This window comes from Oncorhynchus mykiss, chromosome 8 (genome assembly GCF_013265735.2).
Source record: "Oncorhynchus mykiss isolate Arlee chromosome 8, USDA_OmykA_1.1, whole genome shotgun sequence".
In the NCBI taxonomy this organism is placed as follows: Eukaryota; Metazoa; Chordata; class Actinopteri; order Salmoniformes; family Salmonidae; genus Oncorhynchus; species Oncorhynchus mykiss.
In genome coordinates this window covers 43,239,968-43,312,056 of record NC_048572.1, presented here as the reverse complement: position 1 = coordinate 43,312,056, position 72,089 = coordinate 43,239,968, and positions in this window count along the sequence as shown.

The following is a 72,089-nucleotide window of genomic DNA, read 5'->3' as shown; positions in this document are numbered from 1 at the left end:
TTTCAACACTCTTATTTAGGTGTCATAACCAGACATAAATGATCTACAGTGCAAGGTTTGGTTGGGTTTTAACACTCTTATTTAGGTGTCATAACCAGCCATAAATGAACTATGGTGCAAGGTTTGGTTGGGTTTTAACACTCTTATGTAGGTGTCCTAACCAGCCATAAATTAACTAACGTGAAAGGTTTGGTGGGTATTAACACTCTCATGTAGGTGTCATTACCAGCCTTAAATTAACTACATTGTTGGCGTTGATCGGTTTTAATAGTCTTATGCAGGTGTCATAACCAGCCATAAAGTAACCATAGTGCTTGTGTTGGTGGGTTTTAACACTCTTATTTAGGTGTCCTAACCAGCCATAAATGAACTACAGTGTTTTGGTTGGTTGGTTTCAACACTCTTATTTAGGTGTCATAACCAGCCAAAAATGAACTACAGTGGAAGGTTTGGTGGGTTTTTACACACTTATTTAGGTGTCATAACCAGCCATAAATGAACTACAGTGGAAGGTTTGGTGGGTTTTAACACTCATGTAGGTGTCATAACCAGCCATAAATTAACTACAGTGGAAGGTTTGCTGGGTTTTAACACTCTTGTTTAGGTGTCATAACCAGCCATAAATGAACTACAGTGGACGGTTTGGTGGGGTTTTAACACTCTTATTTAGGTGTCATAACAAGCCATAAATGAACTACAGTGTTGGGGATGTTGGGTTTAAACACTCTTATTTAGGTGTCATAACCAGCCACAAATGAACTACAGTGTTGGGGTTGGTGGGTTATAAAACTCTTATTTAGGTGTCATAACCAGTCATAAATTAACTAGAGTGTTGGGGATGTTGGGTTTAAACACTCTTATTTAGGTGTCAAAACCAGCCATAAATTAACTACCGTGAAAGGTTTGGTGGGTTTTAACACTCTCATGTAGGTGTCATTACCAGCCTTAAATTAACTACAGTGTTGGTGTTGGTGGGTTTTAACACTCTTATTTAGGTGTCATAACCAGCCATAAATGAACTACAGCGGACGGTTTGGTTGGGTTTTAACACTCTTATTTAGGCGTCATAACCAGCCACAAATGAACTACAGTGTTGGGGTTGGTGGGTTATAAAACTCTTATTTAGGTGTCATAACCAGTCATAAATTAACTAGAGTGTTGGGGTTGGTTGGTTTTTACACTCTTATTTAGGTGTCATAACCAGCCATAAAATAACTACCGTGAAAGGTTTGGTGTGTTTTAACACTCTCATGTAGGTGTAATTACCACCGTTAAATTAACTACAGTGTTGGCGTTGATGGGTTTTAACACTCTTATGTAGGTGTCATAACCAGCCATAAAGTAACTATAGTGCTTGTGTTGGTGGGTTTTAACACTCTTATGTAGTTGTCCTAACCAGCCATAAATGAACTACAGTGTTGGGGTTGGTTGGTTTCAACACTCTTATTTAGGTGTCATAACCAGACATAAATGATCTACAGTGGAAGGTTTGGTTGGGTTTTAACACTCTTATTTAGGTGTCATAACCAGCCTTAAATGAACTATGGTGTTGGGTTTGGTCGGTTTTAACACTCTTCTTTAGGTGTCATAACCAGCCATAAATTAACTACAGTGCTGGGGTTGGTTGGTTTTAACACTCTTATGTAGGTGTCCTAACCAGCCATAAATGAACTAACGTGAAAGGTTTGGTGGGTATTAACACTCTCATGTAGGTGTCATTACCAGCCTTAAATTAACTACATTGTTGGCGTTGATTGGTTTTAACAGTCTTATGCAGGTGTCATAACCAGCCATAAAGTAACCATAGTGCTTGTGTTGGTGGGTTTTAACACTCTTATTTAGGTGTCCTAACCAGCCATAAATGAACTACAGTGTTTTGGTTGGTTGGTTTCAACACTCTTATTTAGGTGTCATAACCAGCCATAAATGAACTACAGTGTTTTGGTTGGTTGGTTTCAACACTCTTATTTAGGTGTCATAACCAGCCATAAATGAACTATGGTGTTGGGTTGGTGGGTTTTAACACTCTTATTTAGGTGTCATAACCAGCCATAAATGAACAATGATGTTGGGTTGGTGGGTTTTAACACTCTTATGTAGGTGTCAGAACCAGCCATAAATTAACTACAGTTTTGGGTTTGGTGGGTTTTAACACTCTTCTTTAGGTGTCATAACCAGCCCTAAATGAACTACAGTGTTGGGGTTGTTGGGTTATAACACTCTTATTTAGGTGTCATAACCAGCCATAAATTAACTACGGTGTTGGTGTTGGTTGGTTTTAACATTGTTATGTAGGTGTCATAACCAGCCATAAATTAACTACCGTGAAAGGTTTGGTGGGTATTAACACTCTCATGTAGGTGTCTTTACAAGCCATAAAGTAACTATAGTGCTTGTGTTGGTGGGTTTTAACACTCTTATTTAGGTGTCCTAACCAGCCATAAATGAACTACAGTTTTGGGGTTCGTTGGGTTTAACACTCTTATGTAGGTATCCTAACCAGCCATAAATTAACTACAGTGTTGGTGTTGCTTGGTTTCAACACTCTTATTTAGGTGTCATAACCAGCCATAAATGAACTACAGGAGAAGGTTTGGTGGGTTTTAACATTCTTATTTAGGTGTCATAACAAGCCATAAATGAACTACAGTGGAAGGTTTGGTGGGTTTTAACACTCATGTAGGTGTCATAACCAGCCATAAATTAACTACAGTTTTGGGGTTGGTGGGTTTTAACACTATTATGTAGGTGTCATAACCAGCCACAAATTAACTACAATGTTGGTTTTGGTGGGTTATAACACTCTTATTTAGGTGTTATAACCAGCCATAAATTAACTACCGTGAAAGGTTTGGTGGGTTTTAACACTCTCATTTAGGTGTCATTACCATCCTTAAATTAACTACATTGTTGGCGTTGATGGGTTTTAACAGTCTTATGCAGGTGTCATAACCAGCCATAAAGTAACCATAGTGCTTGTGTTGGTGGGTTTTAACACTCTTATTTAGGTGTCCTAACCAGCCATAAATGAACTACAGTTTTGGGGTTCGTTGGGTTTAACACTCTTATGTAGGTATCCTAACCAGCCATAAATGAACTACAGTGTTGGTGTTGCTTGGTTTCAACACTCTTATTTAGGTGTCATAACCAGCCATAAATGAACTACAGGAGAAGGTTTGGTGGGTTTTAACATTCTTATTTAGGTGTCATAACCAGCCATAAATGAACTACAGTGGAAGGTTTGGTGGGTTTTAACACTCATGTAGGTGTCATAACCAGCCATAAATTAACTACAGTGTTTTGGTTGGTTGGTTTCAACACTCTTATTTAGGTGTCATAACCAGCCAAAAATGAACTACAGTGGAAGGTTTGGTGGGTTTTTACACACTTATTTAGGTGTCATAACCAGCCATAAATGAACTATGGTGTTGGGTTGGTGGGTTTTAACACTCTTATGTAGGTGTCATAACCAGCCATAAATGAACTACAGTTTTGGGTTTGGTGGGTTTTAACACTCTTCTTTAGGTGTCATAACCAGCCCTAAATGAACTACAGTGTTGGGGTTGTTGGGTTATAACACTCTTATTTAGGTGTCATAACCAGCCATAAATTAACTACGGTGTTGGGGTAGGTGGGATTAAACACTCTTATGTAGGTGTCATAACCAGCCATAAATGAACTACAGTTTTGGGGTTGGTGGGTTTTAACACTCTTCTTTAGGTGTCATAAAAAACCCTAAATGAACTACAGTGTTGGGGTTGTTGGGTTCTAACACTCTTATGTAGGTGTCATAACCAGCCGTAAATTTACTACAGTGGAAGGTTTGGTGGGTTTTAACACTTATGTAGGTGTCATAACCAGCCATAAATTAACTACAGTGGAAGGTTTGCTGGGTTTTAACACTCTTGTTTAGGTGTCATAACCAGCCATAAATGAACTACAGTGGACGGTTTGGTGGGGTTTTAACACTCTTATTTAGGTGTCATAACAAGCCATAAATGAACTACAGTGTTGGGGATGTTGGGTTTAAACACTCTTATTTAGGTGTCATAACCAGCCACAAATGAACTACAGTGTTGGGGTTGGTGGGTTATAAAACTCTTATTTAGGTGTCATAACCAGTCATAAATGAACTAGAGTGTTGGGGTTGGTTGGTTTTAACACTCTTATTTAGGTGTCAAAACCAGCCATAAATTAACTACCGTGAAAGGTTTGGTGGGTTTTAACACTCTCATGTAGGTGTCATTACCATCCTTAAATTAACTACATTGTTGGCGTTGATGGGTTTTAACAGTCTTATGCTGGTGTCATAACCAGCCATAAAGTAACCATAGTGCTTGTGTTGGTGGGTTTTAACACTCTTATTTAGGTGTCCTAACCAGCCATAAATTAACTACAGTGTTTTGGTTGGTTGGTTTCAACACTCTTATTTAGGTGTCATAACCAGCCATAAATTAACTACCGTGAAAGGTTTGGTGTGTTTTAACACTCTCATGTAGGTGTAATTACCAGCGTTAAATTAACTACAGTGTTGGCGTTGATGGGTTTTAACACTCTTATGTAGGTGTCATAACCAGCCATAAAGTAACTATAGTGCTTGTGTTGGTGGGTTTTAACACTCTTATGTAGTTGTCCTAACCAGCCATAAATGAACTACAGTGTTGGGGTTGGTTGGTTTCAACACTCTTATTTAGGTGTCATAACCAGCCATAAATGAACTACAGTGGAAGGTTTGGTGGGTTTTTACACTCTTATTTAGGTGTCATAACCAGCCATAAATGAACTATGGTGTTGGGTTGGTGGGTTTTAACACTCTTATTTAGGTGTCATAACCAGCCATAAATTAACAATGATGTTGGGTTGGTGGGTTTTAACACTCTTATGTAGGTGTCAGAACCAGCCATAAATTAACTACAGTTTTGGGTTTGGTTGGTTTTAACACTCTTATGTAGGTGTCATAACCAGCCATAAATGAACTATGGTGTTGGGTTTGGTCGGTTTTAACACTCTTCTTTAGGTGTCATAACCAGCCATAAATTAACTACAGTGTTGGGGTTAGTTGGTTTTAACACTCTTATGTAGGTGTCCTAACCAGCCATAAATTAACTAACGTGAAAGGTTTGGTGGGTATTAACACTCTCATGTAGGTGTCTTTACAAGCCATAAAGTAACTATAGTGCTTGTGTTGGTGGGTTTTAACACTCTTATTTAGGTGTCCTAACCAGCCATAAATGAACTACAGTGTTTTGGTTGGTTGGTTTCAACACTCTTATTTAGGTGTCATAACCAGCCATAAATGAACTACAGTGTTTTGGTTGGTTGGTTTCAACACTCTTATTTAGGTGTCATAACCAGCCATAAATGAACTACAGTGGAAGGTTTGGTGGGTTTTTACACTCTTATTTAGGTGTCATAACCAGCCATAAATGAACTATGGTGTTGGGTTGGTGGGTTTTAACACTCTTATTTAGGTGTCATAACCAGCCATAAATGAACAATGATGTTGGGTTGGTGGGTTTTAACACTCTTATGTAGGTGTCAGAACCAGCCATAAATTAACTACAGTTTTGGGTTTGGTGGGTTTTAACACTCTTCTTTAGGTGTCATAACCAGCCCTAAATGAACTACAGTGTTGGGGTTGTTGGGTTATAACACTCTTATTTAGGTGTCATAACCAGCCATAAATTAACTACGGTGTTGGGGTAGGTGGGATTTAACACTCTTATGTAGGTGTCATAACCAGCCATAAATGAACTACAGTTTTGGGGTTGGTGGGTTTTAACACTCTTCTTTAGGTGTCATAAAAAACCCTAAATGAACTACAGTGTTGGGGTTGTTGGGTTCTAACACTCTTATGTAGGTGTCATAACCAGCCGTAAATTTACTACAGTGGAAGGTTTGGTGGGTTTTAACACTTATGTAGGTGTCATAACCAGCCATAAATTAACTACAGTGGAAGGTTTGCTGGGTTTTAACACTCTTGTTTAGGTGTCATAACCAGCCATAAATGAACTACAGTGGACGGTTTGGTGGGGTTTTAACACTCTTATTTAGGTGTCATAACAAGCCATAAATGAACTACAGTGTTGGGGATGTTGGGTTTAAACACTCTTATTTAGGTGTCATAACCAGCCACAAATGAACTACAGTGTTGGGGTTGGTGGGTTATAAAACTCTTATTTAGGTGTCATAACCAGTCATAAATGAACTAGAGTGTTGGGGTTGGTTGGTTTTAACACTCTTATTTAGGTGTCAAAACCAGCCATAAATTAACTACCGTGAAAGGTTTGGTGGGTTTTAACACTCTCATGTAGGTGTCATTACCATCCTTAAATTAACTACATTGTTGGCGTTGATGGGTTTTAACAGTCTTATGCTGGTGTCATAACCAGCCATAAAGTAACCATAGTGCTTGTGTTGGTGGGTTTTAACACTCTTATTTAGGTGTCCTAACCAGCCATAAATGAACTACAGTGTTTTGGTTGGTTGGTTTCAACACTCTTATTTAGGTGTCATAACCAGCCATAAATTAACTACCGTGAAAGGTTTGGTGTGTTTTAACACTCTCATGTAGGTGTAATTACCAGCGTTAAATTAACTACAGTGTTGGCGTTGATGGGTTTTAACACTCTTATGTAGGTGTCATAACCAGCCATAAAGTAACTATAGTGCTTGTGTTGGTGGGTTTTAACACTCTTATGTAGTTGTCCTAACCAGCCATAAATGAACTACAGTGTTGGGGTTGGTTGGTTTCAACACTCTTATTTAGGTGTCATAACCAGCCATAAATGAACTACAGTGGAAGGTTTGGTGGGTTTTTACACTCTTATTTAGGTGTCATAACCAGCCATAAATGAACTATGGTGTTGGGTTGGTGGGTTTTAACACTCTTATTTAGGTGTCATAACCAGCCATAAATTAACAATGATGTTGGGTTGGTGGGTTTTAACACTCTTATGTAGGTGTCAGAACCAGCCATAAATTAACTACAGTTTTGGGTTTGGTTGGTTTTAACACTCTTATGTAGGTGTCATAACCAGCCATAAATGAACTATGGTGTTGGGTTTGGTCGGTTTTAACACTCTTCTTTAGGTGTCATAACCAGCCATGAATTAACAACAGTGTTGGGGTTAGTTGGTTTTAACACTCTTATGTAGGTGTCCTAACCAGCCATAAATTAACTAACGTGAAAGGTTTGGTGGGTATTAACACTCTCATGTAGGTGTCATTACCAGCCTTAAATTAACTACCGTGAAAGGTTTGGTGGGTATTAACACTCTCATGTAGGTGTCTTTACAAGCCATAAAGTAACTATAGTGCTTGTGTTGGTGGGTTTTAACACTCTTATTTAGGTGTCCTAACCAGCCATAAATGAACTACAGTGTTTTGGTTGGTTGGTTTCAACACTCTTATTTAGGTGTCATAACCAGCCATAAATGAACTCCAGTGTTTTGGTTGGTTGGTTTCAACACTCTTATTTAGGTGTCATAACCAGCCATAAATGAACTACAGTGGAAGGTTTGGTGGGTTTTTACACTCTTATTTAGGTGTCATAACCAGCCATAAATGAACTATGGTGTTGGGTTGGTGGGTTTTAACACTCTTATTTAGGTGTCATAACCAGCCATAAATGAACAATGATGTTGGGTTGGTGGGTTTTAACACTCTTATGTAGGTGTCAGAACCAGCCATAAATTAACTACAGTTTTGGGTTTGGTGGGTTTTAACACTCTTCTTTAGGTGTCATAACCAGCCCTAAATGAACTACAGTGTTGGGGTTGTTGGGTTATAACACTCTTATTTAGGTGTCATAACCAGCCATAAATTAACTACGGTGTTGGTGTTGGTTGGTTTTAACATTGTTATGTAGGTGTCATAACCAGCCATAAATTAACTACCGTGAAAGGTTTGGTGGGTATTAACACTCTCATGTAGGTGTCTTTACAAGCCATAAAGTAACTATAGTGCTTGTGTTGGTGGGTTTTAACACTCTTATTTAGGTGTCCTAACCAGCCATAAATGAACTACAGTTGTGGGGTTCGTTGGGTTTAACACTCTTATGTAGGTATCCTAACCAGCCATAAATGAACTACAGTGTTGGTGTTGCTTGGTTTCAACACTCTTATTTAGGTGTCATAACCAGCCATAAATGAACTACAGGAGAAGGTTTGGTGGGTTTTAACATTCTTATTTAGGTGTCATAACCAGCCATAAATGAACTACAGTGGAAGGTTTGGTGGGTTTTAACACTCATGTAGGTGTCATAACCAGCCATAAATTAACTACAGTTTTTGGGTTGGTGGGTTTTAACACTATTATGTAGGTGTCATAACCAGCCACAAATTAACTACAATGTTGGTTTTGGTGGGTTATAACACTCTTATTTAGGTGTCATAACCAGCCATAAATTAACTACTGTGAAAGGTTTGGTGGGTTTTAACACTCTCATGTAGGTGTCATTACCATCCTTAAATTAACTACATTGTTGGCGTTGATGGGTTTTAACAGTCTTATGCAGGTGTCATAACCAGCCATAAAGTAACCATAGTGTTTGTGTTGGTGGGTTTTAACACTCTTATTTAGGTGTCATAACCAGCCATAAATGAACTATGGTGTTGGGTTGGTGGGTTTTAACACTCTTATGTAGTTGTCATAACCAGCCATAAATGAACTACAGTTTTGGGTTTGGTGGGTTTTAACACTCTTCTTTAGGTGTCATAACCAGCCCTAAATGAACTACAGTGTTGGGGTTGTTGGGTTATAACACTCTTATTTAGGTGTCATAACCAGCCATAAATTAACTACGGTGTTGGGGTAGGTGGGTTTTAACACTCTTATGTAGGTGTCATAACCAGCCATAAATGAACTACAGTTTTGGGGTTGGTGGGTTTTAACACTCTTCTTTAGGTGTCATAAAAATCCCTAAATGAACTACAGTGTTGGGGTTGTTGGGTTCTAACACTCTTATGTAGGTGTCATAACCAGCCGTAAATTTACTACAGTGGAAGGTTTGGTGGGTTTTAACACTCTTATGTAGGTGTCAGAACCAGCCATAAATTAACTACAGTTTTGGGTTTGGTTGGTTTTAACACTCTTATGTAGGTGTCATAACCAGCCATAAATGAACTATGGTGTTGGGTTTGGTCGGTTTTAACACTCTTCTTTAGGTGTCATAACCAGCCATAAATTAACTACAGTGTTGGGGTTAGTTGGTTTTAACACTCTTATGTAGGTGTCCTAACCAGCCATAAATTAACTAACGTGAAAGGTTTGGTGGGTATTAACACTCTCATGTAGGTGTCTTTACAAGCCATAAAGTAACTATAGTGCTTGTGTTGGTGGGTTTTAACACTCTTATTTAGGTGTCCTAACCAGCCATAAATGAACTACAGTGTTTTGGTTGGTTGGTTTCAACACTCTTATTTAGGTGTCATAACCAGCCATAAATGAACTACAGTGTTTTGGTTGGTTGGTTTCAACACTCTTATTTAGGTGTCATAACCAGCCATAAATGAACTACAGTGGAAGGTTTGGTGGGTTTTTACACTCTTATTTAGGTGTCATAACCAGCCATAAATGAACTATGGTGTTGGGTTGGTGGGTTTTAACACTCTTATTTAGGTGTCAGAACCAGCCATAAATTAACTACAGTTTTGGGTTTGGTGGGTTTTAACACTCTTCTTTAGGTGTCATAACCAGCCCTAAATGAACTACAGTGTTGGGGTTGTTGGGTTATAACACTCTTATTTAGGTGTCATAACCAGCCATAAATTAACTACGGTGTTGGTGTTGGTTGGTTTTAACATTGTTATGTAGGTGTCATAACCAGCCATAAATTAACTACCGTGAAAGGTTTGGTGGGTATTAACACTCTCATGTAGGTGTCTTTACAAGCCATAAAGTAACTATAGTGCTTGTGTTGGTGGGTTTTAACACTCTTATTTAGGTGTCCTAACCAGCCATAAATGAACTACAGTTGTGGGGTTCGTTGGGTTTAACACTCTTATGTAGGTATCCTAACCAGCCATAAATGAACTACAGTGTTGGTGTTGCTTGGTTTCAACACTCTTATTTAGGTGTCATAACCAGCCATAAATGAACTACAGGAGAAGGTTTGGTGGGTTTTAACATTCTTATTTAGGTGTCATAACCAGCCATAAATGAACTACAGTGGAAGGTTTGGTGGGTTTTAACACTCATGTAGGTGTCATAACCAGCCATAAATTAACTACAGTTTTTCGGTTGGTGGGTTTTAACACTATTATGTAGGTGTCATAACCAGCCACAAATTAACTACAATGTTGGTTTTGGTGGGTTATAACACTCTTATTTAGGTGTCATAACCAGCCATAAATTAACTACTGTGAAAGGTTTGGTGGGTTTTAACACTCTCATGTAGGTGTCATTACCATCCTTAAATTAACTACATTGTTGGCGTTGATGGGTTTTAACAGTCTTATGCAGGTGTCATAACCAGCCATAAAGTAACCATAGTGTTTGTGTTGGTGGGTTTTAACACTCTTATTTAGGTGTCCTAACCAGCCATAAATGAACTACAGTGTTTTGGTTGGTTGGTTTCAACACTCTTATTTAGGTGTCATAACCAGCCATAAATGAACTACAGTGGAAGGTTTGGTGGGTTTTTACACACTTATTTAGGTGTCATAACCAGCCATAAATGAACTATGGTGTTGGGTTGGTGGGTTTTAACACTCTTATGTAGTTGTCATAACCAGCCATAAATGAACTACAGTTTTGGGTTTGGTGGGTTTTAACACTCTTCTTTAGGTGTCATAACCAGCCCTAAATGAACTACAGTGTTGGGGTTGTTGGGTTATAACACTCTTATTTAGGTGTCATAACCAGCCATAAATTAACTACGGTGTTGGGGTAGGTGGGTTTTAACACTCTTATGTAGGTGTCATAACCAGCCATAAATGAACTACAGTTTTGGGGTTGGTGGGTTTTAACACTCTTCTTTAGGTGTCATAAAAATCCCTAAATGAACTACAGTGTTGGGGTTGTTGGGTTCTAACACTCTTATGTAGGTGTCATAACCAGCCGTAAATTTACTACAGTGGAAGGTTTGGTGGGTTTTAACACTCATGTAGGTGTCATAACCAGCCATAAATTAACTACAGTGGAAGGTTTGCTGGGTTTTAACACTCTTGTTTAGGTGTCATAACCAGCCATAAATGAACTACAGTGGACGGTTTGGTGGGGTTTTAACACTCTTATTTAGGTGTCATAACAAGCCATAAATTAACTACAGTGTTGGGGATGTTGGGTTTAAACACTTTTATTTAGGTGTCATAACCAGCCACAAATGAACTACAGTGTTGGGGTTGGTGGGTTATAAAACTCTTATTTAGGTGTCATAACCAGTCATAAATTAACTAGAGTGTTGGGGTTGGTTGGTTTTAACACTCTTATTTAGGTGTCATAACAAGCCATAAAGTAACTAGAGTTTTGGGGTGGGTGGGTTTAAACACCCTTCTTTAGGTGTCATAACCAGCCCTAAATGAACTACATTGTTGGGGTTGTTGGGTTATAACACTATTATTTAGGTGTCATAACTAGCCGTAAATTTACTACAGTGGAAGGTTTGGTGGGTTTTAACACTCTCATGTAGGTGTCATAACCAGCCATAAATTAACTACAGTGTTGGGGTTGTTGGGTTCCAACACTCTTATTTAGGTGTCATAACCAGCCATAAATTAACTACCGTGAAAGGTTTGGTGGGTTTTAACACTCTCATGTAGGTGTCATTACCAGCCTTAAATTAACTACAGTGTTGGTGTTGGTGGGTTTTAACACTCTTATTTAGGTGTCATAACCAGCCATAAATGAACTACAGTGGAAGGTTTGGTGGGTATTAACTCTCTTATTTAGGTGTCATAACCAGCCATAAATGAACTACAGCGGACGGTTTGGTTGGGTTTTAACACTCTTATTTAGGCGTCATAACCAGCCACAAATGAACTACAGTGTTGGGGTTGGTGGGTTATAAAACTCTTATTTAGGTGTCATAACCAGTCATAAATTAACTAGAGTGTTGGGGTTGGTTGGTTTTTACACTCTTATTTAGGTGTCATAACCAGCCATAAATTAACCACCGTGAAAGGTTTGGTGTGTTTTAACACTCTCATGTAGGTGTAATTACCAGCGTTAAATTAACTACAGTGTTGGCGTTGATGGGTTTTAACACTCTTATGTAGTTGTCCTAACCAGCCATAAATGAACTACAGTGTTGGGGTTGGTTGGTTTCAACACTCTTATTTAGGTGTCATAACCAGACATAAATGATCTACAGTGGAAGGTTTGGTTGGGTTTTAACACTCTTATTTAGGTGTCATAACCAGCCATAAATTAACTACAGTGTTGGGGTTGGTTGGTTTTAACACTCTTATGTAGGTGTCCTAACCAGCCATAAATTAACTACCGTGAAAGGTTTGGTGGGTTTTAACACTCTTATTTAGGTGTCATAACCAGCCATAAATGAACAATGATGTTGGGTTGGTGGGTTTTAACACTCTTATGTAGGTGTCATTACCATCCTTAAATTAACTACATTGTTGGCGTTGATGGGTTTTAACAGTCTTATGCTGGTGTCATAACCAGCCATAAAGTAACCATAGTGCTTGTGTTGGTGGGTTTTAACACTCTTATTTAGGTGTCCTAACCAGCCATAAATGAACTACAGTGTTTTGGTTGGTTGGTTTCAACACTCTTATTTAGGTGTCATAACCAGCCATAAATTAACTACCGTGAAAGGTTTGGTGGGTTTTAACACTCTCATGTAGGTGTCATTACCAGCCTTAAATTAACTACAGTGTTGGTGTTGGTGGGTTTTAACACTCTTATTTAGGTGTCATAACCAGCCATAAATGAACTACAGTGGAAGGTTTGGTGGGTATTAACTCTCTTATTTAGGTGTCATAACCAGCCATAAATGAACTACAGCGGACGGTTTGGTTGTGTTTTAACACTCTTATTTAGGCGTTATAACCAGCCACAAATGAACTACAGTGTTGGGGTTGGTGGGTTATAAAACTCTTATTTAGGTGTCATAACCAGTCATGAATTAACTAGAGTGTTGGGGTTGGTTGGTTTTTACACTCTTATTTAGGTGTCATAACCAGCCATAAATTAACTACCGTGAAAGGTTTGGTGTGTTTTAACACTCTCATGTAGGTGTAATTACCAGCGTTAAATTAACTACAGTGTTGGCGTTGATGGGTTTTAACACTCTTATGTAGGTGTCATAACCAGCCATAAAGTAACTATAGTGCTTGTGTTGGTGGGTTTTAACACTCTTATGTAGTTGTCCTAACCAGCCATGAATGAACTACAGTGTTGGGGTTGGTTGGTTTCAACACTCTTATTTAGGTGTCATAACCAGCCATAAATGAACTACAGTGGAAGGTTTGGTGGGTTTTTACACTATTATTTAGGTGTCATAACCAGCCATAAATGAACTATGGTGTTGGGTTGGTGGGTTTTAACACTCTTATGTAGGTGTCAGAACCAGCCATAAATTAACTACAGTTTTGGGTTCGGTTGGTTTTAACACTCTTATGTAGGTGTCATAACCAGCCATAAATGAACTATGGTGTTGGGTTTGGTCGGTTTTAACACTCTTCTTTAGGTGTCATAACCAGCCATAAATTAACTACAGTGTTGGGGTTAGTTGGTTTTAACACTCTTATGTAGGTGTCCTAACCAGCCATAAATTAACTAACGTGAAAGGTTTGGTGGGTATTAACACTCTCATGTAGGTGTCATTACCAGCCTTAAATTAACTACCGTGAAAGGTTTGGTGGGTATTAACACTCTCATGTAGGTGTCTTTACAAGCCATAAAGTAACTATAGTGCTTGTGTTGGTGGGTTTTAACACTCTTATTTAGGTGTCCTAACCAGCCATGAATGAACTACAGTGTTTTGGTTGGTTGGTTTCAACACTCTTATTTAGGTGTCATAACCAGCCATAAATGAACTACAGTGTTTTGGTTGGTTGGTTTCAACACTCTTATTTAGGTGTCATAACCAGCCATAAATGAACTACAGTGGAAGGTTTGGTGGGTTTTTACACTCTTATTTAGGTGTCATAACCAGCCATAAATTAACTATGGTGTTGGGTTGGTGGGTTTTAACACTCTTATTTAGGTGTCATAACCAGCCATAAATGAACAATGATGTTGGGTTGGTGGGTTTTAACACTCTTATGTAGGTGTCATTACCATCCTTAAATTAACTACATTGTTGGCGTTGATGGGTTTTAACAGTCTTATGCTGGTGTCATAACCAGCCATAAAGTAACCATAGTGCTTGTGTTGGTGGGTTTTAACACTCTTATTTAGGTGTCCTAACCAGCCATAAATGAACTACAGTGTTTTGGTTGGTTGGTTTCAACACTCTTATTTAGGTGTCATAACCAGCCATAAATTAACTACCGTGAAAGGTTTGGTGGGTTTTAACACTCTCATGTAGGTGTCATTACCAGCCTTAAATTAACTACAGTGTTGGTGTTGGTGGGTTTTAACACTCTTATTTAGGTGTCATAACCAGCCATAAATGAACTACAGTGGAAGGTTTGGTGGGTATTAACTCTCTTATTTAGGTGTCATAACCAGCCATAAATGAACTACAGCGGACGGTTTGGTTGTGTTTTAACACTCTTATTTAGGCGTCATAACCAGCCACAAATGAACTACAGTGTTGGGGTTGGTGGGTTATAAAACTCTTATTTAGGTGTCATAACCAGTCATGAATTAACTAGAGTGTTGGGGTTGGTTGGTTTTTACACTCTTATTTAGGTGTCATAACCAGCCATAAATTAACTACCGTGAAAGGTTTGGTGTGTTTTAACACTCTCATGTAGGTGTAATTACCAGCGTTAAATTAACTACAGTGTTGGCGTTGATGGGTTTTAACACTCTTATGTAGGTGTCATAACCAGCCATAAAGTAACTATAGTGCTTGTGTTGGTGGGTTTTAACACTCTTATGTAGTTGTCCTAACCAGCCATGAATGAACTACAGTGTTGGGGTTGGTTGGTTTCAACACTCTTATTTAGGTGTCATAACCAGCCATAAATGAACTACAGTGGAAGGTTTGGTGGGTTTTTACACTCTTATTTAGGTGTCATAACCAGCCATAAATGAACTATGGTGTTGGGTTGGTGGGTTTTAACACTCTTATGTAGGTGTCAGAACCAGCCATAAATTAACTACAGTTTTGGGTTCGGTTGGTTTTAACACTCTTATGTAGGTGTCATAACCAGCCATAAATGAACTATGGTGTTGGGTTTGGTCGGTTTTAACACTCTTCTTTAGGTGTCATAACCAGCCATAAATTAACTACAGTGTTGGGGTTAGTTGGTTTTAACACTCTTATGTAGGTGTCCTAACCAGCCATAAATTAACTAACGTGAAAGGTTTGGTGGGTATTAACACTCTCATGTAGGTGTCATTACCAGCCTTAAATTAACTACCGTGAAAGGTTTGGTGGGTATTAACACTCTCATGTAGGTGTCTTTACAAGCCATAAAGTAACTATAGTGCTTGTGTTGGTGGGTTTTAACACTCTTATTTAGGTGTCCTAACCAGCCATAAATGAACTACAGTGTTTTGGTTGGTTGGTTTCAACACTCTTATTTAGGTGTCATAACCAGCCATAAATGAACTACAGTGTTTTGGTTGGTTGGTTTCAACACTCTTATTTAGGTGTCATAACCAGCCATAAATGAACTACAGTGGAAGGTTTGGTGGGTTTTTACACTCTTATTTAGGTGTCATAACCAGCCATAAATTAACTATGGTGTTGGGTTGGTGGGTTTTAACACTCTTATTTAGGTGTCATAACCAGCCATAAATGAACAATGATGTTGGGTTGGTGGGTTTTAACACTCTTATGTAGGTGTCGGAACCAGCCATAAATTAACTACAGTTTTGGGTTTGGTGGGTTTTAACACTCTTCTTTAGGTGTCATAACCAGCCCTAAATGAACTACAGTGTTGGGGTTGTTGGGTTATAACACTCTTATTTAGGTGTCATAACCAGCCATAAATTAACTACGGTGTTGGTGTTGGTTGGTTTTAACATTGTTATGTAGGTGTCATAACCAGCCATAAATTAACTACTGTGAAAGGTTTGGTGGGTATTAACACTCTCATGTAGGTGTCTTTACAAGTCATAAAGTAACTATAGTGCTTGTGTTGGTGGGTTTTAACACTCTTATTTAGGTGTCCTAACCAGCCATAAATGAACTACAGTTGTGGGGTTCGTTGGGTTTAACACTCTTATGTAGGTATCCTAACCAGCCATAAATGAACTACAGTGTTGGTGTTGCTTGGTTTCAACACTCTTATTTAGGTGTCATAACCAGCCATAAATGAACTACAGGAGAAGGTTTGGTGGGTTTTAACATTCTTATTTAGGTGTCATAACCAGCCATAAATGAACTACAGTGGAAGGTTTGGTGGGTTTTAACACTCATGTAGGTGTCATAACCAGCCATAAATTAACTACAGTTTTTGGGTTGGTGGGTTTTAACACTATTATGTAGGTGTCATAACCAGCCACAAATTAACTACAATGTTGGTTTTGGTGGGTTATAACACTCTTATTTAGGTGTCATAACCAGCCATAAATTAACTACTGTGAAAGGTTTGGTGGGTTTTAACACTCTCATGTAGGTGTCATTACCATCCTTAAATTAACTACATTGTTGGCGTTGATGGGTTTTAACAGTCTTATGCAGGTGTCATAACCAGCCATAAAGTAACCATAGTGTTTGTGTTGGTGGGTTTTAACACTCTTATTTAGGTGTCCTAACCAGCCATAAATGAACTACAGTGTTTTGGTTGGTTGGTTTCAACACTCTTATTTAGGTGTCATAACCAGCCATAAATGAACTACAGTGGAAGGTTTGGTGGGTTTTTACACACTTATTTAGGTGTCATAACCAGCCATAAATGAACTATGGTGTTGGGTTGGTGGGTTTTAACACTCTTATGTAGTTGTCATAACCAGCCATAAATGAACTACAGTTTTGGGTTTGGTGGGTTTTAACACTCTTCTTTAGGTGTCATAACCAGCCCTAAATGAACTACAGTGTTGGGGTTGTTGGGTTATAACACTCTTATTTAGGTGTCATAACCAGCCATAAATTAACTACGGTGTTGGGGTAGGTGGGTTTTAACACTCTTATGTAGGTGTCATAACCAGCCATAAATGAACTACAGTTTTGGGGTTGGTGGGTTTTAACACTCTTCTTTAGGTGTCATAAAAATCCCTAAATGAACTACAGTGTTGGGGTTGTTGGGTTCTAACACTCTTATGTAGGTGTCATAACCAGCCGTAAATTTACTACAGTGGAAGGTTTGGTGGGTTTTAACACTCATGTAGGTGTCATAACCAGCCATAAATTAACTACAGTGGAAGGTTTGCTGGGTTTTAACACTCTTGTTTAGGTGTCATAACCAGCCATAAATGAACTACAGTGGACGGTTTGGTGGGGTTTTAACACTCTTATTTAGGTGTCATAACAAGCCATAAATTAACTACAGTGTTGGGGATGTTGGGTTTAAACACTTTTATTTAGGTGTCATAACCAGCCACAAATGAACTACAGTGTTGGGGTTGGTGGGTTATAAAACTCTTATTTAGGTGTCATAACCAGTCATAAATTAACTAGAGTGTTGGGGTTGGTTGGTTTTAACACTCTTATTTAGGTGTCATAACAAGCCATAAAGTAACTAGAGTTTTGGGGTGGGTGGGTTTAAACACCCTTCTTTAGGTGTCATAACCAGCCCTAAATGAACTACATTGTTGGGGTTGTTGGGTTATAACACTATTATTTAGGTGTCATAACTAGCCGTAAATTTACTACAGTGGAAGGTTTGGTGGGTTTTAACACTCTCATGTAGGTGTCATAACCAGCCATAAATTAACTACAGTGTTGGGGTTGTTGGGTTCCAACACTCTTATTTAGGTGTCATAACCAGCCATAAATTAACTACCGTGAAAGGTTTGGTGGGTTTTAACACTCTCATGTAGGTGTCATTACCAGCCTTAAATTAACTACAGTGTTGGTGTTGGTGGGTTTTAACACTCTTATTTAGGTGTCATAACCAGCCATAAATGAACTACAGTGGAAGGTTTGGTGGGTATTAACTCTCTTATTTAGGTGTCATAACCAGCCATAAATGAACTACAGCGGACGGTTTGGTTGGGTTTTAACACTCTTATTTAGGCGTCATAACCAGCCACAAATGAACTACAGTGTTGGGGTTGGTGGGTTATAAAACTCTTATTTAGGTGTCATAACCAGCCCTAAATGAACTACATTGTTGGGGTTGTTGGGTTATAACACTATTATTTAGGTGTCATAACTAGCCGTAAATTTACTACAGTGGAAGGTTTGGTGGGTTTTAACACTCTCATGTAGGTGTCATAACCAGCCATAAATTAACTACAGTGTTGGGGTTGTTGGGTTCCAACACTCTTATTTAGGTGTCATAACCAGCCATAAATTAACTACCGTGAAAGGTTTGGTGGGTTTTAACACTCTCATGTAGGTGTCATTACCAGCCTTAAATTAACTACAGTGTTGGTGTTGGTGGGTTTTAACACTCTTATTTAGGTGTCATAACCAGCCATAAATGAACTACAGTGGAAGGTTTGGTGGGTATTAACTCTCTTATTTAGGTGTCATAACCAGCCATAAATGAACTACAGCGGACGGTTTGGTTGGGTTTTAACACTCTTATTTAGGCGTCATAACCAGCCACAAATGAACTACAGTGTTGGGGTTGGTGGGTTATAAAACTCTTATTTAGGTGTCATAACCAGTCATAAATTAACTAGAGTGTTGGGGTTGGTTGGTTTTTACACTCTTATTTAGGTGTCATAACCAGCCATAAATTAACCACCGTGAAAGGTTTGGTGTGTTTTAACACTCTCATGTAGGTGTAATTACCAGCGTTAAATTAACTACAGTGTTGGCGTTGATGGGTTTTAACACTCTTATGTAGTTGTCCTAACCAGCCATAAATGAACTACAGTGTTGGGGTTGGTTGGTTTCAACACTCTTATTTAGGTGTCATAACCAGACATAAATGATCTACAGTGGAAGGTTTGGTTGGGTTTTAACACTCTTATTTAGGTGTCATAACCAGCCATAAATTAACTACAGTGTTGGGGTTGGTTGGTTTTAACACTCTTATGTAGGTGTCCTAACCAGCCATAAATTAACTACCGTGAAAGGTTTGGTGGGTTTTAACACTCTTATTTAGGTGTCATAACCAGCCATAAATGAACAATGATGTTGGGTTGGTGGGTTTTAACACTCTTATGTAGGTGTCAGAACCAGCCATAAATTAACTACAGTTTTGGGTTTGGTGGGTTTTAACACTCTTCTTTAGGTGTCATAACCAGCCCTAAATGAACTACAGTGTTGGGGTTGTTGGGTTATAACACTCTTATTTAGGTGTCATAACCAGCCATAAAGTAACCATAGTGCTTGTGTTGGTGGGTTTTAACACTCTTATTTAGGTGTCCTAACCAGCCATAAATGAACTACAGTGTTTTGGTTGGTTGGTTCCATCACTCTTATTTAGGTGTCATAACCAGCCCTAAATGAACTACAGTGGAAGGTTTGTTGGGTTTTAACACTCTTCTTTAGGTGTCATAACCAGTCATAAATGAACTATGGTGTTGGGTTTGGTGGGTTTTAACACTCTTATTTAGTTGTCATAATCAGCCATAAAGTAACTATAGTGTTTGGGTTGGTGGGTTTTAACACTCTTATGTAGGTGTCATAACCAGCCATAAATTAACTACGGTGTTGGGGTTGGTGGGTTTTAACACTGTTATGTAGGTGTCATAACCAGCCATAAATTAACTACAGTGTTGGCGTTGATGGGTTTTAACACTCTTATTTATGTTTCCTAACCAGCCATAAATGAACTACAGTGTTTTGGTTGGTTGGTTCCATCACTCTTATTTAGGTGTCATAACCAGCCCTAAATGAACTACAGTGGAAGGTTTGGTGGGTTTTAACACTCTTATTTAGGTGTCCTAACCAGCCATAAATGAACTACAGTGTTTTGGTTGGTTGGTTCCATCACTCTTATTTAGGTGTCATAACCAGCCATAAAGTAACTATAGTGTTTGGGTTGGTGGGTTTTAACACTCTTATGTAGGTGTCATAACCAGCCATAAATTAACTACGGTGTTGGGGTTGGTGGGTTTTAACACTGTTATGTAGGTGTCATAACCAGCCATAAATTAACTACCGTGAAAGGTTTGGTGGGTTTTAACACTCTCATGTAGGTGTCATTACCAGCCTTAAATTAACTACAGTGTTGGCGTTGATGGGTTTTAACAGTCTTATGTAGGTGTCATAACCAGCCATAAAGTAACCATGGTGCTTGTGTTGGTGGGTTTTAACACTCTTATTTAGGTGTCATAACCAGCCATAAATGAACTACAGTGTTTTGGTTGGTTGGTTCCATCACTCTTATTTAGGTGTCATAACCAGCCCTAAATGAACTACAGTGGAAGGTTTGGTGGGTTTTAACACTCTTATTTAAGTGTTACAACCAGCCATAAATTAACTACAGTGTTGGGGTTGGTGGGTTTTAACACTCTTATGTAGGTGTCATAACCAGCCATAAATTAACTATAGTGTTTGGTTTGGTGGGTTTTAACACTCTTATGTAGGTGTCATAACCAGCCATAAATTAACTACAGAGTTGGGGTTTGTGGGTTTTAACACTCTTATGTAGGTGTCATAACCAGCCATACATTAACTACTATGGAATGTTTGGTGGTTTTTAACACTCTTATGTAGGTGTCATAACCAGCCATAAAGTAACTACAGTGTTGGGGTTGGTGGGTTTTAACACTCTTATGTAGGTGTCATAATCAGCCATAAATTAACTACAGTTTTGGGGTTGGTTAGTTTTAACACTCTTATGTAGGTGTCATAACTAGCCATAAATTAACTACAGTGTTGGGGTTGGTGGGTTTTAACACTCTTATGTAGGTGTCATAAACAACCATAAAATAATGCAATATATGTTACAACAGGTCTAAATATACAGTGCCTTGCGAAAGTATTCGGCCCCCTTGAACTTTGCGACCTTTTGCCACATTTCAGGCTTCAAACATAAAGATATAAAACTGTATTGTTTTGTGAAGAATCAACAACAAGTGGGACACAATCATGAAATGGAACGACATTTATTGGATATTTCAAACTTTTTTAACAAATCAAAAACTGAAAAATTGGGCGTGCAAAATTATTCAGCCACCTTAAGTTAATACTTTGTGGCGCCACCTTTTGCTGCGATTACAGCTGTAAGTCGCTTGGGGTATGTCTCTATCAGTTTTGCACATCGAGAGACTGACATTTTTTCCCATTCCTCCTTGCAAAACAGCTCGAGCTCAGTGAGGTTGGATGGAGAGCATTTGTGAACAGCAGTTTTCAGTTCTTTCCACAGATTCTCGATTGGATTCAGGTCTGGACTTTGACTTGGCCATTCTAACACCTGGATATGTTTATTTTTGAACCATTCCATTGTAGATTTTGCATTATGTTTTGGATCATTGTCTTGTTGGAAGATAAATCTCCGTCCCAGTCTCAGGTCTTTTGCAGACTCCATCAGGTTCTTCCAGAATGGTCCTGTATTTGGCTCCATCCATCTTCCCATCAATTTTAACCATCTTCCCTGTCCCTGCTGAAGAAAAGCAGACCCAAACTATGATGCTGCCGCCACCATGTTTGACAGTGGGGATGGTGTGTTCAGCTGTGTTGATTTTACGCTAAACATAACGTTTTGCATTGGTGCCAAAAAGTTCAATTTTGGTTTCATCTGACCAGAGCACCTTCTTCCACATGTTTGGTGTGTCTCCCAGGTGGCTTGTGGCAAACTTTAAACAACACTTTTTATGGATATCTTTAAGAAATGGCTTTCTTCTTGCCACTCTTCCATAAAGGCCAGATTTGTGCAATATACGACTGATTGTTGTCCTATGGACAGAGTCTCCCACCTCAGCTGTAGATCTCTGCAGTTCATCCAGAGTGATCATGGGCCTCTTGGCTGCATCTCTGATCAGTCTTCAGTCTTTACGGGCAGTATTTAAGGACACGTAACTGTGGTTCAGTTGGCCAATATGGCAGCACCCAGTCAGATTTCTTTCTACTCTTGGGTCTGCACGGGTCTATTCTTTCACAAGCATTTTCGGAAAGGGTCTGACTCTCCTTTAGTCCATATGGAAAGGGTCTCTGTTAAATATGTATTCATGCATAGCGGGTCAAGTGAGAAAGACAAGGATCCATTTCAAATTGTGTTAAACTTTTTGGACCCGTGAAGACCTCTAGTGGGAGCCAGGCTTATCCAGGCCAGAGCCAATGCCACCTACATGACTAACCAGGCCTAAACAGGTCCTGCAAACCCTGTCAAAAACTATTCCAGGACTAAATACATTGAGGTGAATACAAAAAAACATATACACTGAATAAAAAAAACAAACGCAACATGTAAAGTGTTGGTTTCATGAGCAGACATAGAAGATCCCAGAAATGTTCCATACACAAAAGCTTTTTTCTCTCCAAAATGTGTTTACATCCCTGTTAGATTAGCATTTCTCCTTTGCAAGGTAATCTATCCACCTGACAGGTGTGGTATATCAAGAAGCTGATTAAACAGCATGATAATTACACAGGTGCACATTGTGCTGGGGACAATATTTACCAAATAAGCAAAAGTGAAAAGTAACACAATAAAATAACAATCACGAGGCTATATACAGGGGGTCCTGGTACTGAGTCAGTGTGCGGGTGTACAGGTAAGTCAAGGTAATTTGTACATGTAGGTAGGGGTCAAGTGACTATGCATAGATAATAAACAGCGAGTAGCAGCAGTGTACAAAACAAATGAAAGGGGGGTGTCCATATAAATAATCCAGTGGCCATTTGATGAATTGTTCAGTAGTCTTATGTCTTGGGGATAGAAGCTGATAAGGAGCCTTTTGGTCCCAGGCTTGTTCCTCCGTGCGGCAGCAGAGATAAAAAGTCTGACTTGGGTGACTGGAGTCTCTGACAATTTTTCTGGGCTTTCCTCTGACACCGCCTATTTTATAGGTCCTGGATGGCAGGATGCTTGGCCCCAGTGATGTACTGGGCAGTACGCACAGCCCTCTGTAGCGGCTTGCAGTCAGATGCAGAGCAGTTGCCATACCAGGCGGTGATACAACCGGTTAGGATGCTCTCGATGGTGCAGCTGTAGAACCTTTTGATGATCTGTGCACCCATGCCAAATCTTTTCAGTCTCCTGAGGGGGAAAAGGTGTTGTTGTGCCATCTTCACGACTGTCTTGGTGTGTTTGGACCACGATAGTTTGTTGGTGATGTGGACAACAAGGAACTCTCGACCGCTCCACTACAGCCCTGTCGATGAGAATAGTGGCCTGTTCGGCCCGCCTTTTCCTGTGTTCCACGATCAGCTCCTTTGTCTTGCTCACATTGAGGGAGAGGTTGTTATCCTGGCACCACACTGCCATGTCTCTGACCTCCTCCCTATAGGCTGTCTCATTGTTGTCGGTGATCAGGCCAACCACTGTTTTGTCGTCAGCAAATGTAATGATGGTGTTGGAGTCGTGTTTGGTCACCCAGTCCTGGGTGAACAGGGAGAACAGGAGGGGACTAATTACACACCCCTGAGGGGCTCCAGTGTTGAGGATAAGCGTGGCAGACATGTTGTTGCCTACCTTTATCACCTGGGGGCGGCCAGTTCAGGATCCAGTTGCAGAGGGAGGTGTTTAGTCCCAGGGTCCTTAGCTTAGCGATGAGCTTCATGGGCACTATGGTGTTTGGAACCATTTGGACATAGATTTGTCTTATGTTTTGCAAAGTTCTTCATAAGGCCTATGTTTTGTCCATTTGCCATATATGATCATAGGAAGTCGGGTTCTGAACCCAAAAACCACAGAACCATGTCCAAATGGTATATATAAGTATTGAAACTACTAAATCAAGATATTAAGTCCATTTGCAATACATGATCATAGGAAGTTGGCTTCCGAACCTAAAAGTCAGTGAAATGGAATGTAACCTTAGCTAAAAAAGAAATGTGCCTTTTTCAGGACCCTGTCTTTCAATGATAATTCCTAAAAATCCAATTAAATTCACAGATTATCGTCGAAGGAATGAGCGTTACACCAAGGCCTGTACTCTGGAGCGGAATCAATTTGGAGGTGGAGGGTCCATCATGGTCTGGGGCGGTGTGTCACAGCATCATCGGACTGAGCTTGTTGTCATTGCAGGCAATCTCAATGCTGTGCTTTACAGGGAAGACATCCTCCTCCCTCATGTTGTACCCTTCCTGCAGGCTCACCCTCACCCACTACTCTCAAGCATGATGCCACCAGCCATACTGTTTGTTATGTGCGTGATTTCCTGCAAGACAGGAATGTCAGTGTTCTGCCATGGTCAGCGAAGAGCCCGGATCTCAATCCCATTGAGCACTTCTGGGACCTGTTGGATCGGAGGGGGGTGGTTAGGGCCATTCCCCCCAGAAATGTTGTTGGATCGGAGGGTGAGGGCATTCCCCCCCCCCCCCCCCCCCAGAAATGTCCAGGAACTTGCAGGTGCCTTGGTGGAAGAGTGCGGTAACTTCTCACAGCAAGAATTGGCAAATCTGGTGCAATCCATAAGGAGGTGATGCACTGCGACACTTAATGCAGCTGGTGGCCACTCCAAATACAGACTGTTACTTTTGATTTTGACCCCTCCTTTGTTCAGGGATACATTATTCAATTTATTTTAGTCACATGTCTGTGGAACCTGTTCAGTTTATGTCTCAGTTGTTGAATCTTATGTTCGTACAAATATTTACTGATGTTAAGTTTGCTGAAAATAAATGCAGTTGACAGTGAGAGAACGTCTCTTTTTTTGCTGAGTTTATAATGTCGTGACGGCCTATATACTGACCAAATTATGTATATCACTATGTTAAACCCTCAATCAACCTAGAAGGTCTATTTGTCATGATTGATCATAGGAAGTCAGAATTTCTCATTGATGTTGATTTAGCATGTCCATTTCGTAATAGGAAGTCATTATGGATATACATTGGCAACTTGCAAAAGAGCATGCTCACACTGACAATATAGCATATGTGTAATAGACACTGTCCAATAGCAATATATTGGACACTGTCCAACGGCAGTATAACATGTTAAGACTGGCAATGTATTACGTGTATTGTACACTGTCCATTAGCAATACATTACAACGGGTATTTACCGTCACGAATTGGACATGCTCTAAAATATTGCTGAAATGCCCAATTGTCTGGCTCATTGAACTCGGGATGGCCTAGCAGTGATAGTGGTTCCTCTTCATAGGGTCCATAATTTATGTCCAAATAGCCACTTGTTCGCGTGTTCAGCCCAGTAATCCATCTTCATGAGGCGAGAGCAGACAAACTCAAAAAGTTCCGTTACATGTCGTAGAAACAAGTCAAACGATGTATGGAATCAATCTTTAGGATGTTTTTAACATAAATCAATAAGGTTCCAACCGGAGAATTCCAATGTCTGAAGAAAAGCACTGGAAAGAGAGTTAACTCTCTAGTGACCGCGCGTCATGAGCCCAAGGCACTCTGCCAGACCACTGACTCAAACAGGTCTCACGAGCCCCTCCTTTATAGTAAAATCCTCAAACAAGTTTCCAAAGGCGGTTGACATCTAGTGGAAGCCATAGGAAGTGCAACTTGATACCATAGACACTGTGTAGTCGGTAGGACAAGCTTTGAAAAATTACAAACCTTTTCTATCCAATACTAATAATAATATGTATAGATTAGCATCTGGGACAGAGTAGGAGGCAGTTCACTCTGGGCACGCTATTCATCCAAAAGTGAAACTGCTGCCCCCTATCCCAAAAAGGTTTTAAACTTATTGGAAATGGACAGTCTGACCATCAAGTCAGACATCCATCAGTCAATAAGATGTCATACTGACACCAAACCCACTTTGTCCAACTTGTTTAGAAACTATCACGTTTCAGAGCTGGTCTCAAATAAAGGTCAAACACATAGTTATGTTCTAGCTGCGGTTCCAGTTCTGACATTATGTGTAGGCCTAGCCAAGGCCGAGTTTCAGCTCGATAGGTCGTTCGCAGTCTGAGCAGCGACCTTAATTAGTGCTGGAAGTTCACTTTTTGGTGGCGTTGCTACGAGTTCCATGAAAGAGCTATCGAACAAACGTATAAGGTCCATCTATATGGGCAGAGGTGGTTTCAATGCACCTAGTCTTGTATTTCTGGAACTTTTCTTAATGTTGTCATTTTCATGATGTTAAAAATATATTGAAGATATGGATTGCAAATGGACGAGGACGATTCTCGGCCTGAGAACCTTCTAGAGCTACATAACTCATCGTCCCCTACCGACTTAGGTTCTAGAACAGGTTTATAAAGTTTCAGAGTTCTAGGTCTGACGCTTCTTTGATGGTTCGAATTCCTGTAAATATTGCAGGCTGTAAGTCCCACACTGTCACTCCATATTGGCCTAGTTAACGGATTCGCTTTAACCTCTCTGCGCACGGAACCCGCTAGCGGGCTGGAATTCCACACCATACGGTGATCGCTACATAAATAGTCATATTAAACATTCATGAAAATACAAGTGTCTCACATGTATCGAAAGCCTAGAATCTTGCTAATCCAACTGCGTTGTCAGATTTAAAAAAGGACATACAGCAAAAGAATACGATGCGATTTTCTGAGCGTAGAGCCCCATTAAAAAAAACACATTTTAACCAGCACAGGCGTAACATAATCACAAACTGCATTAAAATAAATAGTTTACCTTTGACGATCTTCACCTGTTTGCAATTCCAATGCTCATTGTTACACAATTAATGATCTTTAGTTTGATAAAAATCTGTTTTTATATCCTAACACAAAACATTTTGTGAACCGCTTGTGTCGTGAATTCCGTCTCATTCCATTTTCGCCGACACATTCCAGGTAAATAACCCACATAGAACGTGACTTTTCCAGTCACGTTTGGTTTCACTGCAATCTTCTGGTTTGTTTGTAACACAATCAAACATGATGGGCCATTTCGCGGGACGTATTGACTGAAAGAAACCGATTTGAAGACAACAAGTCATGACATCATTGTGCACCAATGATTTGCCCGCTGTTTCGATGATTGACTATCTTTTAACCTAATGACCACTGATCGTCTTGAAATCTAGCTGGGTAGATAGCCAATGAGCTGAGCTAAACGGCAATACGCCATGTTTATGTGTTGCAAGACCAACCCATGTAGGAAGCTCCAGCGTAAAGTGAGTCATTCACTATTGAAGTTTCATACCGGAAGGAGAAACACATATTACGCGCTGCATTGTTTGGTGAACGCGCAGATTCAGCTGTTTATATATCAATCATTATGGCGACTAAGTCACGGAAAGCTATATCTAAGTCTAGATATACAGATGTACACACCATTTTAGAATAAATTGATTGGGAAGATGAGACAGAAATTGTTGTAGGACGATTCATTTAGCGATTGTGGAGGAATATTTTGTGAACGGGAGAGGACATAGTTTTGGACTGGTAAGTTCTTATCATGCTAATGCCCTTGTTTGAAATTAATAATATAAAATATTATTTGTGATTTTTATTTTATTTTAGAAGCAATGTATAAACATGTAATGTCATGAAATGTGAAATGTGTGTGTCTGCCGCCCCACCCCAACCCACATGAAATAGCCTATTTGAGGCTGTTGAGGAGAGGGCAGGACCACATCAATGGCCAAAGTGAAATGGAGACAGTAGATACAGCTGGTCTGTTGTAATATAATAAAGACAGTAGATCTAGCTGGTCTGTCATAATATAAAAGAGACAGTAGATCTAGCAGGTCATAATAATATATTCAACCTTATGTTCCCTGTACTCTCTCTATATATCTGTTTATTATACCTGTTGATACAGGGCTCATATGTGAAACTATTCTAACTGAACATTTTCTTTCACAGTGACACTGACTCCGAATGGGAGTCTTATCCGGTGTCCTGTGTGAATTTAAGTATGCTCTCTCTAATTCTCTCTTTCTCTCTCCCGGAGGACCTGAGCCCTAGGACCATGCGTCAGGACTACCTGGCATGATGACTCCTTGCTGTCCCCAGTCCACCTGGCCTTGCCGCTGTTCCAGTTTCAATTGTTCTGCCTGCGGCTATGGAACCCTAAACTGTTCATTTTTACTCTTGAGGTGCTGTCCTGTTGCACCCTCTACAACCACTGTGATCTCCACCCGGCAGAGCCAGAAGAGGACTGGCCACCCCTCATAGCCTGGTTCCTCTCTAGGTTTCTTCCTAGGTTTTTGCCTTTCTAGGGAGTTTTCCCTAGCCACTGTGCTTCTACACCTGCATTGCTTGCTGTTTGGGGTTTTAGGCTGGGGCTATACAAATAGATTGGATTTGATAGAGGACTGAGGGTCTTCCAAATATTGAAAGTGTGTAAATAGTTACCCATGTTATTTTGTAAATGTATATATATATTTTTTTTCATACATTTTTTAATCAATAATAATAATTTAATTTTTTTTTTTTTTTTGGGGGGGGGGGGGGGGTGTTAGAATACCATTTTGGTATTTTGTATCTCGTTATTTGTTTCAAAATGTATACCTTCACCAATTTGGCCACTTGGGTACATTTGGGCTACTTGTGTGGGACACCTGGGTGACTTCATGACAAATGTCATGTAGCACACTCATTTTGGAAGTTATCATTCTGAAACTTGGCACAAGTACTGTTGCCCTCTTATATTTTTCACTGAAATTGTCCCCATCCTCCTATCTGAATGTTTGTTTTATCTTGTTCACTTTAAAGATGATGATATTAAAATAAAAAACATATGTTTTTTTTCATTGTTTTATCTAAACCAGATCTATTGTGTTATATTCTCCTACATTCAATTCACATGTACACAAACTTCAGAGTGTTTTCTTTCAAATGGTACCAAGAATATGCATATCCTTGGTTCTGTGCCTGAGCTACAGGCTGTTAGATTTGGGTATGTCTTCATGCGGAAATTGCACAAAGTAGGGGGGGAGCTGTAAGAGGTTTCAAACAATCTCTTTCTCTGAGCAATAATTTCCTATTTATTTTAGCATATAATGTAGCATTATACATTATAGAATAATACTAATATTGTAATAATATTACAAATAATACAGTATTTGTTTAATTTATTTTATACAGCCTTTTTTGCTCATCTTTATCAACGGTGCCCAATAATTTGGGAGATGAATATATATATATATATATATATATATATATATATATATATATATATATATATACACACACACACCAAGGTTATTATAGCAGTGTTTCCCAAATCATGTGGCTTGATTTGAAAATGGGGTCATGAGACATTTTTATAAAACTGCACTTGGTTTTCATAGAACCGGGGTTAAGTCAGTAACCTCCAGTATCCGCGAAATGCGGTTGAAATAAACCAAGTGGTTTCTGTTTTCTTCCTACAAATGTGGCACTATAATTTGAACCATTTAAACTACAAAATAATTTGAACCTTCTTTTTCTCTCTACAATGCACACAAGCCTCATTAGAACAGATGACAAGAGCAGGCACTAAATCAGACTGGGGGGGAAGAACATCACTAGCTAGGTTTCCATCCAATTGGTGACTGATTTTCAGGCAAAAATGTAAAAATCAGCATTTCCATCATATTAACTTGTTGCAGATAAAAGGCTATGCGTGATGAAGTAGTGTACATCTTGCGGTTAAATAAATGTGTTTCCATCACATTTTCAGTATAGCGCGTGTATAGCGAGTGTGCCCACTCTGGTATTGGTACGTGCGCTCTAGCCAAGAGCATATGTGAACATAGCCTACATGATGAGATTATTATGGACAAAAATTAAAAGCGAAATTATACAACATTTCAAACTGCAGCCAAGCATCGATTATCATGTCACCAGAATAAGACCCTCGATATTTATTGGAAAGGAGCATCAAGCTTATATTGCACTTTCACCACCCTGTGAAGTTGGTCATAACTTGTTTTATCTGTAGCCTAATAAACTGGATGCTTTACTGATGAGTTGTAGTGGGATGACCACACACCATAGCATAGTGACTCCAAGTCTACTTTCCATTTCATGGTTATTATATCAATATTTGCACATAAAAGCTTTTCCACCAACATTTGTCACATAATTTATTATACCGACAGACAAAGATTCTACCTTTTCTAGTGCGTTGTTTGGTCGACATTTATATATTTCCATCAGAACAGGCGTGTCATGACAGTTTTTCTCCAATGTGCTTTACTCGCATAACAAGGTTGGATGGAAACCTGGTTACTGAATTACTGTCTGATCATCTTCTGATTTTTTTAAATAGACTATCATAGCCCCAATTAAAAAAGTAAACATTGGCGTGTAGTACATAACGTTTTTTAATATGGTGGAGTCATATTTTTTTAAATAATTATCTAAACGGGGTCGTGGGCCAAAAGTTTGGCCCGCAACAAAGATTTTCTTAGATTTCAATTTCTATTTTAAATTCAATGTTGTTTCAGTTAGTTTCTAGAGCTATTTCGTTCATTTGAATTTAGTTTTAGTTGTATAAAAATGTATTTTGTTTTTATATTACTTCATTTTAGTTTTAGTGTTATGGAAAGAAAGCATGCGTGGGAGAATAGGATCCATTTGCGTTGTGTCTGTCACGGCATTCATCGGAAGAAGAAAAGGAATCGTCAGACCAAAATGCAGCGGGGTACGTGTTCATCTCTAATATACTGAACTGAACACTAAATACAAAATGGAAATACAAAACCTAGACATAGAAACATAGAATGACCACCCACATCACACCCTGACCAAACAAAAAAAAGAGACATACAAAGCAATCTGCGGTCAGGGCGTATTTACTGTATAACGATATTTTGGAGGTTATTTATTTTACAAAAAAACTAAAGTGAGCGATAGAAATCTGAATAAAGGCCAAAACATTTATTTCTGTTTTTAGAGGGAGAGAAACGCTGGGCCAAGTGTACGCCGCCCTATGGGACTCCCAATCATGGTTGGATGTGATTCATAATTATACTTTTTGTGGTATTATTTGTTTTGTCTTTTCTGGTGGATTAAACTGAAGTTGCAACCAATTACTGCCGGTTGTGATACAGCCAACCTAACTTAGAAATATATTTGACGACAGAATTCTCCCCCTACCCTCCTAGGCAAGTCTATTGTCCAGCTACCTGCTAATAGCCATAATGGCGCTGTAAAACGTGACCGTGTGTGTTTGAGAGTATTTTCCAATAAGCAACAATTTGTTTACCATCATTAGAGGGTAAACATTAGAACTTTGTTCCAATATTTCTGTAATTCAGTGATAGATTTGTTCCCGTAGAAATTCATTATGGATCCATAACTAAATGGATGAGCCTGGTCCCATGAGCCTGGTCCGTCTTCTGTGCGCAGCTCTGTGACCCATCCCATGCCCCCTGTCCTCATGCCTTGAACCTTGCACGCTTTCAGTGGATACAGCTGGAGAACTGTAAGGCAATCCCATTGTGCTCTACTCGGGAGCCATGACCAATATGACCAATATATATTGTCCTGCTAATAACAGGGTTAAGAGTTTATCTGTGAGAATGTCCAAGGTGGTTTTATATAATTCTAAAGTAATAATAATAATAATAAATCGCTTTGTTTAAAAACAAAAAAAAAACATTTTCAAAAAATGTAAAAAGAGAGAAAAGAGAATTTCCATTCTTGAACATGGGGTGAGAAATTGTTCACTCATTTGCAAATAAAGCCAGTTTGTTATTTAGAATTATTTATGCAGTGTCTTAGACCGTTGCGCCACTCAGGCACTGTAAAAAGTGAGTGTAATAGTGAAATCGTTCACAATTATCCGTTTCTATTTAGGTTTATGTCTCCCATTCATTGTCAGTTAGAGACGCAGTAGGACCCAAAAGTATAATCAGTGCTCTAACTCCCCCTTGTGCTGTTCTGGAGCAATGAAGTGGTGACGCAGGGCACCATACTAAACCACAAATTACCTCGGCAAGTACCGCAGCATAATCGCAAAACTTTTATTGGAGCAAGCACTGTATATAATTTTATGGGGGGGGGTGTGTCACTTCTTGCCACTACGGGGCAATAATACATAAGGTGATGGGTCAGATCATAGGTTAGGTTTAAAACCTCTAGTGACTCCCCATGCCGGGTCCGGGAACGTAATCATCTACACTAATTAGCATAACGCAACGGACATAAATATTACTAGAAAATATTCCTATTCATGAAAATCACAAGTGAAATATACTGAGACACAGCTTAGCCTTTTGTTAATCACCCTGTCATCTCAGATTTTCAAAATATGCTTTACAGCCAAAGCTAGACAAGCATTTGTGTAAGTTTATCGATAGCCTAGCATAGCATTTTGTCCAGCTAGCAGCAGGTAACTTGGTCACGGAAATCAGAAAAGCAATCTAATTAAATTGTTTACCTTTGATGAGCTTCGGATGTTTTCACTCACGAGACTCCCAGTTAGATAGCCAATGTTCACTTTTTCCCAACATTTTATTTTTGTAGGCGAAATAGCTCCGTTTGTTCTACACGTTTGGCTGAGAAATCGACCGGAAATTACGGTCACGAAAACGCCAAAAAATATTCCAAATTAGCTCCATAATATCGATAGAAACATGGCAAACATTGTTTATAATCAATCTTCAAGGTGTTTTTCAAATATCTATTCGATAATATATGCACCGGGACAATTGGTTTTTCAGTAGGACCGATTGGAAAAATGTCTACCTCTGTATTTTGCGCGAGAATCACTCTGAGAGCCATCAGGTGACCACTTACACAATGTAGCCGCTTACGGGTATTCTTCAACATAAATGCGTAAAACTACATCACAACACCTTGGGGAATACGTAGAAAAAGTAATCTGGTTGATAGCCCATTCACTGCTCAATAGGGACGCATTGGAACACAGCGCTTTCAAAACATGAGGCACTTCCGGATTGGATTTTTCTCAGGCTTTCGCCTGCATATCAGTTCTGTTATACTCACAGACAATATTTTTACAGTTTTGGAAACTTTAGAGTGTTTTCTATCCTAAGCCGTCAATTATATGCATATTCTAGCATCTTGACCTGACCAAATATCCCGTTTACTATGGGAACGTTATTTTTCCAAAAATGAAAATACTGCCCCCTAGTCACAAAAGGTTAAATTATGAGGTCAATATCAATGTGACTTGAATTTAAAAGGAATAGCACAGAGACTGGTGCACAAAGTATTGTTTACTAGTGATGTTATCTTCGATACCGGAGCTCCGAGGCATGTCAAAATCGCTAAGCACTTTACTTCGAAGTGCCAATGCCTTTATTACTTTATCAGAGCACTTGATCCATGGCGGCCGAAGCTTTGTTTTGTCAAACAACCATCTGATTGGTTTGGTATAAGATAAAAAGGCTACCCTGGCTGTTCTAAAACAAATTGACCAGTTGGTGGCCCTAGTGTACAATGTGTTGATCAAAGCCTTGAGTAATGAACCTGTTTGACACAATTAGGTGGAAATGCTCAATGCTTCAGGAAGCTTCATTTCCCCATCACTAGTGTTTACACCAATCCAATGCGTTCTAACTTTAGTAGTGCATGTAAGAAGAATCAAGTTAGCTACTTAGATGTCTTCCGTGTTAGCTACTGATAGTGATGCACAAAGTAGGCCTATTTGAAACATCACCATCTCCTGGCAGCATTTACCTGCCAGATTCGATAACTTGAAAGCTCTTGAAAACCCAGTTTAACCCCCCCCCCCCGATTTGATTGTTGCTTAGAAGTTTAGAAAGAATATAATTCATGATGTTTTTTTGTTTAATTTTAGTTAGTTTTGGAATCAAAAATATTTTCAGTATAGTTATAGTTTGTTAATCATTTTATTTCAATTTACTGGCGTAGCACCCTGTATTATCGACATATTCAACAGTGTTTAAGAAATATATTACCTTCAACAGTGTTATTTTGTAATCAAGTCATCAATGTTTTGTGATTATTGGTGTCGTAAAAATGTTAGCTAATGGGTTAGCAATTAGCATGTTTGACATTTCAGTGGAAATACTGCCATCAGCTTTTGATAAAAGGTTTCGCCAAAAAATACTATCACCATAAGTATTATCACCATACTGTCCTACCATACTATTTTGTTCAATTACAAGCTATATCCGTTTAATTTTGTTCAAAAAAGAGACGCCAACCTCGTATCTGAAGTGTTTCCCAGATAGTTGACTAGTTGTCTAGTTGGCTAGCCTTCCAGTAGCCCGGGGGGCGCCCTCCTGTAGACTCTTAAAAATGGTTCTTCACCATTTGCTGTAACCAAATAATGTCTCATTTTTTCTACAGATTAATCTTATGTTTTGAGAAAGTAGATAACAGTTTAAAAAGGAACATATAAATGAGTATGAATAATTTAGGTAAAAAGTTGGATATTAAATGATGTTTGGTCTGTCGCGCAGTCAAATGTTATAATATACAGCATGTCCCACAATGTGTGTATATAACTATTTTTTAAACTCTCAAAACCTAACTTAACTTATATAAACTGCAATGAAAATCGGTGAACATCTAGCTAGAAGGCTTAGTTGCAAAATGTACCGTTATTTTCTAGTCAATTTAAATGTTGAGATCGAGGTGATTTAATCCTCCAACCACTAGAGTGTCCGAAGTGAGTGGGTGTCCGATGTTGGGGGAAAATTAGCTATGTTTTTTAAGGATTAGTTTCAGTTTTAGTTAACTATAATAACCTTGACACACACACAGTTCAGATGACAACATTTTACCCCATTGTCAGAGCTTCCCCGAAAACACTTTAACAATAACAAAAGGGCCAATCTCACTTTATTGAAAATGATAGAAGATAAGAAAGGAGAAACCCTGAGAAGAGAAGGTTGGACTTTGGCAGGAAAACATTTAAAAAAATGACAAACACACACGGCTATGTATACTTGTCATGATGCCTGGGCTTGATTGTTTGATGTTCAGTTCATGCAGATGCCAGTGGCCCTTTTGGACAACCTCGAGTCACCAATGTTTTGAGAGAGAGTTAAAAAAAATGTATCTTAGTTTGGAGAATTTCAAGTCTGAACCAAATTCTAGGTAAAGTATTAGAATCTAACTTCCAGAATGTACCTTTTATTGTATCTCATTGTTAGTAGAAATGATTGTTCTCCAGATCCATGGATTACTTTCAGGGTAAGTGGGAAAATAAAGGTACATTTTTTATATAGATATTGTGACAGTCACTGTCTAACTATATACAGTTTATTATGTTAAATTTAATTATATGAATTCAGTTGTAAATATAATTTATTGGTTTACATTGTATCGAATAATACGAAATATCACCACAACTGATTCAATAAATGTATCCCTCTATGAGTTTAATAATTTCATATGCATTAGAATAATTGTGACAGATGCTCCAAAAATCTCACCATGTGTACTTTAATCTATGCAGGAATTTGATAAGCCATCCGTATGATTAGAGTCCGGGAGTGTGTATATGTAGGACTAAATCATAAGACTGTGACAGAAATGTGATAATGATGTTAGTGAAATTGTGCTAATCACCTGAGCAGAAATGTTCCATTTACCCAGTGGACAGAGAATGCAGAAGTACTCTGAGGTCCTGAGCATGAACAATGAAATAGGTAAACGCTTAATAAAAACAGAACAGAATATAATCAAAAGAGTAAAGTAGGAAAGCGCCCCATAAATCATAGAAGATTTCAAGCCTCCTAATGAGGAAATTAATTTGCGTGTGTGTATGTGTGTATCACGACTCAGGATAAGACGCAGATGCAGACAGTTTGAATAACAGACATGTATTATAAAACAGGGGGCAGGCAAATGACAGGACAAGGGCAGGCAGAAGTCAGTAGTCCAGGGCAGAGTCCGAAAGGTACAGAGTGGCAGGCAGGGTCAGGGCAGGCAAAAGTCAGTAATCCAAGGCAGTGTCAAAAGGTACAGAACGGCAAGCAGGCTCAGAGTCAGGGCAGGTAGAATGATCAAAACCGGTATAACTAGAAAACAGGGGCTCAAGAAAACAGGTTTACGAAAAACACGCTGGTAGGCTTGACGAGAGAAGACGAACTGCCAACAGACACACGGAGAACACAGGTATAAATGCACAGGGGATAATGGGGAAGATGGGCGACACCTGGAGGGTGGTGGAAACAAGCACAAAGACAGGTGAAACAGATCGGGGCGTGACAGTATCTTAGTGGGTATCTGTGCAGTATAAATTAATTTAATGTCCAGTGTGAGGATTGAAGTGAATATAGATTAAATTGTACACAGTAAAATCGCAAGAGTTAATTCAATTCCTATGGGATCCAATGTAACACTATTTTGGGGTTTATATGGTCCCATTTTGTGTTAAAAAATACTTTGGTCATGATGTTATTTTTTCTGTTAAAATGGCACTAAATTGATTAAATATCCAACTCTGAGAGTGGCTTAAATCAAACTCCAATTGCCATTTTACTATTTTCAGTGTTGTTTTTAATTAACTCCCTTGCCAAGTTACACATGTGTTGTTTTGAAAGAACAATCAACTACAGCAGAGTACATTTCGCTTTCAGTTTACTTATTTTGTGTTATAAGGGTGTAAACATTGGATTGCAATGTGAAATCCAATCTCTGTTGGAAGCCAATTTGCAGGATGTAAGAATGTATTCAGACGCCTTGAATTTTTCCACATTTTGTTACAGCCTTATTCTAAAATATACATAAAAAAATTGTATCCTCAAGCTACACACAATACTCCAAAATGACAAAGCAAAAACAGTTTTTTTTTTGCACATTTATAAAAAAAAATACAACACAAGTATTCAAACCCTTTACTCAGTATTTTGTTGAAGCTCCTTGCCTTGAGGAGCTTTGAGTCTTCTTGGGTATGACGCTAAAAGCTTGGCACACCTGTATTTGGAGAGGGTAGTTTCTCTCATTCTTCTCTGCATATCCTCTCAAACTCTGTCAGGTTGGATGGGGAGCGTCGCTGCACAGCTATTTTCAGGTCTGGACTTCGGCTGGGCCACCCAAGGACCTTCAGAGACTTGTCCCGAAGCCACTCCTGTGTTGTCTTGGCTGTGTGCTTACAGTCATTGTCCTGTTGGAAGGTGAAACTTTGCCCCAATCTAAGGTCCTGAGCAGTCTGGAGCAGGTTTTCATCAAGGATGTGTCTTTACTTTGCTTCGTTTTTCCCCTCAATCCTGACAAGTCTCCCAGTCCCTGCCGTTGAAAAACATCCACACAGAATGCTGCTGCCTCCGCCATGCTTCACCGTAGGGATGGTGCCAGGTTTCTTCCAGGCCAAAGAGTTCAATTTTGGTTTCATCAGACCAGAGAATCTTATTTCTCATGGTCTGAGAGTTCTTTAGGTGCGTTTTGGCAAGCTCCAAGCGGGCTGACGTGCCTTTTGCAGAGGAGTGGGTTCCGTCTGGCCACTTTACCATAAAGGCCTGATTGATAGTGTACTACAGAGAAGTTTGTCCATCTGGAAGGTTTTCCCATCTCCTCAGAGAAACTCTGGAGCTCTGTCAGAGTGTCCATCAGGCTCTTGGTCACCTCCCTGACCAATGCCCTTCTCTCCAGATTGCTCAGTTTGACTGGGCGGCCAACTCTAGGAAGAGTCTTGGTTTTTCCAAACTTCTTCCATTTTATGAATGATGGAGGCCACTGTGTTATTAAGGACTTTCAATGCTGCAGACATTTTTTTGTACCCAACCCCAGATCTGTGCCTCAACACAATCCTGTCTCAGAGCTCTATGGGCAATTCCTTCTACCTCATGGCTTGGGTTTGCTCTGACATGCACTGTCAACTGTGGGACCCTATGTAGACAGTTGTGTGGCTTTCCAAATGTCCAATCAATATAATTTACCACAGGTGGACAATAGAATCAATGAAAACAAAGGGTTTGACTACTTATTTAAAAATGTGTTTGTTTTTATTTGTAAAAAATTTGCAAACATTTCAGAAAACCTGTTTTCACTTTGTCATTATGGGGTATTGTGTGTAGATTCATGAGGAAAAACTCTTGTTGACAGTTGTTTACCTATTTGCCTTTATCTGTTGGTCCATCTATGTATTGTTGTCTTGACACCTGTATACCTATGTCTCCCCCATATTTTTGTTGTAATCAGTTTCATTATAGGTATACAGCAGAGCTTCCCTGACTGTGGTATGCCTGAGGACTCCAAGGGGTAGGAAAAACATATCTGAAATGTGAATTTTACATTTCCAAACGTTCCTTTCTGCTGTATTCTTTGTAGTAGAGGCCCTGCACTGCTGCTAAGTTGTTGCCGCCAAGCCCAAAAAATATGGAACATGGAGAAAACTTTGAAGATGCTAGAGCTGTCCACATTTCCTTTCCGCAGCCCACAAGATGAGTAACGAACAACAAAATCATAGCTGTAACGATCCTCTTCGTCTGATGAAGAGTAGTCAAGATCAGACTAAAATGCAGCGTGGTTAAAGTCCATGTTAATATTTATTTGAACTCAGAACACTAAGACAAAATAACAAAAATAGACCAACACGAAACAGTTCTGTCTGGTGCAGAGACAGAAAACAACTACCCACAAACACAGGTGGGTACAGGCTACCTAAGTATGGTTCTTAATCAGAGACAACGATTGACCGCTGTCTCTGATTGGGAACCATACCCGGCCAAACACATAGAAATACAACACACAGAACAAAACGTAGAATGAAAAACATAGAATACTCACGCCCTGACAAAACCAAAATAGAGACATAAAAAATGAACTAATGTCAAGACGTGACAATAGCACTATTCTGCTGGTCAGCTTGTCGCATTCTATGCGAGAAATGGTCCCACTTTAAATTATGTTCAGCTTAAATTATGCTCGGTGTGAAAGTCCATATTGCAAATGTACAGTCCCTTACTAGACGTCCGCAAACTTTTCTAAAATTTGCGGACGGCGGTGGGCCATGCACGGGGGCCGGATCTTCAGGGAAGTCTCTCGGATATTTGGTTTCCGTTTTATAACATTTAAAAATGTGTCATTTTTCTGCTGTCCCGGTAAATCCCATCAGAGGGTGAATTGAATCATATGGCAAATGTACAAAATATCACAAATCACGACGTGGCATTTTCTCCTAAACGGAAAAGACTTCGAAGACGAAACTTGGTGAGCATAGGTTTGGCATAATGGGCAGTTGGCCTCGAACAAGATGACGTCGAGGCCTCAACGCTTTTTGAGTTATTGACATTTTTCTGTGATTAAAGGTCAAAAACAAAAATAGAGCTCTAATTTGACCGCTTCAAGTCAAAGTACATAAACCTACGGTGTCAGGAAAAAAAGAACCAGCCATTTATCTATCGTAATTTAAGAGAAATCGTACATTGTACAGTTGGTGAAGTTCAAAAAAATGTGTTTTTTCCCCCAAAACGATACAGATCCAGTTGCAGCGTGTTCAGACAAATCTTTTTTAACCTGTTGCGTCGAGCAATCCCGTATCCGGCAGCGTAATTATAGCCTCAAGCTCATTACCATAACGCAACGTTAACTATTCATGAAAATCGCAAATGAAATGAAATAAATATATTGGCTCACAAGCTTAGCCTTTTGTTAACAACACTGTCATCTCAGATTTTCAAAATATGCTTTTCAACCATAGCTACACAAGCATTTGTGTAAGAGTATTGATAGCTAGCATAGCATTAAGCCTAGCATTCAGCAGGCAACATTTTCACAAAAACAAGAAAAACATTCAAATAAAATCATTTACCTTTGAAAAACTTCTGATGTTTTCAATGAGGAGACTCTCAGTTAGATAGCAAATGTTCAGTTTTTCCAAAAATATTATTTGTGTAGGAGAAATCGCTCTGTTTTGTTCATCACCTTTGGCTAAGAAAAACCCCCGAAAATGCAGTCATTACAACGCCAAACTTTTTTCCAAATTAACTCCATAAAATCGACAGAAACATGGCAAACGTTGTTTAGAATCAATCCTCAAGGTGTTTTTCACATATCTATTCGATGATAAGTCATTCCTGGCAGTTTGGTTTCTCCTCTGAACCAAATGGAAAAATGCACGCACCTGGAGATTACGTAATAGTTTCGACGGAGGACACCGAGCGGACACCTGGTAAATGTAGTCTCTTATGGTCAATTTTCCAATGATATGCCTACAAATACGTCACAATGCTGCAAACACCTTGGGGAAACGACAGAAAGTGTAGGCTCATTCCTTGCGCAATCACAGCCATATAAGGAGACATTGGAAAACAGCGCCTTCAAAATCTGGGGCATTTCCGGTTTGAAATGTCATCTTGGTTTCGCCTGTAGCATCAGTTCTCTGGCACTCACAGATAATATCTTTGCAGATTTGGAAACGTCAGAGTGTTTTCTTTCCAAAGCTGTCAATTATATGCATAGGCGAGCATCTTTTCGTGACAAAATATCACGCTTAAAACGGGAACGTTTTTTTATCCAAAAATTAAAAGAGCGCCCAATCTATCAAAGAAAGCTCTGCGAGATTTCTTTGATTTTCTGAAATAACACACAGTAATTCAACCCTCTGTAAATAAGTCATTTCTTAACATAAAGACTTAATATTCTATGAGAGCCTCTGAAGAGGTGTAGCAAGGATCGGGCCAATACGTAGCGTGGTAAGTGTCCATGGTTTTAATAGGAAAACTCAACATGAACACAACTACAAACAATAAACGTGAAAACCCGAAACAGTCCCGCTCTCTCCGCTCACCGCTCTCTCTCACACACACACACACACACAGCAAGGATGAAGTGACAAAGTGCGGTGCTTAAAGACAGAAAATGTGGATTTTCAACACCAATTAATGTCGCTACTCGGGCTCCAAATTACCTATCGAGCCGAAACTTTGGATTCGGGGTCGCCTCAGCTAGGCCTACACATAATGTCAGAACTGGACTCGCAGCTAGAACATAACTATGTGTTTTATGTTTTTATTATGGTTTGAACAGAAGGCGCAGTGAATTTTGGGCCTGCTTTTGAAATATGTGATAGTTGGCTTCTAAACGAGTTGGGAAAAGTGGGTGTGGTGTCAGTTTGTATCAGTTTGTTGTCAGAATGATATCTAATTTACTGATGGACGGTGGCTGACTTTTGTCCATTTGCAATATGTTTAAACAGTGAGGTACCATCACCAAAATTACATTCTGAAATCAACACCAACGAGCGATGGAGAGGAACCGGAATCACTGCCCGGCCATCCTGAGTTCATCGGGCCAGTCAATTTCGCATTCCTGAAGTTTTTTTGAAAAAGTCAAATTCGTGATGGTAAATGCCCATTGAAACATATTGCAAATGCACAGTACATTTGCAATATGTTTCAACAGTGAAAAAACATCACCAAATGGACATGATGAAGTCAACACAACGAGCGATGGAGAGAAACCACTATCACTGCCCGACAATCCCGAGTTCATTGGGCCAGCCAATTTTTTTTCTGCAGGAGTTTTGAGCATGTCAAATTCGTGATGGTAAATTCCCATATTGCAAATGGACAAAACATGTGCCTTATGGACAAGTAAAAAAATATATATGATAATAAAGTTTGACAAAATTACGTTCATACAATTCTTATACATGTGTAATTGACCAAAAAATCAAAAGAATTTCGAAAAAACGGTCCAGAAAGCACTTTTTTAAGGGGGTGATAAGTTTTTACAAATTCTTTCCTATTTTTGACTTTTGACTTTCTATGAAATCTTATTGCAAATGGACAAAACATATGCATAATGGACAAGTTAACCTCTTTGATCTCTAGGGGCGCTATTTCATTTTTGGATAAAAAACATTCCCGTTTTAAGCGCGATATTTTGTCACGAAAAGATGCTCGACTATGCATATTCTTGACAGTTTTTGAAAGAAAACACTCTGAAGTTTCAGAATCTGCAAAGACATTGTCTGTAAGTGCCCCAGAACTCATTCTACAGGCGAAACCAAGATGATGCGTCAACCAGGAAATGAGCAGAATTTCTGAAGCTCTGTTTTCCATTGTCTCCTTATATGGCTGTGATTGCGCAAGGAATGAGCCTACACAGGTGTTAGCAGCATTGTGACGTATTTGTAGGCATATCATTGGAAGATTGACCATAAGAGACTACATTTTCCAAGTGTCCGACTGGTGTCCTGCGTGGAATTCGGTGCGCAATTGCCAGCTGCTTGTACTTTTCCATTTGATTGAGGGGAGAAACCATGCTTCCATGAACGATATATCATTGAAGAGATATGTGAAAAACACCTTGAGGATTGATTCTAAACAACGTTTGCCATGTTTTCAGTCGATATTATTGAGTTAATTTTGAAAAAAGTTCGCGTTTTGAGGACTGAATTTTCGGGTTTTTTTGGTAGCCAAATGTGATGTATAAAACGGAGCTATTTCTAATACACAAATAATCTTTTTGGAAAAACTGAGCATCTGCTATCTAACTGAGAGTATCCTCATTGAAAACATCAGAAGTTCTTCAAAGGTAAATGATTTTATTTGAAGGCTTTTATGTTTTTGTTGAAATGTTGCGTGCTGAATGCTAACGCTAATGCTAACGCTAAATGCTACGCTAGCTAGCTACTTTTACACAAATTATTGTTTTCCTATGGTTGAGAAGCATATTTTGAAAATCTGAGATGACAGTGTTGTTTACAAAAGGCTAAGCTTGAGAGATGGCATATTTATTTCATTTCATTTGCTATTTTCATGAATAGTTAACGTTGCGTTATGGTAATGAGCTTGAGGCTGTAGTCACGATACCGGATCCGGGTTTGGGAGATCAGAGAGGTTAAAAAAATAAATAAAAGTATGTTCATACAGTTCTTATACATGTGTAATTCACAAAACAATTGTCCAAAAAGCACTTTTTTAAGGGATGATAAGTTTTTGAAAAAATTTACAAATTTTCTAAATTTTTACTTTTGGGTCTTGACTTGTGTTACATTTGCAATATGAAGAATTACGGTGGAGCGTACTCGCCATCTATTGGATTTGTGCAGTGTTACACTTGGCATTTGCCATATGGCATTTGCAATCAACTTTGAATGAAACGACGTCCAATTGAGTTGTATTGTACATCGTGTATATGTTTCGTACAGTGCCAAAATGATCCCCTTCATTTTTGTCCATTTCAGGGGGGTGTTCCCGTACATCTGTTAGTTTAGTGATCTAGGTGGGGGGTGGGGGTGGGGGGGGGGGGGCTACCAGTCGTTAGTTTAGTTTTCGAGTTGAGGGGCACTACCAGCTGTTAGTTTAGTGATCTATAATATTTGTAATATTTTTTTAGTAATATTATTTGACTGTTGCGCTATGCTATTCAGCGGTTGCTGACGAAAATCATCCCCCGACAGGGATGGGTAGCGTCAAGAAGTTAAAGTTACATTTTGGAATGTGAATGGAGTAGGTTCATATTTAAAAAGTCAAAGGTATTGAATTATCTTAAACAAAAACACTCAGATATGATTATGCTCCTTGACCCACCAGCTGGAAAAGGATGCTCCTACAGTGCGAGATGGTGCTTACCATAATACATTCAACAACAAGAAAAGAGATGTCTCCAATCTATTTTCCAAAAGTATACATGTTCAAGTGGAAAAAGACTTTAAGGACAAAGAGGGACAAATCTTGATTTTATTTGTGAAGAATTCAGAACAAAATATAATATTGGGAAAGAATAGATGCTCTGAATGAGGAGGACCCAGACATGTTCTTTGAACTTAACAAAATGATACTGGATTTCGGTTAATTTCCTCTGGTACTAGAGGGGGATAGTAATCAGGTCCCCAATGCTTTTTTAGATAAACCCAAAACTGGTCTAACCAGGACCTCAAACTCAAAAGCAATTAAAACACTGTGTAAAGATTCTGGTCTTTACGATATACTGTATTGAGACTGATCAATCCAACCGCTCGTGATTACACATTCGTTTAGAATAGGCACTGTTTATTCACGCATTGACTACTTTCTGATCTCACACTCTCTCATAGATAAAGTGGGTGCTTGCAGTGTGGGCAAGAAAGCTATGACAGATCATGCACCCATTGATCTGACTGTTGGAATAGGAAAAGAAAGAGAAATTGAAATGTTGGCGAATGAACACCAGCCTGTTTTGTGAATTCCTTTAACTCACATTACGATATTCTTTGAAACAAACAACAATAGTGCGAAACAGGTATCTGTCTGGGAAGCTTTTAAAGCCTACAAACGCAGAGTAATGATACAACGATCAGCTACTATTAAGAAATTAGATAAACAGAACATTTATAAACTTGAAACAGAGCTTAAAACGCTGCAGAGGGAGTATTGGTTCAATCCTAACAACATTCCTCTGGTAAATCTGATGACAACCAAATACGAGCTGAATACTTTATTCAGTAAAAGAAGCTGAATATTCCCTGTATAGGCTGAAGCAGAGATGGTACAAATCAGGTAAAAAGGCAGAGAAACTTTGGGCAGTCAATTGAAATCTAGAGAAACAGATCGGTAAGTAGGTGGAGTCGGAAATAAGACAGGCAAGCTGATTACCAATCATAAAGAAATAAACAATATATTTAGAGCCTTCTATCAGGAACTTTATACTTCAGACGGTCCTTTAGATATGCAGAAAGCAGAGGCATTCTTTCAGAATCTGAAACTACCTAAACTAACAGAGGAAGGCAGGAACTGGCTCGACCGCCCTATTACTTTGGAGGAATTTCCCGAAACTTTACGACAAGCACCCAGTGGTAAAACTCCAGGATTGGATGGGAATCCCAGTGATTTCTCTAAAAGGTTTACAGAGCAGCTTAGCCCAGAAATATTAAAAACATTTAACACATTGATTGACACAGTTGAGCTCCCACCTTCTATGAGTGATGCAGTTATAATCCTAATCCTCAAAGGGAAAGGATCCCTATGAGTGGGAGCTACCGTCCAATTAATTTACTGAATTGTTAACAAGACTTCTGGCTATGAGGTAGGATTTGTGAAAGGCAGAACTTCATCTGATAATCTTTAACACCTATTTCATGTGGAAGGCAAAATATTTGGATACCTCAGGGGCAGCCTTTTCTCTAGACGTGGAGATAGCCTTTGATAGGGTGGGCTGAGACTGGGGCTGGGACTGGGACGATCTGCAATATACTATACATACATTTGGATTTGGACATGACTTTCAGAATATTATTAACTTCTTCGATAAAGGGGGCGCTCTTTTAATTTTTGGATGAAAAACGTTCCCGTTTTAAACAAGATATTTTGTCACGAAAAGATGCTCGACTATGCAAATAATTGACAGCTTTGGAAAGAAAACACTCTGACGTTTCCAAAACTGCAAAGATATTGTCTGTGAGTGCAACAGAACTGATGTTACAGGCGAAACCCAGATAAAAATCCAACCAGGAAGTGCCCCGTTTTTTGAAAGCCCTGCATGCCAATGACTCCTTATATAGCTGTGGAGGAGCTAGGAGTCAGCTTATGTTTTCCATGTTTTCCCCAAGGTGTCAACAGCATTGTGACGTATTTATAGGCATATCATTGGAAGATTTACCATAAGAGACTACACCTACCAGGTGGTCGCTTGGTGTCCTCCGTCGCAATTATTGCGCAGTATTTTTCAGTTTGCCTTTGATGAGAAACCGACTGCCAGGAATGATTTTTCATCGAATAGAATTGTGAAAAACACCTTGAGGATTCATTCTAAACAACGTTTGCCATGTTTCTGCCGATATTATGGAGCTAATTAGGAAAAAAGTTTGGCGTTGTGTTGACTGCATTTTCGTTTTTTTCAAGGTTGTGGTCAATCAATTGTTTACTGCGCGGTCACGTGCCTTCTTTTTCCTCTGTAATGGATACGCTATTGTCCGGTTGGAATATTATTGAATATTTATTATAAAAAGAACCTAAGGACATCGTTGGACATGTTTCTACAAACTATAATATAACTCGTTTGACTTTTCGTCTGCATTTTGCACTCGCGCATTGTACCTTTTTTGTACAATGCGCGATAAAAACGTGCAATAAAAACTGATGTATTTGGACATAAATATGGATGTATTCGAACGAAACTGAGGTATTTGGACATAAATATGGATGTAATCGAACAAAACTGAGGTATTTGGACATAAATATGGATGTAATCGAACAAAACTGAGGTATTTGGACATAAATATGGATGTAATCGAACAAAACAAACATTTTTTTGCAAAGGAAATGGGCTCAGCAGCAAAAGACAGGGAGGAAGAGGAGTTGGAAATAATTGGAGGGATAGAGATGTGGGAGGAGTGGGGTGAGAGGGGAGAGTCGAGGGAGAGAGGAAGAGGATGGTGAAGGAGAGAAGAGTGGGGGGAGAAAGGAAGAGGAGAGTGAAGAGGAGGGAGAGGAACATGGAGAGGAGGATGGAGAGGGAGAGGAGGAGGAAGGGGGAGAGAGAGAGCACACCCGAGAGGGGAACCTGCATTTCCATGGCATGTGTCTGCCCAAAGTCCTACAGTTCACACTTGTACCACACAGCCTGGGCCTGAAGTGACAGTGGCAGGGGTTTTGGAGTTGTTTTTAAAAGTGGTAGGACCATATCTGTTCCAGAGCTCGTAATGGACAAGAAAATCGGCGAGGTTGACCATCTTGACCTAAAGAGGAGCTATTAAGGCAGACAATGGTGGAAGTATATGTTTTGGGGATGATCAACATTTCCATCATAAATGATTGCATTGTGTGGGGGATCCTGCAAAGGCCACTTCCCAGAAACCACAGGCACTGGTCCATGAAGGCATTCAAAATGCAGATGGTGCATTCACTTTGTAAAGGAAGAGGGGAGCCAAGAGTGTGCACCAGGGCATATGGACCAAAGTATTTCAGCAGACTTCTTGCATTTTTGTGCGTTCTGTGTGGCTTAATTCATGTGAAAAGACACACCTTTTTGTGGAACTTAGTTCCTAGGAAAAGACACATTTTTGTGCGACTTCATTCATAGGAAAATACATTTTGGGGGGCAAACTTTGGGACAATCTTTTAAAAGTTATTAGGGCAATGATTGATGTCCTACATTGATTTATAAAAATAAATAAAAACATGTCAGGCGAAAATTGATAAAAATGGACGGATCCTGAAGAGGATTTTAACAACCCAGTATTGTTAATCAACCAGGTTGTCACCGAAACAATTATAATATAATAGTAGCCTTACGTTGTTGTTTTTAATAATGCAAATACTGTTTTCTATGCTTGCTTTCACTGATATACTGGTGCACTGAGTCAAAAAGGCCCTTTTTTCGTGTAGGCAACAGCATGTCATATTTCGTGGAGCCTACATTACACAATTTTATTTTTATTGCAATTGATACAAGGTTCCACTTTTTTATGTACATTACACCATTTCTTTCATAATACATTTTCTTCAAGGCTATGTCAAATTTTATGAGGGTTGCCAGAAAAGAGAAAAAAATAGTTTTTTGGGGGGGGTGTATGGGGGGGTGTCAATGAAGGTATTCGATTGGGGATATGGAGATACATAATACGCACCATAATACACACACTCACACTCACTTTGTACTCATGTTTTAGCCAACTTTTCACTTTTGTATGAAAGCTTTAAAATGTATATATATTTTACTAGGCAAGTCAGTTAAGAACAAATTATTATTTACAATGACGGTCTGGGAACAGTGGGTTGACTGCCTTGCTCAGGGGCAGAAGAAAACATTTTTACCTTGTCGGCTCAGGGTTTCAATCTAGCAACCTTTCGTTTAATGGCCCAATGCTTTAATAAGGTATGTGGTTTTTAAACATTTTAATAAATTTGCATAATTTTTAAAAAAACCAGTTATCTTTATCATAATGTGTAGATTGATGAGTTATTGTTTTAAATTAAATACATTCTAGAATAATAATACATTTTGTAAAGTAACAAAATGTGGAAAAGGTTCAGGGGTCTGAAAACTTTCAGAATGTACTGTAGGTGTAAAAATGCCAAATATTCCAAAAGCTAAATCAAACAGAGATGTACGACTGTTTAAACATGTTATTCATTCCTGAAACATGAAAAACTACAAAAATGTTAAAGATATTGAATACATGACAACAACCCCTTGGGGCGGCAGGTAGCCTAGTGGTTAACATAAGTACAGTTTAAGTCGGAGGTTTACATACATAAATTTAAACTCAGTTCTTCACAATTCCTGACATTTAATCCTCGTAAAAATGTCCTGTCTTAGGTCAGTTAGGATCACCACTTTATTTTAAGAATGTGAATTGTCAGAATAAAAGTAGAGAGAATAATTTATTTCAGCTTTAATTTCTTTCATCACATTCCCAGTGGGTCAGAAGTTTACATACACTCAATTACTTTTTGGTAGCATTGCCTTTAAATTGTTTAACTTGGGTCAAACGTTTCGGGGACCCTTCCACAAGCTTCCCACAATAAGTTGGGTGAATTTTGGCCCATTCCTCCTGAAAGAGCTGGTGTAACTGAGTCAGGTTTGTAGGCCTCCTTGCTCTCGCACACACTTTTTCAGTTCTGCCCAAACATTTTCTATAGGATTGAGGTTGGGGCTTTGTGATGGCCACTCCAATACCTTGACTTTGTTGTCCTTAAGACATTTTGCCACAACTTTGGAAGCATGTTTGAGTTCATTTGAAAGACCCATTTGCAACCAAGCTTTCATTGGTGTCTTGAGATGTTGCTTCAATATATCCATATAATTTTCCTCTCTCATGACGCCATCTATATTCTGAAGTGCACCAGTCCTTTCTGCAGCAAAGCACCCCGACAACATGATGCTGCCACCCCGTGCTTCACGGTTGGGATGGTGTTCTTCGACTTGCAAGCCCACATTTTTCTCCAAACATAATGATGGTCATATGGCCAAAAAGTTATATTTTTGCTTCATCAGACCACAGGACATTTCTACAAAAAGTAAAATATTTGTCCCCATGTGCAGTTGCAAACCGTAATCTGTCTTTTTTATGGTGGTTTTGGAGCAGTGGCTTCTTCCTTGCTGAGCAGCCTTTCAGATTATGTCGATATAGGACTCGTTTTACTGTGGCTATAGATATTTTTTTTTACCTGTTTCTTCCAGCATCTTCACAAGGTCCTTTGCTGTTGTTCTGTGATTGATTTGCACATTTTGTACCAAAGTACGTTCATCTCTACAGAACGTACAGAACGTGTCTCCTGAGTAGTATGACGGCTGCGGGGTCCAATGGTGTTATACTTGCATACTATTGTTTGTACAGATGAACGTGGTACCTTCAGGCATTTGGAAATTGTTCCCAAGGATGAACCAGACTGTTGGAGGTCTACAATTTTTTTTCTGAGGTCTTGGCTGATTTCTTTTAATTTTGAGTTTGAAGATAGGCCTTGAAATACATCCACCGTTTACACCTCCAATTGACTAAATGAATGTCAATTAGCCTATCAGAAGCTTCTAAAGCCATTACATAATATTCAGGAAATTTCTAAGCTGTTTAAAGGCACATTCAATTTATTGTATGTAAACTTCTGACCCACTGGAATTGTGATACAGTGAAATAATCTGTCTGTAAACAATTGTTGGAAAAATGACTTGTGTCAAGCACAAAGTAGATGTCCTAACCGACTTGCCAAAACTATAGTTTCTAAACAAGACATTTGTGGAGTAGTTGGAAAATGAGTTTTAATGACTCCAACCTAAGTGTATGTAAACCTCTGACAACTGTATACCATCCCTACGGTGAAGGATGGTGGTGGCCACACACACTCGCTCTCTCCTCCAATCAACTCAAGCTTTCTTACCTGACTAACTACAACGTTTGCCAATGTTAGCTGATTAGTTACGAAGCTGTAACAGTTTCCAAATTAATTGCATCGGTAGAAACAGGACAAAACAAGCAACTTGTTCGCTGGCTATGTAAATACATTTCCAATTCTGAGCTCCACTATGCGGGCATTACTACCCTAACACGACACGGCATGTACTACCATGAATGAGGCAACGTATAGCCTATGAATTCCTACACTAAGCTAACCATAACATAAGGCCAATAAATTACACTAGCTTTCATTTTGGTGGCTAGTTAGCTGGTTGCCTGTATGGCTAGATAGTGAAAGTGACAGCTGAGGTTGATGCTTAATGGCCCAAATTTAATGCTTCGCACAACTTTTCTTGCCTGACAGACTAACTAGTTAGTTAGCTAGCTAGCTTTAGCAAGCAGCTTGGGCTGTTTCCATATTAATTACCTTGGTAGAAACAAGACAAAACAACCAACTAGTTATCTGATTATACAACTATTTCCATGAGACGTAGAGCAACCATTCGAGCTCCACCGCTGATGTGCTCGTCTGTACCTACCAAGTTATCATGACATGACAGGACTTGCTAATCTGAGAGCTATTCTCCAAGTTTCACAGCATCAAACATCGACAACACCAAACGAATATCTGCTGTTTACTTATTTCACTCACCTCAACATCATCGCTTTTCAAAGTACAAGGACATGTCCAAATCACCAACCAACATAGATCCAGACGTTTCATAGTGAAAAGCCATCTCCACTTCTGAGCTGTCATTTTAAGTAATGAAGTAAAAAAAAACATTGATAATTCAAATGACAGCATAGCCTGTTTCTGGTTGATGTCAAAAGTGAAAACGACAACAGGTTATTAGCAAGTTTATTTTTCGATATTGACACAGACATTATTGTTAGAAAAAAAAGGCCTTCGCGGCCGCTATAGTATTTTCTACGTAGTTTTTAAACATTGGCAGTAGAATGGCGTGTACTGAAGAGCTCAGTGACTTTCAACAAATGTGTGCCCTGCTAGAGCTGCCCGTGTCAACAGTAAGTGCTGTTTTTGTCAAGTGGAAACGTCTTAGAGCAACAACGGCTGAACCTTGGAGTAGTAGGCCACACAGGCTCACCAAACTGGACCGCTGAAGCGCACAACGCATATAAATCGTCTGTCCTCGGTTGCAACACTCACTGCCAAGTTCCAAACTGCCACTGGAAGCAGCATCAGCACAATAACTGTTCATCTGGAGCTTCATGAAATGTGTTTCCATGGCCAAGCAGCCAAGCCTATCTATGGTCACCATGGGCAATTCCAAGCGTAGGCTGGAGTGGTGTAAGGCTGGTAATGGCTCACATCAACACTATTATTACAGAAACCCTGGACTGACTCCAATTTGCATTCTGCCCAAACAGATCCACAGATGATGCAATCTCTAATGCATTCCACATTGCACTTTCTCAACTGGACAAAAGGAACACCTACATGAGAATGCTATTCATTGACCACAGCTCAGCGTTCAACACCATAGTACCCTCAAAGATCATCATAAAGCTAAGGATCCTAGGACTAAACACCTCCCTCTGCAACTGGATCCTGGACTTCTTGACGGGTCGCCCACAGGTGGTGAGGGTAGTTAGCAACACATCTGCCACATTGATCCTCAACACTGGAGCCCCTCAGGGGTGTATGCTCAGTCCCCTCCTGTACTCCCTGTTCAGCCATGACTGCATGGCCAGGCATGGCTCCAAATCCATCATTAAGTTTGCTGACGACACACGTGGTAGGCCTGATCACCGACAACGACGAGACAACCTATAGGGAGGAGGTCAGAGACCTGGCCGGGTGGTGCCAGAATAACAACCTATCCCTCAACGTAACCAAGACTAAGGAGAGGGTTGTGGACTACAGGAAAAGGAGGACTGAGAACGCCCCCATTCTCATCTACGAGGCTGTAGAGGAGCAGGTTGAGATCTTCAAGTTCCTTGGTGTCCACATCACCAACAAACTAGAATGGTCCAAAGACACCAAAACAGTTGTGAAGAGGGCACGACAGCCTCAGGAAACTAAAAGGATTTGGCATGGGTCCTCAGATTCTCAAAAGGTTCTACAGCTGCAACATCGAGAGCATCCTGACTGGATGCATCACACCCTGGTAAGGCAATTGCTTGGCCTCCGACCGCAAGGCACTTCCGAGGGTAGTGCGTACGGCCTAGTACATTACTGGGGCAAAGCTGCCTGCCATCCAGGACCTCTACACCAGGCAGAGGTAGGCCCTGAAAAATTGTCAAAGACCCCAGCCACACCAGTCATAGACTGTTCTCTCTACTACCGCACGGCAAGACGTACCGGAGTGCCAAGTCCAGAACAAAAAGGCTTCTCAACAGTTTTTACCCCCAAGCCATAAGACTCCTGAGCAGGTAATCAAATGGCTACCCGGACTATTTGCATTGTGTGCCCACACCAACCCCAGCCAACCCCTCGTTTACGCTACTGCTACTCTCTGTTTATCATGTATGCATAGTCACTTTAACCATATCTACATACTACCTCAATCAGCCCGACTAACCGGTGCCTGTATATAGCCTCACTACTGTTATAGCCTCGCTACTGTATATAGCCTCGCTACTCTTATTTTTCACTCTTTTTACTGTTGTTTTTATTTCTTTACTTACCTATTGTTCACCTAATGCCTTTTTTGAACTGTTGTTTAGAACCTGTAAGTAAACATTTCACTGTAAGGTCTACACCTGTTGTATTCGGCACTCGTGACAAATAAACTTTGATTTGATTTGTAAAGTTTGCCACCATTAGTCTCTGGAGCAGTGGAAAGGCGTTCTCTGGAGTGATGAATCACGCACCACCGTCTGCAGTCCGATGGACAAATCTGGGTTTTGGAGGATGCCAGGAGAACGTTACCTGCCTGAATGTATAGTGCCAACTGTAAAGTTTGATGGGGGAGGAATAATGATCTGGGGCTGTTTTTCATGGTTCTGGTTAGGTCCCTCAGTACCAGGGAAAGGAAATCTTAACGCTACTGCATACAATGACATTCCAGACAATTCTATGCTCCCAATTTTGTGGCAACAGATTGGAGAATGCCATTTTCTGTACCAGTATGACAATGTGACTGTGCACAATGCGAGGCCCATATAGAAATGGTTTGTGGAAATCGGTGTGGAAGAACTTAACTAGCCTGAACATAGCCATGACCTCAACACCACTGAACACCTTTGGGATGAATTGGAACACCGACTGCGAGCCAGGCGTAATCATCAACCTCAGTGCCATACCTCACTAATGCCCTTGTGACTGAATGGAGGCAAGTCTCCACAGCTAGTGGAAAGCCTTCCCAGAAGAGTGGAGGCTGTTATAGCAACAAATGTATATTTGATTGCCCACAATTTTGGATTGAGACAAGCAGGTGACCACATACTTTTGACCATGTAGCATAGCTACTGATGTAGGTCAAAGCTGTGTGCTAGAAAACCTTGATAGAGCATGGATGGAAAAGGCTCATGTTGCTCATGTTAACTTCCTGTCTTTTTCGGCTTCAGACTAATACAATTAGTTTTTTGTTTTTAATTCCCACACCGGAAGGTGATTATGCAACATTATAATACATTATGTATTATATATATATATCTGTAGATATCTCTCTCATCATTACTCAATGCCCAGGTTTACCTCCAATGTATTCACATCCTACCTCTGTCAGTAAAGCTTGAGGCTTTGAATCTATTCTATCGCGCCCAGAAACCTGCTCCTTTTACTCTCTGTTCCAAACGCACTAGACGACCAGTTCTGATAGCCTTTAGCCGTACCCTTATCTTACTCCTCCTCTGTTCCTTTAATAAAATAAAAAATGTGACCTTGATTTAACTAGGCAAGTCAGTTAAGAACAAATTATTTTGTTCAGTGACGGCCTAGGAACAGTGGATTAACTGCCTTGTTCAGGGGCAGAACGACAGGTTTGTACCTTGTCAACCTTGCGGTTACTAGTACAATGCTCTAACAACTAGGCTACCCTCTCACCCCTTTCTCTGGTGATGTAGATGTTAATCCAGACCCTGCAGTGCCTAGCTAAATCCTACTCCCCAGGTGCTCTCATTTGTTGACTTCTGTAACCGTAAAAGCCTTGGTTTCATGTATGTTAACATTAGAAGCCTCCTCCCTAAGTATGTTTTATTCACTGCTTTAGCACACTCTGCCAACCCGGATGTCCTAACCATGTCTGAATCCTGGTTTAGGAAGACCACCAAATACCCTGAAATGTCCATCCTAACTATAACATTTTCTGAGAAGATAGTCCTGCCAAAGACGGCGGTGTTGCAATCTACGGCCCCCCATCTATCTTCAGAGCTCGTGCTGCTAGGTGACCTAAACTGGGACATGCCCGGCCATCCTACAATCTAAGCTTGATGCCTTCAATCTCACACAAATTATCAATGAACCCACCAGGTACAACCCCAAATCCGTAAATACGGGCACCCTCATATATATCATCCTAACTAACTTGCCCTCCTAATATACCTCTGCTGTTTTCAACCAAGATCTCAGCGATCACTGCCTCATTGCCTGCATCCGTAATGGGTCTGTGGTCAAATGACAAGCCCTTATCACTGTGAAAAGCTCCCTAAAACACTTTCAGAGAGCAGACCTTTCTAATCGACCTGGCCCGGGTATCCTGGAAGGATATTGACCTCATCCCGTCAGTAGAGGATGCCTGATTATTCTTTAAAAGTGCCTTCCTCACATCTGAAATAAGCATGCCCCATTACAAATTTTTAGAACCAGGAACAGATATAGCCCTTAGTTCTCTCCAGACTTGACTGCCCTTGACCAGTACAAAATCATCCTGTGGCATTCTGCATTAGCATTAGCATCGAATAGCCCCTATGATATGCAACTTTTCAGGGAAGTTAGGAACCAATACACACAGGCAGTTAGGAAAGCAAAGGCTAGCTTTTTCAAGCAGAAATTTGCATCCTGTAGCACAAACTCAAAAAAGTTGTGGAACACTGTAAAGTCTATGGAGAATAAGAACACCTCCTCCCAGCTGCCCACTGCACTGAGGCTAGGAAACACTGTCACCACCGATAAGTCTACTATAATTGAGAATTTAAATTTTTCGACGGCTGGCCATGCTTTCCACCTGGCTACCCCTACCTCGATCAACAGCCCTCCACCCCCCACAGCAACTCGCCCAAGCCTCCCCCATTTCTCCTTCACCCAAATCCAGATAGCTGATGTTCTGAAAGAGCTGCAAAATCTGGACCTCTACAAATCAGCCGGGCTAGAAAATCTGGACCCTCTCTTTCGAAAATTCTGCTGAAATTGTTGCAACCCTATTGCTAGCCTGTTAAACCTCTCTTTCGTATCGTCTGAGATTCCCAAAGATTGGAAAGCTGCTGTGATTACCCCCCTCTTCAAAGCTGGAGACACTCTAGACACAAACTGATACAGACCTATATCTATCCTACCCTGCCTTTCTAAGGTCTTCGAAAGCCACAGATTACTGATCATTTCATACCTTCTCCACTATGCAATCTGGTTTCCGAGCTTGTCATGGGTGCACGCTCAAGTTCTTAAATTATATCATAACCGCCATCGATAAGAGACATTACTGTGCAGCCATTTTTTCATCGACCTGGCCAAGGCTTTTGACTCTGTCAATCATCACATTTTTATCGGCAGACTGAACAGCCTTAGTTTCTCAAATGTTTGCCTTGCCTGGTTCACCAACTACTTCTCTGATAGAGTTCAGTGTGTCAAATCGGAGTCTCTGTGGGGGTGCCACAGGGTTAAATTCTCGGGCCGACTCCCTTGTCTGTATACATCAATGATGTCGCACTTGCTGCTGGTTATTCTCTGATCCACCTCTACGCAGACAACAACATTCTGTATACCTCTGGCCCTTCTTTGGACACTGTGTTAACTAACCTCCAGACAAGCTTCAATGCCATACAACTCTCCTTCCGTGGCCTCCAACTGCTCTTAAATGCAAGTAAAACTAAATGCATGCTCTTCAACCGATCGCTGCCCGCCACTTAGAATATGTGGAAAACTACAAATACCTAGGTGTCTGGTTACACTGTAAACCCTCCTTCCAGACTAACATCAATCATCTCCAATCTAAAATTAAATCTAGAATCGGCTTCCTTTTCGCAACAAAGCATCCTTCACTCATGCTGCCAAACATACCCTCGTAAAACTGACCATCCTACCGATCCTCGACTTCAGCGATGCCATTTACAAAATAGCCTCCAACACTCTACTCAACAAATTGGATGCAGTCTATCACAGTGCCATCCATTTTGTTACCAAAGCCCCATATACTACCCACCACTGCGACCTGTACGCTCTCGTTGGCTGGCCCTCGCTTCATACTCGTTGCCAAACCCACTGGCTCTGAGTCATCTACAAGTCTCTGCTAGGTAAAGCACCACCTTATCTCAGCTCACTGGTCAACATAGCAGCACCCACCTGTAGCATGCCCTCCAGCAGGTATCCCACTGGTCACCCTCAAATCCAATTCCTCTTTTGGCCACCTTTCCTTCCAGTTCTTTGCTGCCAATGACTGGAACTAACTGTGAAAATCACTGAAGCTGGGGACTCATATCTCCATCACTAACTTTAAGCACCAGCTGTCAGAGATCACTGCACCTGTACATAGCCCATCTGTAAACAGCCCATCCAACTACCTCATCCCCATACTGTATTTATTTATTTATCTTGCTCCTTTGCACCTCAGTATCTCTACTTGCACATTCATCTTCTGCACATCCATCACTCCAGTTTTTAATTGGTATATTGTAATTATTTCGCCACTATGGCCTATTTATTGACTTACCTCCCTAATCTTACACACACTGTATATATACTTTTTTCTATTGTGTTTTTGACTGTATGTTTGATTATTCCTTGAATAACTCTTTGTTGTATGTGTCAAACTGCTTTGCTTTATCTTGGCCAGGTCGCAGTTGTAAATGACAACTTGTTCTCAACTAGCCTACCTGGTTAAATAAAAAGTAAAATTTTAAAAAAAAATGATAGGCCCAATATGCCAGAGCTAAGTGCTGTTCTTAGCACAACGTATTGTTGAGTGCCTAGATACACTGCTATTATAAACTGGTTATTGCTATTATAAACTGGTTACCAATGTAATTAAAACAGTAAAACATAATGTTTTGTCTTACCCGTGGTATACGGTCTGCTATACCATGGCTTCCAGCCAATCCGCATCCAGGGCTCAAACTCCCAGCTTATAATACAGCAAAACACATGCTTACCTTTTAAACCCTCACAATGTCTCGCATTTGACTTATTTGATTTATTGATAAGATCCAGCTCAATATCCTACTGATCATTGCTCAAATGGAATTGGCAAGAGCAAGGAAACAAAGACTGAAGCAAATATGTTGGTCTAATCTGACACCACACAATAGAGGAGTTGGGTGATGCAGTGGGAGGAGGACCATCAAGCCAATAGAGATGGTTCAGTGGGAGGAGGACATGAACAAGCCCATGAAGATGGTCCAGTGGGAGGAGGACCACCAAGCCATTAGAGATGGTCCAGTGGGGGGAGGACCACCAAGCCCATAGAGATGGTCCAGTGGGAGGAGGACATCAACAAGCCCATAGAGATGGCCCAGTGGGAGGAGGACATCAACAAGCCCTTAGAGATGTTCCAGTGGGAGGAGGACATCAACAAGACCATAGAGATGGCCCAGTGGGAGGAGGACATCAACAAGCCCTTAGAGATGTTCTAGTGGGAGGAGGACGTCAACAAGCCCGTAGAGATGGTCAAGTGGGTGGAGGACATCAACAAGCCAATAGAGATGGTCCAGTGGGTGGAGGACATCAACAAGCCCAAAGTGATGTTGCAGTGGGAGGAGGACATCAAAAAGCCCATAGAGATGGTCCAGTGGGAGGAGGACATCAACAACCCATAAAGATGCCCCAGTGGGAGGAGGACATCAACAAGCCCTTAGAGATGTTCTAGTGGGAGGAGGATGTCAACAAGCCCGTAGAGATGGTCCAGTGGGTGGAGGACATCAACAAGCCAATAGAGATGGTCCAGTGGGAGGAGGACATCAACAAGCCCATATAGATGGCCCAGTGGGAGGAGGACATCAACAAGCCCAAAGTGATGTTGCAGTGGGAGGAGGACATCAAAAAGCCCATAGAGATGGTCCAGTGGGAGGAGGATATCAACAAGCCCATAGAGATGGTCCACTGGGAGGAGGACATCAACAAGCCCTTAGAGATGTTCCAATGGGAGGAAGAAGTCAACAAGCCCGTAGAGATGGTCCAGTGGGAGGAGGACCACCAAGCCCATAGAGATGGTCCAGTGGGAGGAGGACATCAACAAGCCCATAGAGATGGCCAAGTGGGAGGAGGACATCAACAAGCCCTTAGAGATGTTCCAGTGGGAGGAGGACGTCAACAAACCCATAGAGATGGTCCAGTGGGAGGAGGACCACCAAGCCCATAGAGATGGTCCAGTGGGAGGAGGACCACCAAGCCCGTAGAGATGGTCCAGTGGGAGGAGGACATCAACAAGCCCATAGAGATGGTCAGGTGGGAGGAGGACATCAACAAGCCCATATAGATGGCCCAGTGGGAGGAGGACATCAACAAGCCCAAAGTGATGTTGCAGTGGGAGGAGGACATCAAAAAGCCCATAGAGATGGTCCAGTGGGAGGAGGAGATCAACAAGCCCATAGAGATGGTCCACTGGGAGGAGGACATCAACAAGCCCTTAGAGATGTTCCAATGGGAGGAAGAAGTCAACAAGCCCGTAGAGATGGTCCAGTGGGAGGAGGACCACCAAGCCCATAGAGATGGTCCAGTGGGAGGAGGACGTCAACAAGCCCGTAGAGATGGCCCAGTGGGAGGAGGACATCAAAAAGCCCATAGAGATGGTTCAGTGGGAGGAGGACATCAACAAGCCCATAGAGATGGCCAAGTGGGAGGAGGACATCAACAAGCCCTTAGAGATGTTCCAGTGGGAGGAGGACGTCAACAAACCCATAGAGATGGTCCAGTGGGAGGAGGACCACCAAGCCCATAGAGATGGTCCAGTGGGAGGAGGACAACCAAGCCCGTAGAGATGGTCCAGTGGGAGGAGGACATCAACAAGCCCATAGAGATGGTCAGGTGGGAGGAGGACATCAAAAGCCCATAGAGATGGCCCAGTGGGAGGAGGACATCAACAAGCCCAAAGTGATTTTGCAGTGGGAGGAGGACATCAAAAAGCCCATAGAGATGGTCCACTGGGAGGAGGACATCAACAAGCCCTTAGAGATGTTCCAATGGGAGGAGGACATCAACAAGCCCGTAGAGATGGTCCAGTGGGAGGAGGACCACCAAGCCCATAGAGATGGTCCAGTGGGAGGAGGACGTCAACAAGCCCGTAGAGATGGCCCAGTGGCAGGAGGACATCAAAAAGCCCATAGAGATGGTTCAGTGGGAGGAGGACATCAACAAGCCCATAGAGATGGCCAAGTGGGAGGAGGACATCAACAAGCCCTTAGAGATGTTCCAGTGGGAGGAGGACGTCAACAAACCCATAGAGATGGTCCAGTGGGAGGAGGACCACCAAGCCCATAGAGATGGTCCAGTGGGAGGAGGACAACCAAGCCCGTAGAGATGGTCCAGTGGGAGGAGGACATCAACAAGCCCATAGAGATGGTCAGGTGGGAGGAGGACATCAAAAGCCCATAGAGATGGCCCAGTGGGAGGAGGACATCAACAAGCCCAAAGTGATTTTGCAGTGGGAGGAGGACATCAAAAAGCCCATAGAGATGGTCCAGTGGGAGGAGGACATCAACAAGCCCATAGAGATGGTCCAGTGGGAGGAGGACATCAACAAGCCCAAAGTGATGTTGCAGTGGGAGGAGGACATCAACAAGCCCATAGAGATGGTCCAGTGGGAGGAGGACGTCAACAAGCCCGTAGAGATGGCCCAGTGGGTGGAGGACATCAACAAGCCCATAGAGTTGGCCTAGTGGGAGGAGGGCATCAACAAGCCCATAGAGATGGTCCAGAGGGTGGAGGACATCAACAAGCCCATAGAGTTGGCCTAGTGGGAGGAGGGCATCAACAAGCCCGTAGAGATGGCCCACTGGGAGGAGGACATCAACAAGCCCATAGAGATGTTCCAGTGGGAAAAGGACATCAACAAGACCATAGAGATGGCCCAGTGGGAGGAGGACATCAACAAGCCCTTAGAGATGTTCTAGTGGGAGGAGGACGTCAACAAGCCCGTAGAGATGGTCCAGTGGGTGGAGGACATCAACAAGCCAATAGAGATGGTCCAGTGGGTGGAGGACATCAACAAGCCCAAAGAGATGGCCCAGTGGGAGGAGGACATCAACAAGCCCTTAGAGATGTTCCAGTGGGAAAAGGACATCAACAAGACCATAGAGATGGTCCAGTGGGTGGAGGACATCAGCAAGCCCATAGAGATGGCCCAGTGGGAGGGGGACATCAACAAGCCCAAAGTGATGTTGCAGTGGGAGGAGGACATCAAAAAGCCCATAGAGATGGTCCAGTGGGAGGAGGACAACAACAAGCCCATAGAGGTGGTCCAGTGGGAGGAGGACATCAACAAGCCCTTAGAGATGTTCCAGTGGGAGGAGGACGTCAACAAACCCATATAGATGGTCCAGTGGGAGGAGGACCACCAAGCCCATAGAGATGGTCCAGTGGGAGGAGGACCACCAAGCCCGTAGAGATGGTCCAGTGGGAGGAGGACATCAACAAGCCCATAGAGATGGTCCAGTTGGAGGAGGACATCAACAAACCCTTAGAGATGTTCCAGTGGGAGGAGGACGTCAACAAGCCCGTAGAGACTGTCCAGTGGGAGGAGGACAACAACAAGCCTATAGAGATGGTCCAGTGGGAGGAGGACATCAACAATCCCAAAGTATGTTGCAGTGGGAGGAGGACATCAGCAATCCCATAGAGATGGTCCTGTGGGAGGAGGACATCAACAAGCCCGTAGAGATGGCCAGGCGCACTGTCAACCAGCTGGTGTTCGCATTTCTCTGCGACAGGTGCATGCTCACAAATCACCACTCTGACATAAATCGCTGTGTCCCTGTGTTGTACCATATGGCAGGGTTTCCCAACTGTCCGTTAAGGTATGTTACCTCCCTCTAGCATGACTCGTGCTATGAGGAAGTTGTTAGAACTAGGAAAAAAGAGCATTGCTGGATGCTACATAGACACACAGGGCTTACATCCACAAAGCTCTGATTGGCCTGTTAGGCTTGATTGAACAAGGCTTCCGCAAATAACATGCACAGCGACATGTCCAATAGTGAGATCTCTCCCTCATCTCCTTCAGAGAACCGGGGTTACATACCTTAACGCACGTTTCTGCACTTCATTCCTAACAAACAGACAGAACTTTGAAGTAGTATGTAGATAGTAATTTATTTGTGTAGATACATTGAGAAAACATACTCAATCAAATACAACCATATTATAGTGAAATCAGTGTAAATTATGCTGGAAATCCACATTTTCAGTGTCAGTACCTCATGAAGATTATAACCCCTCATAACCCCTTGAAGATTATAAGAATACTTTATGATCAGAATGATTGTCTATATTATCTGTGGGGTTTATACAGTGAGTAGATAACATTTTGATGTTGTTTGGAATGATTTTATCCTATTTTCTTCTAACAGGAAATCGGAATTGCAGACATTTTATTAAAAAAGGCTTCCCATTCTGCCTCCAATCTTTAAAATGTTCCTTCGGGTGTCTAATATTCTTGTACCAAGTTTGATATGCCTATCCTAACATGCACAATTATTTCACCTATTTGCTGGACTGTAGCAGTTAAACTCTTGAATTTAAGAAGTGCAGTAATAAAGCTAAAATGACTGTGCACAGTGTTTTTAACCTCTCCAATACCTTCCATATTTCAGAAACAGTAGGAGCTACTACTGAAGGGACTCACTTTCATTCCCACAATTCAGTTTTATAATACATTGAGAGAGAGTTGACTTGACACATGACAGCTGTCATAGTTCCAATGATAAGTATAATTATGACTGCTTGACAGATGTTGTAATGTATTATGTAGCTGCTATAAACACTTTATGAATGCATGCATACATGGGAGGCTAAAGTAAAATGTAATCCAAATGTCTGTATTCTTTCATGTTTCCGGTCACCTTGCCCTGTTTAAAAGCAGTGGTTCGGGCTTTCAGTTTCACGCGAATGCTGCCATCAATCCACGGTTTCTGGTTTGGGAATGTTTTAATCATTGCTATGGGAACGACATCATCAATGCACGTTCTAATGAACTCGCTCACCCAATCAGCGTATTCGTCAATGTTGTTGTTGGGCAAAATGCGGAACATATCCCAGTTCGTGTGATCGAAGCAGTCTTGAAGCGTGGAATCAGATTGGTCGGACCAGCGTTGAACAGACCTGAGCGCTGGAGCTTCTTGTTTTAGTTTCTGTCTGTAGGCAGGAAGCAACAAAATGGAGTCGTGGTCAGCTTTTCCGAAAGGAGTGCGGGGGAGGGCCTTATACGCGTCGCGGAAATTAGAATAGCAAGAATCCAAGGTTTTCCCAGCTCTGGTTGCGCAATCGATATGCTGATACAATTTAGGGAGTCTTGTTTTCAGATTAGCCTTGTTAAAATCCCCAGCTACAATGAATGCAGCCTCAGGATATGTGGTTTCCAGTTTGCAAAGAGTCAAATAAAGTTTGTTCAGGGCCATCGATGTGTCTGCTTGGGGGGGAATATATACGGCTGTGATTATAATCGAAGAGAATTCCCTTGGTAGATAATGTGGACGATATTTGATCGTGAGGAATTCTAAGTCAGGTGAACAGAAGGACTTGAGTTCCTGTATGTTGTTGTGGTCACACCACGTCTCGTTAATCATAAGGCATACGCCCTCGCCCCTCTTCTTACCAGAAAGATGTTTGTTTCTGTCGGCGCGATGCGTGAAGAAACCAGCTGGCTCCACCGATTCTGTTAGCGTCTCTCGAGTGAGCCATGTTTCCGTGAAGCAAAGAACGTTACAGTCTCTGATATCCCTCTGGAATGCTACCCTTGCTCGGATTTCATCAACCTTGTTGTCAAGAAACTGGATATTGGCGAGTAGTATGCTAGGGAGTGGTGTGCGATGTGCCCATCTCACTTCCGTCATCATGAAGTGCTTTCAGAGACCAGTCAAGGAACATATCACCTCCACCCTACCTGACACCCTAGATCCACTCCAATTTGCTTACCGCCCAAATAGGTCCACAGACGATGCAATCTCAACCACACTGCACACTGCCCTAACCCGTCTGGACAAGAGGAATACCTATGTGAGAATGCTGTTCATCGACTACAGCTCAGCATTTAACACCATAGTACCCTCCAAACTCGTCATCACGCTCGAGACCCTGGGTCTCGACCCCGCCCTGTGCAACTGGGTACTGGACTCCCTGACGGGCCGCCCCCAGGTGGTGAGGGTAGGTAACAACATCTCCACCACGCTGATCCTCAACACTGGGGCCCCACAAGGGTGCGTTCTGAGCCCTCTCCTGTACTCCCTGTTCACCCATGACTGCGTGGCCATGCACGCCTCCAACTCAATCAACTCAATCATCAAGTCTGCACAACGCATCACCGGGGGCAAACTACCTGCCCTCCAGGACATCTACAACACCCGATGTCACAGGAAGGCCATAAAGATCATCAAGGACAACAACCACCCGAGCCACTGCCTGTTCACCCCGCTATCATCCAGAAGGCGAGGTCAGTACAGGTGCATCAAAGCAGGGACCGAGAGACTGAAAAACAGCTTCTATCTCAAGGCCATCAGACTGTTAAACAGCCACCACTAAAATTGAGTGGCTGCTGCCAACACACTGACTCAACTCCAGCCACTTCATTTTTGGAAAAAAAACGTTCCAGTTTTCAACGGGATATTTTGTCAGGACAAGATGCTAGAATATGCATATAATTGACAGCTTAGGATAGAAAACACTCTAACGTTTCCAAAACTGTAAATATATTGTCTGTGAGTATAACAGAACTGATGTTGCAGGCGAAAGCCTGAGAAAAATCCAATCCGGAAGTGCCCCATATTTTGAAAGCGCTGCGTTCCAATGAGTCCCTATTGAGCTGTGAATGTGCTATCAACCAGCTTACGCTTTCTACGTATTCCACAAGGTGTCTACAGCATTGTGACGTAGTTTTAAGCATTCATGTTGAAGAATAGCCGTAGGCGGCTACATTGCGTAAGTGGTCACCTGATGGCTCCCAGGGTGACTCTCGTGTAAAATACAGAAGTAGCCATTACTCCAATCGGTCCTACTGAAAAACGAATTGTCCCGATGAATGTATTATCGAATAGATATTTGAAAAACATCTTGAGGATTGATTATAAACAATGTTTGCCATGTTTCTGTCGATATTTTGGAGCTAATTTGGCATATTTTTAGACGATTTCTCAGCCAAATGTGAAGAACAAACGGAGCTATTTCGCCTACAAAAATAATATTTTTGGAGAAAAGGAACATTGGCTATCTAACTGGGAGTCTCGTGAGTGAAAACATCCGAAGCTCATCAAAGGTAAATTATTTAATTAGATTGCTTTTCTGATTTCCGTGACCAAGTTACCCGCTGCTAGCTGGACAAAATGCTATGCTAGGCTATCGATAAACTTACACAAATGCTTGTCTAGCTTTGGCTGTAAAGCATATTTTGAAAATCTGAGATGACAGGGTGATTAACAAAAGGCTAAGCTGTGTCTCAAAATATTTCATTTGTGATTTTCATGAATAGGAATATTTTCTAGGGATATTTATGTCTGTTGCGTTATGCTAATTAGTGTCAGGCGATGATTACGCTCCCGCATGATGGAAAATATATCACTAGCCACTTTAAACAATTCTACTGTTGATGCCAGGAGTTCCTCTAGAGGAACTAACTCCACCCCCCCTCCCCCCCCGTTCAGCTCAAACCGTGGCGCATGGAACGCAAAAATATTCTTAGAAATATTTAACCTCCACACATTAACAAGTCCAATAGCTCAAATGAAAGATAAACACCTTGTTCATCTACCCAGCATGTCAGATTTTTTAAATGTTTTACGGCGAAAACACACCACATATTTAAATTAGACCACCACCGAAACCAAGACAAGAGGCAGCCATTTTGTCCCAGAAAATATACAATTCTAAAAGCAGGATTAAAAAATAAATCATTCACTAACCTTTTGAAAATCTTCATCAGATGACAGTAATAGGACATGTTACACAGTACATTTTTTTTTTCAATAATATGCCATTTATATCCATAAATGTCCATTTACATTGAGTTCATGTTCAGAAATGACTCAAAAATGTCCGCAGGAAATCTAGGTAGCGCGGCAAGATAACGTAAATAGACATCATAAACTTTGACTAAATATACATGTTCTACATATAGTTAGAAAGATACACTGCTTCTTTATGCAATCGCTTTGTTACATTTCTTTTTAACGTTACAGAAATTGCACACTATTCAATATTCTGAGCCGGCGCTCAGATACAAGCTACATTTCTCCGTAATGTTGGAGTCAACAGAAACACAGATTTCAGCATAAATATTCCCTTACCTTCGATGGTCTTCGTTCAGAATGTTCTGGAAGGCTTCATACTTACCCAATACATCGTTTGGTTTCAAGTCTTGCGTCTTTGTATTAGCTACTGCTAATAACATCAGCTGAAATGCACCCAAAATGTCCTCTGGTCCGGAAAAGTTGCGCATCAAAACTTCAAAATTACATATTATATGTCGACTAAACAGGTCAAACTAAGTGCAGAAGCAAGCTTTATGATGTTTTAAACACACAAAACAAATTTCAATTCAACCGGTCGTCGTCTGTCCTTCTTCTGAGTACTGGAACAAAGGAATGGCTGTGACCAATTCGCGCCATAACGCACAGGTTTTTTCTCGCGGCATTTACTCAAATCACTCCCATAGGGCCAATTCTCGCGGGATTTGAACGATTAAACGCTCTACAGAATGAGGACATCTAGTGGAAGAGATAGAAAGTGTCCCCAGATCCATAAGTGGTTGGGAAGGGTGGGGGCGATGACGTCAAAGTTGCTCCAACTTTCATGACCACAAAACTAGTTTGGAAGAATGCCTGCCCTGTGAGTTCTGCTATACTTACAGACATAATTCCAACGGTTTTAGAAGCTTTAGAGTGTTTTCTATCCAATAATAATTATTATATGCATATATTAGCAATTTTTGACAATTTGTTTTTCAGTTTACTAGGGGTACCCAATTCCTCCAAAGGGGGCATAAGTCAGCCATATCCTCAATGTTTACATACCCTACATTACTCATCTCATATGTATATGTATATACCTATATCATCTACTGCATCTTTATGTAATACATGTATCACTAGCCACTTTAAACTATGCCACTTTGTTTACATACCCTACACTACTCATCTCATATGTATATACTGTACTTGATACCATCTACTGCATCTTGCCTATGCCGTTCTGTACCATCACTCATTCATATATCTTTATGTACATAGTGTTTATTCCTTTACACTTGTGTGTATAAGGTAGTAGTTTTGGAATTTTTAGGTTAGATTACTAGTTGGTTATTACTGCATTGTCGGAACTAGAAGCACAAGCATTTCGCTACACTCGCATTAACATCTGCTAACCATGTGTTTGTGACAATTACATTTAGTTTGTTTTGTCTGTCAATCTTACCAGTGCTTTTCTCCTTGCTCCTTTCTTTTTGTATAGTTCCTGTTTTCTAGTGATCCTGGTTTTGACCGTTCTGCCTGCCCTGACCCTGCCTGCCATTCTGTACCTTGTCGCCCTGGATTATTGACTTCTGCCTGCCCTGACCCTGAGACTGCCTGCCGTTCTGTACCTTTAAACTCTGATCTAGGATACTGACCTATGCCTGCCCTTGACCTGTCATTTTGCCTGACCCTGTAGTAATACACTTTTGTAACTTCGACACTGTCTGCATCTGGATCTTCCCTAAAACGTGATAGTCTCTACATGCTGATCTCATATGAATAGCCCTGCCCAGTCCTGCCTTTGAAAGAAAATGAGGCAGCAGAACAATCGATCCCCTTTCCATCCTCACTTTCCACATCTTTCCTCTGCTCCGTCCACCTTTAATGTTCTCCCACCAAGGCCTCAGTAGCAGACAGACCCGCATCTCCTCCCACCTTTCCTCTTCAGATCCTCTCTCATGAATAATATATGCCAAAATGCTTGTCTACGCCATTAAAATTGACCTTGTTGAATTATTGATTGTACCATAACACTCCTGACCTCTATCAAAGCTAGCCCGTTAGTTAGCCTCACTGCTTCCGGTGCTCTCACATTTCATTTCCCGGTGACTTTTAATACCCGTGAGTATCCCTCATGGGTTTAATCGCCATGGCTACAGGCCGGATGTGTGTTGTTGTTGGGTTTAGAAGAGTAGGGAATTGGAAAGCCTTTTCTACTTAATATGGGTAACTGAGGTGTGCTGGTATAGTTTTATTTTGATGTTTTGTAAAAAACAAAACAAGAATTGACGTTGACATTCTTTCAACATTTCATACAGCACCTGAACTACTACTAAGACTACTGAAATCTGTTTTGAAAATAGAAAAATCCACAAAGATCTTTAAATTGCAATATTCATTACACTTACAGCAACTCATCAATGCAACACTCAATATTACACATATTTCAACAGAAAATGATGATAAATAATACAAATAAATCATGAAAATCAAATAAAAGTTATGATAATAATATAATGACAAAGAAGACCAAGATAAGAACTGTCTATTTTCTTGCTTTGTAATTTATTCAACCCTTTCATCTTTCTCCAATGCTCTGCATTTATCCATTTATAGCCATTTATCTGGCATCCATGACCAGATTGGATGTGAAATGGTGACGCTCCCCTTCCTGCGATTAATGCAACATGAGTCATTCCCCTCACTACTGTCAGTCCCCTGTGACCGTTGCAAAGGGTCTGGGGCAGTAAAAGAGAGGGCATATGACAACTGGGATATGTCATTTTCCTGTCAATGTGACCTTTTGCTGACATTTCACTGGAGACACATCCTTCTGTCTCCTTCCGGCCCTTTGGTTCTTCCTGCTCGTATCGATTGCCGAAGATAAGGAGGCAGGAGATGAGATGTAAATATGCAAATCAGTGTTTAGGTTCGTCAGTGCCCCTGGCTACACCAAGAGGTCTGAACCATCTTGAGAATGATGAAACATGCCAGAAGTAGCGTCAAAAGCTTGGTTACGACTGACTTGTCAACATACTATCTTTAAAGATAGGCTCGCTAGTTAGCTAGCAGTATCCTTGGTTAACTTCATAATGGTTTGTCTTATCAGCTGGATATATGCAGCACTTTGCAACATCACAACCCATCCCCCTCTGCTGTTCCTGTCGACTCGCCCTCCTCTCCCCTGTTGGGTCTGGTAGAGAGTGCTGACACGCACGCCCCTATGCGAGTTCACTGGCCAGGCAGCCAGTCCATGCTGAGTGAGCGCAAAAAGACCATCACCCCTCCCCCAATTCAGAGCACTATCCTCCCCCTCTACGTTTGATGTCTTTCCCCATCTCAATTAATAATTCACGTTCAGCGTTATTTGTGCAGACTCAGCCCTTTCTAGTCATATCATGTCTGTAGCCAAAATTGGACTAGCATCAATTATGTGTCTTTGGAGAGGAGACATGGAGTTTTGACTAATAAAAAAATGAGTTATTATGTGTACAAACATTAGTCTGGCATGTAAATGCTGAAAAACATTGAAAAATACTCAAGATTTTGCTTACAGTACGGCAAATAAGCCTGGCAGTTTAATATTTCCACAAGAGACTAACTTATTTTCTCCTCCTAGTCCATTACAGGACATAAGGTTACAGTGATCTCCTTGCACCTACAAAAAAAAGTATTTAGTCAGCCACCAATTGTGCAAGTTCTCCCACTTAAAAAGATGAGAGAGGCCTGTAATTTTCATCATAGGTACAATTAAACTATGACAGACAAAATGAGAAAAAAAATCCAGAAAATCACATTTTTAATGAATTTATTTGCAAATTATGGTGGAAAATAAGTATTTGGTCACCTACAAACAAGCAAGATTTCTGGTTCTCACAAACCTGTAACTTCTTCTTTAAGAGGCTCCTCTGTCCTCCACTCGTTACCTGTATTAACTTCTTTGATATAGGGGGCGCTCTTTAAATTTTTTGATAAAAAAACGTTCCCGTTTTAAACAAGATATTTTGTCACGAAAAGATGCTCGCATATGCATATAATTGACAGCTTTGGAAAGAAAACACTCTGACGTTTCCAAATCTGCAAAGATATTATCTGTGAGTGCCACAGAACTGATGCTACAGGCGAAACCAAGATGAAATTTCAAACAGAAAATGCCCCAGATTTTGAAGGCGCTGTGTTCCAATGTCTCCTTGTATGTCTGTGAATGCGCCAGGAATGAGCTTACACTTTCTGTCATTTCCCGAAGGTGTCTGCAGCATTGTGACGTATTTGTAGGCATATCATTGGAAAATTGACCATAAGAGACTACATTTACCAGGTGCTCGGTTGGTGTCCTCCGTTGCAATTATTGCGTAATCTCACCTGCGTGTATTTTTTTTGTATGTGCTTCAGAGGAGAAACCCAACTGCCACGAATGACTTATCATCGAATAGATATGTGAAAAACACCTTGAGGATTGATTCTAAACAACGTTTGCCATGTTTCTGTCGATATTATGGAGTTAATTTGGAATAAAGTTTGGCGTTGTAATGACTGAATTTTCGTTTTTTTTTTCTTAGCCAAACGTGATGAACAAAAATGAGCGATTTCTCCTACACAAATAATATTTTTGGAAAAACTGAACATTTGCTATCTAACTGAGAGTCTCCTCATTGAAAACATCTGAAGTTCTTCAAAGGTAAATGATTTTATTTGAATGCTTTTCTTGTTTTTGTGAAAATGTTGCCTGCTGAATGCTAGGCTTAATGCTATGCTAGCTATCAATACTCTTACACAAATGCTTGTGTAGCTATGGTTGAAAAGCATATTTTGAAAATCAGAGATGACAGTGTTGTTAACAAAAGGCTAAGCTTTTGAGCCAATATATTTATTTCATTTCATTTGCGATTTTCATGAATAGTTAACGTTGCGTTATGGTAATGAGCTTGAGGCTATGATTACGCTCCCGGATACGGGATTGCTCGACGCTAGAGGTTAATGGCACCTGTTTGAACTTGTTCTCAGTATAAAAGACACCTGTCCACAACCTCAAACAGTCACACTCCAAACTCCACTATAGCCAAGACCAAAGAGCTGTCAAAGGACACCAGAAACAAAATTGTAGACCTGCAACAGGCTGGGAAGACTGAATCTGCAATAGGTAAGCAGCTTGGTTTGAAGAAATCAGCTGTGGGAGCAATTATTAGGAAATGGAAGACATACAAGACCACTGATAATCTCCCTCGATCTGGGGCTCCACGCAAGATCTCACCCCTTTGGGTCAAAATGATCACAAGAACGGTGAGCAAAAATCCCAGAACCACACGGGGGACCTAGTCAATGACCTGCAGAGAGCTGGGACCAAAGTAACAAAGCCTACCATCAGTATCACACTACGCCGCCAGGGACTCAAATCCTGTAGTGCCACACGTGTCCCACTGCTTAAGCCAGTACATGTCCAGACCCGTCTGAAGTTTGCTAGAGAGCATTTGGATGATCCAGAAGAAGATTGGGAGAATGTCATATGGTCAGATAAAACAAAAATATAACTTTTTGGTAAAAACTCAACTCGTCGTGTTTGGAGGACAAAGAATGCTGAGTTTCATCCAAAGAACACCATACCTACTGTGAAGCATGGGGGTGGAAACATCATGCTTTGGGGCTGTTTTTCTGCAAAGGGACCAGTATGACTGATCCGTGTAAAGGAAAGAATGAATGGGGCCATGTATCATGAGATTTTGAGTGAAAAACATGGCTGGGTCTTTCAGCTTGACAATGATCCCAAACACACTGCCCGGGCAACGAAGGAGTGGCTTCGTAAGAAGCATTTCAAGGTCCTGGAGTGGCCTTGCCAGTCTCCAGTTCTCAACCATATAGAAAATCTTTGGAGGGAGTTGAAAGTCCGTGTTGCCCAGCAACAGTCCCAAAACATCACTGCTCTAGAGTAGATCTGCATGTAGGAATGGGCCAAAATACCAGCAACAGTGTGTGAAAACCTTGTGAAGACTTACAGAAAACGTTTGACCTCTGTCATTGCCAACAAAGGGTATATAACACAGTATTGAGATAAACTTTTGTTATTGACCAAATACTTATTTTCCACCATAATTTGCAAATAAATACATTAAAAATCCTACAATGTGATTTTCTGGATTTTTTTTCTCATTTTATCTGTCGTAGTTGAAGTGTACCTATGATGAAAATTACAGGCCTCTCTCATCTTTTAAGTGGGCGAACTTGCACAATTGGTGGCTGACTAAATACTTTTTTGCCCCACTGTATCTCTGTCCTTGGCCACAGGTTGTGTCTCGCCCCGAAATAGGTTCATCTTGTCCAGCTCATCTGTCACAGTTCTGCATTAATCACTTGACTATATGCCTACATGTACATATCTACCTGAATTACCACATATCCCTGCACATTCATATGGTATTGGTACACATTGCTGTTTTATTTATCATGTGTTTTTATTTTCTTTATTTAACTCTGCATCATTGAGGAAATAAAATCCAATTTTATTTGTCACATGCTTTGTAAACAACAGGTGTAGGCTAACAGTGAAATGTTCACTTACGGGCCCTTCCCAACAATGCATAGAGAGAAAAAAAGAAAGAAAAATAACTAGATGGTTATTGCACATGAAGTATGAATGATGGGACTTGTTTAAACTCCTTAAAAGTATTTTTTATGGTAGAAGTTTAGAACGTTATTCTATTTAAAGCAAAGCAGTTACATATAGTGAAAGTTAAATGTAGTTAAATTATTTGATAGACTACTAAATCAACCATATTACTTTGCATTATGGGGCAGTTACAGTAGATCACAAAATGTCTAAGCTAAAGTTACGTGTGAAACTAAAATGAGAAAGACATAGGCCAAAGAGATGGCCAGAAGATGGAAATAAAAGACTGGATCATGTGGACAACACTCTTAGGAAAGCAAAGCAACTGAATCA